Source organism: Colletes latitarsis, chromosome 11, assembly GCF_051014445.1.
Source record: "Colletes latitarsis isolate SP2378_abdomen chromosome 11, iyColLati1, whole genome shotgun sequence".
NCBI classification, from domain to species: domain Eukaryota; kingdom Metazoa; phylum Arthropoda; class Insecta; order Hymenoptera; family Colletidae; genus Colletes; species Colletes latitarsis.
The window spans coordinates 29,431,670-29,503,758 of record NC_135144.1 but is presented as its reverse complement, the minus strand read 5'-3'; the positions used below and the strand labels follow the sequence as shown (position 1 = coordinate 29,503,758).

The following is a 72,089-nucleotide window of genomic DNA, read 5'->3' as shown; positions in this document are numbered from 1 at the left end:
TTTGAAACTGTTTGTTTTCGTCGAAAAATTTGTCTACCTATTTGAATTTTTTTCTCGAAAATGCGTAGGATTTCGAGGGTATATCTATTGACAAAAAATGATTACAATTGACTACCACAGCTGAAAATAATTTTTCTAGAACGATTTGAAACTGTTTGTTTTCGTCGAAAAATTTGTCTACCTATTTGAATTTTTTTCTCAAAAGTGGGTAGGATTTCGAGGGTATGTGTAATGACTAAAAATGATTGTAATTGACCCTCGCAACCGAAAATAATTTTTTTAGAACGATTTGAAAAATTTTTTTTTCGTCGAAAAATTTCACATTCTCGAATTTTTTTTTCGAAATTGGGTAGGATTTCGGAGGTATGTGCTCGGAAATTAAATAACTCTTAAACAGCCATTTAGCGTGTCTTTTTTTGTAAATAAGTTCTTACAGCCACTTGGTCGATACGGTGCTTTTGTAGGTTATGTTACGGTTGGTGAAATGGAACCTGTATTGCGAGAGTTCTACACTATTCCATAGGAGTACACAGTGTTTAGAAAAGTTTCTTTCTCCGTGAAAGTACGACAGATATTTTTTTTAAGGGGAAAATATTAAGATCGAAAATTAGATTGTATCCACTTGCGTAAAAAATAACTCGATAATCGTTCGTACAGATTAAGATACACTCTAGTAAATCTGATAAACAGATGTACTGATAGCTGATATTTAGTTGAATAACAATGACCTATGATATCTAAATATAACTGATAGCTTGTCGAATTTACTTATAATGTAAAAATTTGAAATGAAGAAAAAAATATTCCCTAGTACAATAACTAGGATAATCTTACTCGTTCGAAACAAATAGTTTTCTCAATTTATTCACTTATTTATCTGTTCTCCTTCATATCTTTGTGCGTGTAAAAGATATTTTGAGGTTAATAAGCTATCTTGGTCCACACACATTTATACACATAATTTTAATAGCCAACGAGTTAATTGTATTATTCGAGTTCAACAAACAGCTCTGTTGGAGTCTAATCGAAGTGTTTTTAATTAATATATTATCAATTGATACCTAACAGAGTTAACAAAAACATACGGTTCTCTTAAAAAAAAAAGTTTCTCGATAAGTTTCGCGTGTAAATAAATACAGAGATTGAAACGCGTATCGAAGAAGAAAATAATGAATGAAATTTCATTAAACAAGGAGAGAACGATAAATACGATTCGTGATAAAATTTTATCGTCGCAGGTTTCGTTTGCGTTCGTCGAACATTAAATAAAAACAGTAATTGCTATTATGCAAGGTTTTTTGTCGAACCGTATCTTCCTCGACGTACATTTTATTAAAAAGAAAAATAACTTGTTTACAATGATTCCAACAATCGTACAAAGAATTATTGGCTCGAGCAAACCAGAGTACAATATCTCTGGAACTGTTGGTTTTCTGATTCATGTTACACCGAGCGTCCTTTGTTCCCGTTAATACGTTCCATCAACAGCCAAAGTTTGTACTCGTAGTTTATTCGCTTCCCGGTAGAGGGAACGAAGCAAATTGTCAGACAAGAAAGAGACAGAGAAACACAACGAGTATACCTAACGTTTTCTCTTTTTAAATTTTTGTTACAAATCACTCACGGTGCTAAGTGAAATTTAATGACTGATCAAACAGTTCCCCGTGATTGTGTGCTTCGAGTCGGAACTGTTCGACCATACAACGGTACTGTTCAATTCGTAAAGACAAACTGTACGTAATTGGTTCATCGTGGGAAACAATCACGTTCAGGAACTTTAAATCAACGTTGCACCAACCGTTCGATAATTTGTTCAAAAATCCTCAATTCCAGATTAAATACCGAAAGTCTTACTTATTTTCGGATCCTTTTATCCGATAGTTTCGTCGACTGTTGGGCAACGAGATTGCAGGTTATATTTTTACAAATAAATCGTTGCTCACCCTTCGTTTCAAACAATTCTTTCCAGACAAGAAAAACGCGTCGCGGATACTTGGACGCAACATTGACCTACACTCGCGACGGTAATTATGCCGTTTTATTTAACGATGCACGGCGAAATGGAGATTCCCCTTTAGCATAAATCGCTTCTCAGACCTTTATGATTTTATCGGTGCCCGCTCGCAGCGACGCCGTTTACGCACTAACGTGACCATTTTATGTCTGCGTTTACGCCTCGCGACCAATGACGTGGGGGGACACCAGAGACAATTGTATTTCCATTTTGCAACAAACAATAATTTCTCATTTAAATTTTCTACAAAATCTTTCGCTTCGTCGTTTTAGGTTAGGTTTCGTAACGTGACAGTGTTTTCTATTAATTTGTCGGTGCTCTGCGCGCCTTTGTTAAATTTCTGGCTACGCCACTGCTACGCGGCGATCGTCGCGACATTATTGCACTATTATATTAGTTTTCTGTTACGAATCGCAGAGGCGAATTAAAGGTCTCGCGGATAATGGCAGCCGCCAGGCATTTATTCCGCGATGCAATCATATCCTTTTATACAATTAAAGGCTCGTGTGAAATGTACACGTTCGGGAAAGAACGTACAACAAACGCCATTGGCGAGCCTCGCGATTCCATTGTTAAAGAATCGTTCGATAGGAATTACCTGTTATTATTTTTCTTCCGTGGAAATTTCTTTCGCGTTCAAGTCGTTTTGATTTGACAATTCGATATGTTCGTTGTTTTCGAGCAACTCGAAGACAAAAATGGTCATTCTAACCTAAAAAATGAAATACAGGGTGTTCGGCCAACCCTGGGAAAAACTTTAATGGGAGATTCTAGAGGCCAAAATAAGACGAAAATCAAGAATACTAATTTGTTGATTGAGGCTTCGTTAAAAAGTTATTAACGTTCAAAGTTTCATACGTACTGAATTTTTTTCTTGAAAATGCGCAGGATTTCGGGGGTATGTCTATTCACCAAAAATGATTGTAATTGACCCACGCAACCGAAAATAATTTTTCCAGAACGATTTGAAATTTCTTTTTTCGTCGAATTTAGGCACCTGTTAGATTTTCAGTAAGGAATTTTTTTCTCGAAAGTACATAGGATTTCAGGGGTATGTCTAATGACCAAAAATGATTGTAATTGACCCCCGCAACCGAAAATAATTTTTCCAGAACGATTTGAAATTTCTTTTTTCGTCGAATTCAGGCACCTGTTAGATTTTCAGTAAGGAATTTTTTTCTCGAAAGTGCATAGGATTTCAGGGGTATGTCTAATGACCAAAAATGATTGTAATTGACCCCCGCAACCGAAAATAATTTTTCCAAAACGATTTGAGACTGAAACGATCAAACGACGTTCAAACTTTATGTTTTCAATTTCAATCGAGCGATTGATTAATTGATGGAAAATGTAATTAGCGACCAACGTTGTTGTAAGCTTGAGGTATTGAAAATTAGAAGCTACCTGAGCAATCCCCATGTACCTAGACTCTTTTGGGATTCGTCTTGACCTGAACCCAACTTTCTAACCTAAAACTCAGGTACACGAAAATTGTTGGAAAGTATAAGAACACACTTTCTAGGCTCTAAATCACGATTAATTTAACGGGGAAATAGAAATACTTGCAAGATACGTGTAAAAATGTATAGGAAATTTAATAAAAAATACTTGATTATTCTATTATTTCTTCCAAAGATAAAAAATGGCGATTTTTGAGAAATTACCAAATAGTTTGTAGAATTATTTTACACACAGATGTGTACAATACAAAATTAATGAAAAATCGATGATTTATTTTCTTTTGAAACTTTATTTTGTGTAAGAATACAGCAGGGCAAGAAACGATTTGTTTATTTTCTGGAAAGAAATAGTTGACTCGCGCGTGGAATAAAAATACATGAACTGTGGCGATAAGTCGGTTTAAATATCGTTTCGCCGTTAAACTTTTTGTTACGCGTTATCGGTGTCGCGTACGAGCATAGGAAATCTGAGTGTTCGATGCTTTATGAAACTGATAACAAGCAGAAAGGTGAGGTAACGTAAAATGTTTTCAACGGTTGAAAAAAAAAGTTCAGATAATGTTTTGCTGTGCCCGTCGGGAACGTGACGATTTTTTCCTCAAACAAGCTGTAGATAGGACTCGTCAGAGCGATCTATACGGTGCTCACGAAATACTCAACCAAACATTATCAGTGTACCTTACTTAATTCAGCAATTCTCAAGTCACTGTTCCCGAGATACCAAGCATTCCCTTGTAAAAGGTGCCATTTTTACAATTTTTGCCATTTTTGCCATTTTGCCATTTTCTACAGTTATCGTGTTACAGAAAATTGACCACACGTGCCGTTTTTAAAAATTACTTCAAGAATTAGTATCTTTCGAATGACATTATCGAATACAATTTTAATTAAGAATGTTTCCCCATCGAAAAGTTGTAATTCGAATGGACGTCGACGAGCGTCTAGAGTTATTGGTGTTTCCCGTGACGTCGTTCTCAGCTATTTGCCATTTTTGTCATTTTCTACAGTTATCGTGTTACAGAAAATTGACCACACGTGCCGTTTTTAAAAATTACTTCAAGAACTATTATCTTTCGAATGACATTATCGAATACAATTTTAATTAGGAATGTTTCCCCATCGAAAAGTTGTAATTCGAATGGACGTCGACGAGCGTCTGGAATTATTGGTGTTTCCCGTGACGTCGTTCTCAGCTATTTGCCATTTTTGTCATTTTCTACAGTTATCGTGTTACAGAAAATTGACCACACGTGCCGTTTTTAAAAATTACTTCAAGAACTAGTATCTTTCGAATGACATTATCGAATACAATTTTAATTAGGAATGTTTCCCCATCGAAAAGTTGTAATTCGAATGGACGTCGACGAGCGTCTACAATTATTGGTGTTTCTCGTGACGTCGTTCTCAGCTATTTGCCATTTTTGTCATTTTCTACAGTTATCGTGTTACAGAAAATTGACCACACGTGCCGTTTTTAAAAATTACTTCAAGAACTAGTATCTTTCGAATGACATTATCGAATACAATTTTAATTAGGAATGTTTCCCCATCGAAAAGTTGTAATTCGAATGGACGTCGACGAGCGTCTAGAATTATTGGTGTTTCCCGTGACGTCGTTCTCGGCTATTTGCCATTTTTGCCATTTTTGCCATTTTCTACAGTTATCGTGTTACAGAAAATTGACCACACGTACCGTTTTTAAAAATTACTTCAAGAGCTAGTATCTTTCGAATGACATTATCGAATACAATTTTAATTAGGAATGTTTCCCCATCGAAAAGTTGTAATTCGAATGGACGTCGACGAGCGTCTGGAATTATTGGTGTTTCCCGTGACGTCGTTCTCAGCTATTTGCCATTTTTGTCATTTTCTACAGTTATCGTGTTACAGAAAGTTGACGATGTGTACCATTTTTAAAAATTACTTCAAGAACTAGTATCTTTCGAATGACATTATCGAATACAATTTTAATTAGGAATGTTTCCCCATCGAAAAGTTATAATTCGAATGGGCGTCGACGAGCGTCTAGAATTATTGGTGTTTCCCGTGACGTCGTTCTCAGCTATTTGCCATTTTTGTCATTTTCTACAGTTATCGTGTTACAGAAAGTTGACGATGTGTACCATTTTTAAAAATTACTTCAAGAACTAGTATCTTTCGAATGACATTATCGAATACAATTTTAATTAGGAATGTTTCCCCATCGAAAAGTTATAATTCGAATGGGCGTCGACGAGCGTCTAGAATTATTGGTGTTTCCCGTGACGTCGTTCTCAGCTATTTGCCATTTTTGCCATTTTCTACAGTTATCGTGTTACAGAAAATTGACGATGTGTACCATTTTTAAAAATTACTTCAAGAACTAGTATCTTTCGAATGACATTATCGAATACAATTTTAATTAGGAATGTTTCCCCATCGAAAAGTTGTAATTCGAATGGACGTCGACGAGCGTCTACAATTATTGGTGTTTCTCGTGACGTCGTTCTCAGCTATTTGCCATTTTTGTCATTTTCTACAGTTATCGTGTTACAGAAAATTGACCACACGTGCCGTTTTTAAAAATTACTTCAAGAACTAGTATCTTTCGAATGACATTATCGAATACAATTTTAATTAGGAATGTTTCCCCATCGAAAAGTTGTAATTCGAATGGACGTCGACGAGCGTCTACAATTATTGGTGTTTCTCGTGACGTCGTTCTCAGCTATTTGCCATTTTTGTCATTTTCTACAGTTATCGTGTTACAGAAAATTGACCACACGTGCCGTTTTTAAAAATTACTTCAAGAACTAGTATCTTTCGAATGACATTATCGAATACAATTTTAATTAGGAATGTTTCCCCATCGAAAAGTTGTAATTCGAATGGACGTCGACGAGCGTCTAGAATTATTGGTGTTTCCCGTGACGTCGTTCTCGGCTATTTGCCATTTTTGCCATTTTTGCCATTTTCTACAGTTATCGTGTTACAGAAAATTGACCACACGTACCGTTTTTAAAAATTACTTCAAGAGCTAGTATCTTTCGAATGACATTATCGAATACAATTTTAATTAGGAATGTTTCCCCATCGAAAAGTTGTAATTCGAATGGACGTCGACGAGCGTCTGGAATTATTGGTGTTTCCCGTGACGTCGTTCTCAGCTATTTGCCATTTTTGTCATTTTCTACAGTTATCGTGTTACAGAAAGTTGACGATGTGTACCATTTTTAAAAATTACTTCAAGAACTAGTATCTTTCGAATGACATTATCGAATACAATTTTAATTAGGAATGTTTCCCCATCGAAAAGTTATAATTCGAATGGGCGTCGACGAGCGTCTAGAATTATTGGTGTTTCCCGTGACGTCGTTCTCAGCTATTTGCCATTTTTGTCATTTTCTACAGTTATCGTGTTACAGAAAGTTGACGATGTGTACCATTTTTAAAAATTACTTCAAGAACTAGTATCTTTCGAATGACATTATCGAATACAATTTTAATTAGGAATGTTTCCCCATCGAAAAGTTATAATTCGAATGGGCGTCGACGAGCGTCTAGAATTATTGGTGTTTCCCGTGACGTCGTTCTCAGCTATTTGCCATTTTTGCCATTTTCTACAGTTATCGTGTTACAGAAAATTGACGATGTGTACCATTTTTAAAAATTACTTCAAGAACTAGTATCTTTCGAATGACATTATCGAATACAATTTTAATTAGGAATGTTTCCCCATCGAAAAGTTGTAATTCGAATGGACGTCGACGAGCGTCTACAATTATTGGTGTTTCTCGTGACGTCGTTCTCAGCTATTTGCCATTTTTGTCATTTTCTACAGTTATCGTGTTACAGAAAATTGACGATGTGTACCATTTTTAAAAATTACTTCAAGAACTAGTATCTTTCGAATGACATTATCGAATACAATTTAATTAGGAATGTTTCCCCATCGAAAAGTTGTAATTCAAATGGACGTCGACGAGCGTCTGAAATTATTGGTGTTTCCTGTGACGTCGTTCTCAGCTATTTGCCATTTTTGTCATTTTCTACAGTTATCGTGTTACAGAAAATTGACCACACGTGCTGTTTTTAAAAATTACTTCAAGAACTAGTATCTTTCGAATGACATTATCGAATACAATTTAATTAGGAATGTTTCCCCATCGAAAAGTTGTAATTCGAATGGACGTCGACGAGCGTCTGGAATTATTGGTGTTTCCCGTGACGTCGTTCTCGGTTATTCGTTAGAGCGGCCGCGCAGAGGGCCTGGCGTGCACTTGGTCAAACAACGAGATCTCTATGGAGGCCTTCGTTTATTGGCGCTTCTAATTCAGGACCGGAAGTGGTCGAAAAGCAACGGTGAAAACAGACCTCCCGGATTAAAATAGGCCGCCATAACACTCGGCTTAAATGCTTTGTGTTAATAATTAACGCGTACCCGTCAGCGTGCTGCGGGTCGGGCCGATCCCTCCTGCGTGCCCACTCCCTCCACGCCATCGTAGCCTATTGAATATTCCCTGTTTCGTGCCGAATCGGTTTTTATTTCACGGGAATTCCGACAGCCTCTTGCGAATTGCCGGTGCTAATTATCGCGCCCTTGTATGCTCAACGCCCGGAATTTCACGGTGTTAATCGATCGTACCGTATCATTTGTGTGCTGTTGTTATAATTTCGCGAACGGTACTCGCGACCGATCGGGTTCTTTCTGCTCCGCGCACGTACACGGTGTCCCTTACCGCGCGTATCTATTCACGCTCGCAGACAGGAATCGAATTTTTTACGTTGCAATAATTCTTTCTTCCGTTTGTCTGTTTTTCGTTTCAATACATTTTTGATCAAACAAATTTCTGAGACCGTTTACTGCATGCATGCCATGTCTCTGGTTCATCAAATTTGCTGGATAGCTCAACGAAGCTAGTTGTAAATGTAATTTAATATTAATGAAAAAAAAATTTACGAAATTCTTTTTTCCGAAGATACTTTTAAAGTTGGAAACTTCGTAAAAAAATGTTTACCGATAACGTTTTCCATTTCGAATATCTAATCGTTAGCGGGTCTTTGAAATCTTAATCTGCTTGAAAAAAGATTCGTGCAAACATGTGTCCCCAAACGACCTGCTAACTGTCAATAATTATTATCGATACGGACAAATATTGACGATATTATTGACCATGTTCGATCGATATTGAAACGGAAGATTTACGGTCGTGATTAAAGATGGACGAATTTTCGGATATTTTACAAATCGTATACAGAGAGAATTTTTTATTTTTTATTTCTAAATGGAAACCGCAAAGCGTTACGAAATCTCTTTAAAAATCGAGTGAATCCAACGAATGGCGAAAAGAGTAGTTTCAGATGGTCACGAGCCTCAAGAAAAGGTGAACTCTGTGACATTTTACGAGCTGCTTTTACTTTCAAAGGAATCGCTAGACAAATTGTCGAAACGTTTGAACTTACAAGTTGGAAATCACACGTCACGTTTTCTAACAAAATGTCGTCTTTAACTGATCGTAAAATTATAGTATAACCTCTTCAAAAATACGTAATAATTATCAATTAACAATGTCCATCGCACAGACATTCTACAAAACGATTCGAAGAATTTTCGAAAAATGGGATTCCCCATTTTCAGATGTAAATCGAAATTACGGGATCGTCGAGTTTTATGATGTTCGAAACGTTCGACGAACCTGGACGAGAATCAATTATTTCTTGCACGGTGCTACGTTGCTATGCCACAACTTACTTCCTATACCTTTTCGTAATGTGTACAGTAAACACGTGTTTTCTAAGCATTTACATTTTCCCATTAATGCCACCGTGATTTACAGCGTCGACGGTTTGCACGTGTAGTTCCTACACCCACCATTTTCGTGTTCTCGAGGCGTAGATCGCGTCTAGGTTAGGTCTGGAAAGCGATTTGGTTCGGGTCAGGTTGAGTCTCAAAAGATTCCGACCACATGGATATCCCCAATTTTCAGGTACTCGAATTTGTAAAGCTACTATTTATTTTACATCTTCGAAGTTCCAAGTAAAAAAAATACTATCAATTTATCTTGGATGTATTCCAATTATCAAAAAATGTAAAAACAGAACAGAATTCTTCCGTTTAAATACGTATCTGAGCTTTTATTCAACGAACAAGCTATTATTTGTAACCAATAGCATGTTTGATCTTAAAACGATTTAGTACACAACGCGTGTAGCAATTATTCCACTCGAATCGCGCGCGAAATCGACGCATTCGCGGATCACAATTTACGATAACGGCGCAGCGCTACTGGCGCCACAAATTTGTGAAGCGACCGCGTGTGACAATTAATTCGTTCTCAGTTCCCGAACGAACGCCAGTGTTTAGCGATTCTGTACAGATCTTTACTAACCATTCCAGGTGTATTCGTTCGAAAATAAGTTCCTACACACGCGGTACATGTATCACTGTTGCAAACAGTATTCGACGTCGTATAGATAGAGTTAGAGTGATAAGTGTCGTCGCTGTAAACGATATCTGTGGAAAGTCCCACGAGAGACCGTAGCGATTCGTGACCATAATGGAGAAACGAAGACATTCCGAAAATCGTAAAACGATCGTCGAGGAGGACGTCGGTTCCGCGTAAAAGTTTTTACGTCAAAAAATTCGAGATCCGTCACGAATAACTGATGAGAACCGTGCTTTCCTACGCACATAACCTCCACGAGCGACGAGCAGATTCAGGCATCGACGACTCCTACATTAAAGTAACATTTAATTTAAATTTAAAACAACGTAGAAATATTCTATCGCATAATCGGTTATACACGTTAATTTGACTCGAAGTAATAAATAAATTTCACTAGAAATGATTCTGACGATAAAAATTTGTGTTAATATTTACTTAACATTTACTTAACTTTATCGTTTCCTTTTGCAATGTTACGTTTTATCGTCGTAATTATTTTCTAATTTTCGCTAATGACTCGTTCGATTTTAAACGCGGTAAATGTTTGGTTGCGCCATAATAAGAATCTTAATTGTTCGAATCGCGATGCAATGCTTGGCATTCGTGAGATTATAATTTCATAAACGTTATTTTAAGAGACGTTGCGAAATGATTCACCGGCAGAATTGCAGACGGTTTGTTTTAATGCTAATTCATTTTATGATAGGGACGATTATCAGCACGTTCGAAAAAGGCGGAAGTTTCCAGCCAGAAATAAAGCGGACGCGAACGTTTGCATTTAAAAGCTATTGCTTTCTATTCTCGTACCGCGGCGATTATCAGCAACCCGTAAGCATAAATATTTAGATAATTCCATTTTTTCCAAGGCTTCCTCTTCGCTGTAAGAATTGCAGTATTCGGAACAAAATAAATTTACCTCTTAAAAGTCACTCCTGACTGTTAATAAATAACCAATGATACCAACATAATGACAGGTTAGCGATACTAACTCAAGGGGTTAAATTACTATCTAAATTTCATAAATACCATTTACCTGGCAACTTTTCTCGAACATCCTGAATACGTACAAAATGGCAGGTAAATTGGTTTAAAAGTAATCGTATAAATTCAATATCAACAACACGTTCTCAACGAGCTTTAATAATCAAAACTACCGTTCTATCACCGACATTATCCAATTTACTTAAAATTTCTTAATCTCCGAATGCCTTTACGGTTCGAAGTTTCGTACGAAAATATCTGAAGTTTCTGACGCAAATCTCGGATTAGATAAGTTTCCGCGAAATCTCGCGAAGAATTTTAAACGATCGCGTATTCGTGACAATTGTGATCTCGAGTAATTACGCGTACGTATAGATTCTATCAAAGATGGCGGCTTCTAACCTTACAAACGTGTTTTCTATCGACCCACGAACGCTGGAGATCGCGATTGTTCGCGCGCCAGTTTATCGCGGCGAAGTAAATGAATGAAAGAGCCGCAGATCTGGACCGGAAGTGGACCAGTTCCACGCGGTTCTGATCTCCGTGGCGGCGCGCTGGTACGTCGAATTACAGCCGCGAGTATCGGGTAGAGAAAGGGAAAGTCAATCGGGTGAAAGTCACCCGTCTGGATAGTTTTGCCTCTGTTTATCCCACGTACAGTTTTACACGGCGAGAGTATTATCCCTACTGAAGTCCCTATTACGATGTTCCCCGCTATTTTTTTCGTTTCCGTTCCGTCTTTACGGAGACACGGGGCCGACATAACCTCTCCGCAGGTCGAAGCTCGCGGTCAGAGACCATCGAAGCGATCGACGGAGGAAAATAATAATTTTGAGAATGCTGGCTCGGCGTAGGTGGCGCGTCGTAGGAAATTTACAGGTTAGGAATGCCGATTTCGTGGACGGGGCACTTTTGGACATGATTTTCAAGCTAGGCCGGAACATTAGGCTGCAATATGACACCCGGGATCGTGAAAGGGGCTTTGGGACAGTTAACGTCAGAAAATAGGGCGCCCTGGAGCGTTCGGGCATGTTCAATGCCCCGTGGGGCATGTGGCCCGTCGCGTCAAAGAGATAGTGCAGTCACTGTGCGCCAGACAGTGGCCCACGAAAGTATTTCAACGTCTTCGAACCGGAATTTGATAAAATTTCATGGTAAATAACAACGTGACGCGGTAAAACTTTTCCTTGTACTTTATTTGTCCCAAGAAACAACACCAAACATTATCTATTTTATTTTACATATTTATTTTAGATACTTTTTTAGTATTTTTTTTGTGCTCGATATTTTGAGGCGCTACGTGTTCGGAGGTCGAATAATCTTGATGTTTGAATACTCGTGTTCTACGCGTTCGTCTCGAAGCCTTCTTCTCGCGTACCGCAAGCAGTTTCAAAGCAAACCAACCGCGATAGAACTTGATAAGACGATTTTTTTCTAGGTATCGCGTATCCTGCTATGGTAAATACTTTTCTAGATACCGGACGAAACGGAGTACCGTATTACGACAGACAGGGTCAGTGATCCGTTTTAGAGAAAAATTTATGTACATCGAAATGTCGAATTTACTCGTATTGATACAATTGTTACTACTGAATTAACGGAAACGAATATTTTTTGACACGTCGCTGCGATATCATCATTACATATAGAGGATCTCCGTAAATAAAATTTAATAATTTGTAATTTATATTTATTATAAATTTATACAGGGTGTTCGACCACCCATGGCAAAAATTTTAATGGGGGATTCCAGCAGCCAAAATAAGACGGAAATCAAGAATACCAATTTGTTGATGAAGACTTCGTTAAAAAGTTATTAACAATTAAATTTAACAATTTCAAATCGCTCTGGAAAAATTATTTTCGATTGCGGGGGTCAATTACAATCATTTTTGGTCATTACACATGCCTTCGAAATCCTATCCACTTTCGAGAAAAAAAATCGAGAAAGTACTGAAATTTTTAGACGAAATTAAAAAGTTTTAAATCATTCTGGAAAAATTATTTTCAGTTGCGGGGGTCAATTAGAATTATTTTTGGTGAACAAACATACCCCCGAAATCCTACGCATTTTCGAGAAAAAAATTCCTTACTGAAAATCTAATTAGATGCCTAAATTTTTTGACGAAAACAAAAAAATTTCAAATCGTTCTGGAAAAATTATTTTCGGTTGTGGTGGTCAATTACAATCATTTTTTGTCATTACACATACCCCCGAAATCCTACTCACTTTCGAGAAAAAAAATCGAGGTGTGAAATTTTTTGATGAAAAAAAAAATTTCAAATCGTTCTGGAAAAATTATTTTTAGTTGAAGGGGTCAATTACAATCATTTTTGGTCATTACACATGCCTACGAAATCCTGTCCACTTTCGAGAAAAAAAATCGAGAAAGTACTGAAATTTTTAGACGAAATTAAAAAGTTTTAAATCATTCTGGAAAAATTATTTTCGTTTGTAGAGGTCAATTACAATCATTTTTGGTCATTACACATACCCCCGAAATCTTGCGCATTTTCGAGAAAAAAATTCATTACTGGCGGAACTTTAAACGTCAATAACTTTTCAACGAAGCCTCCATCAAGAAATTGGTATTCTTGATTTTCGTCTTATTTTGGCCTCTAGAATTCCCCATTAAAATTTTCGCAGGGGTGGCCGAACATCCTGTATATCACGAGAGTTAAATTAAAGCGAAGAGTATAGTCGTTTGAAGAACATGTATTTTTATTTAGCTTATGGAAATATGACTAGATAATAAATTTAAACGAAGAGCCGAGTAATATTTCAGAAACTTCAGAATGTCGAATAATCCTCGACCAACCAGTTATACATTAACATATAAATAATTTCACATATTTCACCTATTAACATTTTGTATGTTAATATTAAATAATCCTTTCCCCCCGTCTCCTCCGGCAAGATTTTGCAAAGCGTCAGAAAATATTGTGACGCGCTCGTCTCTGTTAATTATTCTTAATTGCACATCCTTGCTAAATTTCTGGGTGCGCCACCGATGATTGATTGACACTAAGTTGAAGAGCTAACGCGTTGTATAATTTGTAGCTGCTACAGAGTCTCATATTTCTATTTTAGGCATAAATGGGTTAATGCCTGACATCGAGTCGGCGGACTCGCCAAGCACAATTTATAATTTTTACAATGTTTTTAAACTTTTACTTCGAGCCTTAAAAAACACATTTTCTCTTTCAATTGAAATAAAAGGAATCTTCTGCAAATCTATCGTTGAACGAACCAAAATTAATAAGTTTCGTACGCCCCGAAAACATACAAGATGGCCGCCACGCGTTGGGAAAGACTGGATTAATGGACACCGCGTACGATGACCCGTTACATGTTGTACAATTAGTTACAGGCCATCATTCTGCCTGTTTCTTTTTTTTTTTTTTTTTAAACAAAAACTACCGGCTAAAGGCATCGCGGGACCTCGTTCGTTTTTGCGTAACATCGTGCATCGCCATTTGCAGCGGTCATCGATGCACGGGGTTCTCGAAAGTCATTGTGCTTCGAACGCGACTGGCGCAGTCGAAGACTGCTGGGTGTCATTGGGTTCGTTCGCGCATGTGCACTAACCCTTTCGACGAGTCTCCATAGACGACAATGGTTTCTCGTCTGCTCGTCGCGTGGAGACTCGACTTTGAGGAAAGACGTTGGATCGTCGGTCGTGATTAGTATTTAGCGTTCGAACGCGAGGAAACTCGACGGAAAAATCGACGGTAGACACGTCGTTTCGCGAGGCACGGTCGCGCGGAAGGAGCACGTGCCCCTGGGCGCCATGTTATGGCGCGGACAGACGCCATTAAAAGTGACAAGAAGCAAATTAACTACTGCAACGCTACGGTAATTATTTCTGAAATACAACCATTTTCATAAATAGATGCGTGGAATTATTTTTTACCGTATCACGACCTTAATAATCGTCGTTGTAAAATTTCTCTTCGGTCTTCTATTTCTCTGTCCTTTCAGTTTTTCATTCGGGTATTATTTATCTTAGTTGTTGAAATTAGGGGTCGAGAAGGTATTCTTGCTTATCGACGTCCTCGATAAATGTACATTTTAGATTTGCTTCGTTGAACTTTCTGTGGTAAGAAGATAGCGTATGAATATTTGGAGGTTAATTGTTCCTCGCGCGGGAAAATGATAGAATAAAGGACGACCGGTCTAAATAATTTTCCTCGACGTAGCAGACTTCGATAGCCGGAAATGTAACGTTTTAAAAATTTTCAAGTGTAAAATACCGTTCAACCGGGTGTCCATTGATTTACCATCGCGAGAGCAGGTTCTGGCGACTGTAAAACAGGTACTCTCGACGCCTACCTTGCTTAACGACGCAAGAAAATTCCTGTTAGAACAGGGAAGAGCCTATGAAATCGCGCGATGACTGAGTTTAATTAACGGTAATTTCAATTAGTCCTGTACGTGCTTTGCTTAGACGACGGCGGATTGTTTGTTTCTGCAATTATACAAGTTTCACCGGCGCCGAAAATTTCTTGCCAACTTCGATACGGAGTCTAGATTCGTGGTCGTTGTTTTAATAATTTTGTTTCGATTACAATTTTCACAAGTTTGGTCCAAAATTCGACTGACGCGCGCAGGGCCATTTTTTTAAAAATATTTTCTTACCGTACGAGATACCGTGGCGACACTTTCCATGCCCGCCACCAGAGGGCTGCTGCGCTGTTGTCTTTCTCGCAAGCGTTCGAACGAGCCTTTCGTTCGTATATATGTATACGCTCCTCGACCGATCATCCAGTGTCTCAGCGTCTCGCTGATGAATCCACTAACAGGCGTTCTTTTTCTTAACTTAGTGTTCTTGGAATTAATTCGAAAAGACCTTTATTTCAAGAGAAATTCTCTAAGATGTTTTAAGGTGTGGGGAACAACTCGTTCTCGTTGCATATTTAGATCTCGTCGTTCAGAGTACGTTTGAGGATCGGGAGAAAAAGAAGCGTCGAAGAAAGTAGCAAGATGGGTTGCGTAACGCGTGATTTTATCGTATATTCGAAATTAATGCGACACGTGAAAGTGGTGATCGACGTGGCGCCAGGCGTTTAAAAATGCGACAGAATGAGAAAGTGATCTCTTATAATACGTAAGCACACACAACTGTCGACTGGATTTGCTGTTTGCGCCAGCAAATTGTTTAGAAGAGTAATGAGATCAGCGAGAAATTGGCTGAATAAAATTATCATCGTATTGCACGATAGGAAGAATCAACGAAAGTTTTTCAATTTAAAAAATAATATTCTGACTGGTATGTCAGTCACTGTTTTCAGAATGATTAAAAACACTTTCTATCGAATAAGAAGATAAAATGTTGTTTAACGTTTAATGAAAAACAGAGTATTGTAATAGTTGTTAGATAATTCGAAAGTTTCGCTGAAACGCCGTCTACTTTCCAACCAAGTATTACAAATAATGCTGTTTTATTGCATTCAAGAATAATTTTACCGGAGCGTAAGACTCGGAAAATTTGCATACGAGTCGCTTTTTGCTATCGATTATTGAAAATTACACACAAGTATCCCCACGTTCGCGTAATCCATTCGGAATTACAAAGCAAGGCTACGAGTTCTTCGCACCGTTACATAAAAGATTACAAGATACAGGGTGGCCATAGAAATTACTGTCCACGAACCCAAACAGGGAAATCTAAAAATCCATTTTACGACTAATAGTTTCGTTTAATAATAAAATTTACAAAATGTTTCCAAGGACGTACGAATAGAAAATGTTTGATGTAGCAAAGTATAGATGAGATAAGGATCGTGTAATGATCTTTTCTCTTTCTGAAAAAATTCTTCGCTTCTACGATCACTTTTGGCCTTCTTCGCTGCGTCGGTCGCCTCTCGGATCTGTCGATTGGCTCAAGGTCTCCATTATAAATTTCTTCATCCATTGACCTATCGTTATTCCCATAGTTTTTTTTTAATACGATTAAAATCGAAATAAATCCTCGTTTAAATATACGAGTCTATAATTTTATCAGGGTTACAAAAATAAGTAACAGATTTTTAGATTATGTCATTTACGATCTAAAATCAAAATTCTAATCTTGCAGAAAATTGTTTTCGTCAGAGATTTAATTTATTAGTTAAAGTTCGCTGTAATTGGCGTTGGATTTTAGTCGCAAAAATTAGATCCACCTTCGAGAAACGCGGGGGTGTCGAAGAAAGGTAACGCGCCTAACAGTAAATTTATGTACTCTATGGTTACCAAATGCTCCAAGGCACCATAATACGATATTGCTTCTCTGGTTCCTTTACGACAACAATTCCAACTTTATTCCCAAGAAATGGTCCTCCAGCTTGTATACTCGCTCCTGCTATACCACATAGTATATTCGAGAATAATATAAAGTATTTTTATAAAATCCAATGGTTCGTCGAAACGTTGTTTTTAATACTGAAAAATTACGTTTCGATAGTGGTAGGGGGCGGTTATCAATTTTCATGGAAACTCCAGCCGCGCCACACGATTATAGGAGCAACGACCTTATCAGGGCGCGTGTATCCGAAAGGGTCAAAGTATCATTGAAATCTCCGTTCGCGACAGCGATAAAACATTTCTGTTAAAAACACTTTTCACCATTCGACGTTCCGTCGATTAAATAGAAACTATTTAATCACCCACGATTACTGGCGCTTAAATTGCAAAATGGTCAAACGTACAATTTTACGAATACCGTTACGAGATATCACAGAAAATATTAATCGTTAAAACATCGTGTCTAAATAGTTTTTTCGAATTCTCTAGAATCCTAGACATTCGTGATAATTCTATACCGTGCGATCCTCGATGAAGACGTAAACGAGAAAGTGTGAAATTTATGGCAGTGGGGTAATCGTCAAACGCTTAGTTTACCGATAACAACGTCACGTTCGAGACGTCTTGTACCAACGCGAGGATTTCGTATGAGTTGCTGCTAAGATGTTAATTGCATTTTCTACAGTAGTTACACTCCAGGAGTGTACTCGTTCCTCGTTATCCACGCTTTCGGTTTCTCAAAACTTTTCAAACGCGTTCGTGGAAACGGAAAGTGAAGGCATCGATCAGGAAATCTATCTCTGTACGTGAGCACTGTCCTCCTCATAATTTCACGTTGCTCGAAGAAAGTTCCAACCTAGAGTCGTTGAATTCACTTGACTATCGCTGTATACGTCATTTTCGATGTGATACGACGATACAAATGAAACGGAATTGACTACTAAACGTGGTAGAAATATAAACTTGACTTTTGGATAATTTTGGGTCAGTAAGTCCCAATTGGTAATGCAAGTTATTTTCGATGTGATACGACGATACAAATGAAACGGAATTGACTACTAAACGTGGTAGAAATATAGACTTGACTTTCGGATAATTTTGGGTCAGTAAGTCCCAATTGGTAATGCAAGTTATTTTCGATGTGATACGACGATACAAGTGAAACGGAATTGATTACTAAACGTGGTAGAAATATAGATTTGACTTTCGGATAATTTTGGGTCCGTAAGTCGCAATTGACGATACAAGTTATTTTCGATGTGATACGACGATACAAATGAAACGGAATTGACTACTAAACGTGGTAGAAATATAGATTTGACTTTCGGATAATTTTGGGTCAGTAAGTCCCAATTGGTAATGCAAGTTATTTTCGATGTGATACGACGATACAAATGAAACGGAATTGACTACTAAACGTGGTAGAAATATAGATTTGACTTTCGGATAATTTTGGGTCCGTAAGTCCCAATTGACGATACAAGTTGTTTTCGATGTGATACAAATGAAACGGAATTGACTACTAAACGTGGTAGAAATATAGACTTGACTTTCGGATAATTTTGGGTCCGTAAGTCCCAATTGACGATACAAGTTATTTTCGATGTGATACGACGATACAAATGAAACGGAATTGACTACTAAACGTGGTAGAAATATAAACTTGACTTTTGGATAATTTTGGGTCCGTAAGTCCCAATTGACAATACAAGGTTATTTTCGATGTGATACGACGATACGAATGAAACGGAATTGACTACTAAACGTGGTAGAAATATGAACTTGACTTTTGGATAATTTTGGGTCAGCAAGTCCCAATTGGTAATGCAAGTTATTTTCGATGTGATACGACGATACAAATGAAACGCAATTGAGTATTAAACGTGGCACGAGTATAGACTTGACTTTTGGATAACGATTTTTCGTAGTTGGGGACTGCGTGAGGCCCAATGAAGCCGGGGCAGCGGTAAACGGGGAGTTTTTCGCCGTGAGTGGCTACCGCGAGGCAGCGTTACGCGTAAGCTGGCTCCGTCCGGTTTGCCCAGCGTGCATTTACCCGTATCGCTTGTATGCCCGCCTGGCTGCATGTCGTTGCCTTGGCCTTTAACGATTCCTGGAACGATCTCGGCTCCGATCTATCGATTCCACTCCGATCTCCGCGATACGCGCCGACTATCTGCTCGCCGGGGCTCTCGCGAATTGCCGTACGCGCGGCCTCCTAACTCACTCCTGTCGTTTGTAAACAATGCGAGCCCTGGGATGATTGGACCGGCCAATGGAAAATGAAATCTCCCGGGTATCTCTCGGTACGCGTACGATTTATGTTACATTGTGGCGCGGGGAAACGGTCCCGGGGTACTGGAGGCCCCGGCGAACCGAAAATGGGATCAGACCATTGCCGATCCGTTATCAATCCTTCAAGTACTTTAACGATAAGGTATTCTGCATAATTTTTATTTATTTTTAGAAGAATTATCTCTCTGTAACGTTTAATTAACGAGGTAACCGTCAAAATTTAGCGAAATCGAAAGAAATATTCGACGTCCATTTGTACTAAAATTCTAACATCGTTCAGCCATCCCTGGGAAAAATTTTAATGGGAAATTCTAGAGGCCAAAATAAGACGATAATCAAGAATACCAATTTGTTGATGTAGGCTCCGTTAAAACAATTATATTCAAAAATTTCAAATCGTTCTGGAAAAATTATTTTCAGTTGCGAGGGTCGATTACAATCATTTTTGGTCATTACACATACCCCCGAAATCCCACGCACTTTCGGGAAAAAAATTCTTTCCCGAAAATCTAATGTGAGGTTAGAAATGTTGCCCCGAAATTTCATTGCGTACGTTTAAAATATCATAACTTCTGGACGGATCGAAGGATTTTAATGATTCAACATTCAAACAATGAAGAAATATCGAGAGAAAAGGTAGCGAACACAGAGGGCTGTGATTCGAAATCGACAGTGTCCGTTGAGAAATCGTTGGAGCTCGCAGATGTAGCTTCTCGCGGTCCGTGACGCAACGTTTCATTTTCACCCCTCCCGAGGAGCCCGCCGTTCCTCCATAGAGAAACAAAAGCCCAAACGTCGCCAAGTAAGAAAGCATACTTTTTAGCTGGCAGCGGTACTCGAACCGATGTACGCGATTTGTTCTGTACTGTTTACCGTACGGTGAAAAAGAAAGAACGCAAAGCCCCCGGGTCGAAAGAAAAGGCCACCGAAGGACCGCGCGCGGGGTTCTGGTTAGCACGTGTACACCCGTGTCTTTCCTTCTGCGCGACAATAATAATGCTCTCGCATACGTACCCGGCCGTACATCTGCTGGACACTTGGCTAACTTTTCCCTTTTCTTCCTACCTCCCTTTGTTACCGTATCCTGTCTTTAATCGTGGTAACGAGACGCGCCTCTCTTTCCCTCTTACCCAGCGTCTTCGCCCGGGCGCTTTCGAAACTTTCGACGATGGATTTTCGTTCCAGTTGCTCGCTTCTCGCCCGTATCGACTCGCCTCTGCCGCCGCGAAATAATTGCCACGCGCCAGAAATTTGACGACAGCGCGATATAGCTTCGTTCTCGGTCCTCGTCTTTGTCGTCTCGGTCAGGTTAGGTCCTCCAACTCGCCTGCTCGTCAGTTTAAATCGGTTTTAAGTTTTTTCGGACCATAGAACGAACGTTAATTTTTATTTCTGCGAATCACGCAGAAATTTCTGATATTACGAATTATATTCATACTTATTTTACGAATGAAAGGCCTTAGGCGCCTCAGAAATTGATCGTTCGAACGCAGATTCTAAAATCACGTAAAATAAATTGAATCAGATGATATTCCACGATATAAAAATTAAAGGCGTTACTATATCGTGTGAATCATGATTTTTTTTTAGCACGAATTAAATTATTGTGTGTATTATTTTATAATCGGGCGTTAGCGTAATACGAAACAATTTAGGCTTTAGCTCGAGGTATGGCCCCCTGTCGATTGTTTCGCGAGTTACAAGGACACCCTGTATAGCACGAGCACCTTTGTTCCCGTCTGTGTGCGTTCCTTTCAGACGAGAACGACCAAGAAAAGTGGAGGAGGATCCACGAGATGAGAGTGTGCCGGCTAATAAGAAAATGCCATACTGAAAATGTCACACGCTGAGCAACGTGACGTCACGCTGTAACTCGTTTCTGGCCGTTTTTACGCTTCTGCTGTGTTCATCAAAACATTGAGAAGCGAGAGTCTTGGGAGAAAAGTGGATCGAATATTTTCGAATCGTACAAATTCTCCGAACCATTCGGGATATTGTTAAAATTCCAGAATTCATTTATTAACCTACAAATTTTTTTTTTATACAGGGTGTTCGACCACTCGTGGGAAAAATTTTAATGGGGGATTTTAGAGGCCAAAATAAGACGAAAATCAAGAATATCAATTTGTTAATGAAGGCTTCGTTAAAAAGTTATTAACGTTTAAAGTTCCACCCGTTCTGAATTTTTTTCTTGAAAATGCGCAGGATTTCGGGGGTATGTCTATTCACCAAAAATGATTGTAATTGACCCCCACAGCTAACAATATTTTTTTCAGAACGATTTGAAATATTTTAATATTGTCGAAAAATTTCACACCTTCTCGAATTTTTTTCTAGAAAGTGGGTAAGATTTCGAGGGTATGTGTAATGACCAAAATTGATTGTAATTGACCCCCACAGCTAACAATATTTTTTTCAGAACGATTTGAAATATTTTAATATTGTCGAAAAATTTCACACCTTCTCGAATTTTTTTCTAGAAAGTGGGTAAGATTTCGAGGGTATGTGTAATGACCAAAATTGATTGTAATTGACCCCCACAGCTAACAATATTTTTTTCAGAACGATTTGAAATATTTTAATATTGTCGAAAAATTTCACACCTTCTCGAATTTTTTTCTAGAAAGTGGGTAAGATTTCGAGGGTATGTGTAATGACCAAAATTGATTGTAATTGACCCCCACAGCTAACAATATTTTTTTCAGAACGATTTGAAATTACTTTTTTTTCGTCGAAAAATTTAGGCATCTAATTAGATTTTCGGTAAGGAATTTTTATCTCGAAAATGCGTACGATTTCGGGGGTATGTGTAATGATCAAACATGATTGTAATTGACCCCCGCATCCAAATATAATTTTTTTAAAATGATTTGAACAAATTTTTTTTCGTCAAAAAATTTCAGCACCTACCCGAATTTTTTTCTCAAAAATGCGTAGGAATTCGATGGTGCGTCTATTCACCAAAAATAATCGTAATTGCCCCTCGCAACCGAAAATAATTTTTCCAGAATGATTTGAAGTTTTTGAATTTAATTGTTAATAACTTTCTAACAAAGCCTCAGTCAAGAAATTTATATTCTTGATTTTCGTCTTATTTTGGCCTCTAGAATCCCCCATTAAAATTTTTCCCAGAGGTGGCCGAATACCCTGTATACTTTAATAAAACTATTTTATCGAAAATAACTGAAATAAACTAAATTCTGTTTTCATCCAAATTTAGTATGAGAATTGGTACAAATTAGAATTGAACGATTTTAAAAAACGAAAGGAAACTCGAAGCTAACCTTAAAGCTGTCGATCCTTGTCGCTACAAAGTCTTTTGCAGCAAATCGTTGGTTTCTAAGTAGTTTGCATTCAGAACGGAAAGTGTTTAGCCTCGTAAATACCAATTCGAGAGCTCGAAGTGTAATAAATATTTATAACGTCACCGCGTAATGTAACAACGTTCGTCGATTTGTGCTCGACGGTTACTAATAGCGAAAATCACCAACGCGTACCTAAAACAATGATAAATTAAGCAAGGATACGAACGTAATGGACAGTTAATTTTACTGTACTTAACACATATAATTGAAGGTTAGGTTTTTATAATAGCTTCCATTTACGTTCTCATTCTCTGTGTACTATTTCATGCCAAAAACTATAAATAAATAGCAATATAAAACACGCTTCCAAATTTCTTTATTCGATTACACGTACGTAATATTTTTACATTCTTTATTCTAACCTTCGTTAACACAAGTTATTTCTTTTTCTTTAAATTTTTCGATTGCAAACCAAAATACAGAGGTTGAAAATGTTTTAAATATATGGCTATTCTTCGATCAGACCTTTTAAAAATTCAGAATGTTTATTTTGTTTATATGTTGATATTTTTTATTTGTTTTGCGATGGGGATAGTATTTTCTGCCTGAAAGTATAAACGAAACAATTACGACAGTGTTTCCGTGAATGTTCATCAGTTATATTCGTTTAGAGAAAGTACGTTTGGCGGTTGCTTAATAATTACAACTCGCTGTCTCTTTTCGGCCGGTATTAAGGCGAACGGGAACCGATTTTTGCGAAATTTGTGGCAGCTGCGACGACGTATCAATCGAGGAAGGAAGTGACATTCCGTAAAGGGAAAGTCGGAAGTTCGAACGCGAGGTCGTGCGAGTAGGAAGCGAGGCGAACGTTGGTTTCATGGATGCGCAATGTCAAGTGCCACGAAAAGGTCGAACTCGGTATAAACCAGCGGTGCTCAGCCATTTTTTTTGCGCGCGCCAGCTACGTTGTTCGTCCGTTTCATAAACGCTCGAATTTAATTCTTATATTTTATTCAATTTCTATTCGTTTCTCATCGACCGATAAATAATTATGTTAACGATATAAAATTAATATAAAGTTCGAATTCGATTGAAAATGGACTATTTACGGAATGAGGGATGGTGTTTATTGAAATTTATTTGGATTTAAAAAAAACACAAATTGCAAGATTGACAGACTACTATGCGCCTACTTACGTTGAGCTCGCCTACTTGAGGGTTAAATACGCTATTAACCTCTTTAGGGATTCTGGTACAATGGCGTTCATGTACCATTGGATACTTGTTCTACTTGAACTATGCAAATTAATCGCCATAAAATTGATAGATGTCGTGGGTGATCGTCAGCTTGAATCATTGATTATTTAAAATAAAATAATTTGAGCTCGATAGAGGAGCTTGGGACTTTGACAAATTGTTTATCGTTCCCAATATTGTTCGAAAAGCTTTATAATTTTTGCCAAAAAGTTGCCGAAAGTTTGGCAAATTTCTTTACTCGGTAAAAATGCAAAATGTTGCGTTTTACTCTGTACTTCATTCATGAATCGACACAGCGTTACGATTCACAATGGAAATGGAGATTTCGATTCGATTCATGGCGCACGCATGCCCCACAAAGAGCCCGCATGTACCGGGCTGATACTTCCACATACAGTTCGGCCACCATAACGAAAACTGACTCCCATTAGCCGTTATATATAGCTGCATGAGAATCTGGGGTTAAAAACATTAACCCTTCGTCCTATTGGGGGTTCCGCCACACGGACGCCCTCATCGGTCCGCATGTTATGGGAAACATCGGCACCCCCTAATTGAACAGGGTCTGACTCCTAGACTATTCGAAAACGTTCATTACACCGGGACCCTAATCGGACAAAAAACGGTACTTTCGTTAACCCTAAAATTTTCCGTGGCACAGAGAATCATTTTAATATACACCATAGTTTGTAAGAAAAGGATTTACAATTTTTTGTAAATTACAAAAATATAATTGCAAATGATTTGAATATATATCGTATACGAATAAAATTTTATCATCGAAAGTGTTTTACTATTTACAATCGTTATGCGCCACGTGGAAATATTAAATTAATTTGCAGACAAAGCGTCGGAAGAATAGAAACAATTTTTATTTTTCTTTGTCTTTGTGAGTTGCACGAACAATGGGAATATTCCTTCTTGAAAGATTCTAATAACGCAAGATAATGATAATCTAAAACTGAATGAAAAGTTTGCGCGGAACACGTTTAAAATTTCCATCCGTGTTACCTGTACGCGAAACATTCGGTATGCGTCATTAATATGACCGTTGTAGCATTCCTATTATTAATCCTTTATTACCTGACAAGGATTAAATACCCCTTTGCTCCTAATTGTGCCTTACCTGCAATTTACTGTAAGCTATTATAAAATCCTTCGTATAAACCGTAATACAATAACGGTTAAATGGAGTTTCCAGGTAAATGTGAGTAAGAGACTCAGGTATTTAACCATTAATGGACATTTTCCTTAACCATTAATGGATATTCCTTATTTCTGACACAAAGCAACTACAATTTTATTTGGTTTATTATACAGGGTGTTCGGTCACACCTGGGAAATATTTTAACGGGAGATTCTAGAGGCCAAAATAAGACGAAAATCAAGAATACCAATTTGTTGATGGGGGCTTCGTTAAAAAGTTATTAGCAATTAAATTCAAAAATTTCAAATCGTTCTGGAAAAATTATTTTCGGTTACAGGGGTCAATTGTAATCATTTTTGGTGAATACACATACCTTCGAAATCCTATCCACTTTCGAGAAAAAAAATCGAGAAAGTACTGAAATTTTTAGACGAAATTAAAAAATTTCAAATCATACTAAAAAAATTATCATCTGTTGCGGGGGTCAATTACAATCATTTTTGGTCATTACACATACCCTCGAAATCCTATGCACTTTCGAGAAAAAAATTCAAATAGGCAGACAAATTTTTTGGCGAAATTAAAATATTTCAAATCATTCTGGAAAAATTATTTTCGGTTACAAGGGTCAATTGTAATCATTTTTGGTGAATACACATACCTTCGAAATCCTATCCACTTTCGAGAAAAAAAATCGAGAAAGTACTGAAATTTTTAGACGAAATTAAAAAATTTCAAATCATACTAAAAAAATTACTTTCGGTTGCAGGGGTCAATTACAATCATTTTTGGTCATTACACATACCCTCGAAATCCTACGCACTTTCGAGAAAAAAATTCAAATAGACAGACAAATTTTTTGGCGAAATTAAAATATTTCAAATCATTCTGGAAAAATTATTTTCGGTTACAGGGGTCAATTGTAATCATTTTTGGTGAATACACATACCTTCGAAATCCTATCCACTTTCGAGAAAAAAAATCGAGAAAGTACTGAAATTTTTAGACGAAACTAAAAAATTTCAAATCATACTAAAAAAATTATCATCTGTTGCGGGGGTCAATTACAATCATTTTTGGTCATTACACATACCCTCGAATTCCTATGCACTTTCGAGAAAAAAATTCAAATAGACAGACAAATTTTTTGGCGAAATTAAAATATTTGAAATCATTCTGGAAAAATTATTTTCGGTTACAGGGGTCAATTGTAATCATTTTTGGTGAATACACATACCTTCGAAATCCTATCTACTTTTGAGAAAAAAAATCGAGAAAGTACTGAAATTTTTAGACGAAATTAAAAAATTTCAAATCATACTAAAAAAATTATCATCTGTTGCGGGGGTCAATTACAATCATTTTTGGTCATTACACATACCCCCGAAATCCTACGCACTTTCGAGAAAAAAATTCAAATAGGCAGACAAATTTTTTGGCGAAATTAAAATATTTCAAATCATTCTGGAAAAATTATTTTCGGTTACAAGGGTCAATTGTAATCATTTTTGGTGAATACACATACCTTCGAAATCCTACCCACTTTCCAGAAAAAAAATCGAAAAAGTGTGAAATTTTTCGACGGAAAAAAAAATTTCAAATCGTTTTGGAAAAATTATTTTCAGCTGTGGGAGTTAATTGCAATCATTTTCTATCAATAGACATACCTTCGAAATCCTGCGCATTTTCGAGAAAAAAATTCAGTACGGGCGGAACTTTAAACGTTAATAACTTTTTAACAAAGCCTCCATCAACAAATTGGTATTCTTGATTTTCGTCTTATTTTGGCCTCTAGAATCCCCCGTTAATATATTTCCCAGGTGTGACCGAACACCTTGTATTTTGGATGTTTTTCATCTTGTCCCTGTAATTTATCTTACGGGATCCTTGTGATTTTGAAACGTTCTTTCCTAACCTAACCCAGACCTAACGCAGACCATATTACGTATGTAGTTCCGAGCGAACATAATAGTCATATGAATACAATGGCATTTTAAATAGATTAAACTTGCTGAGTATCAGTGACTTCATACCTACGTTTCTTATTATAGACCTCGCGGTCCAGACTGTCTACTTTACATAATCGTGCAAACGAAATTCTGAAGTTCATAGCCAATTTAATAATTGAATCGTTAAATCAATTTTTGTAGAATTGCACGGATCGAATAAAAAATTAATCATCCATGTTGCGTGTGGTGAACTGTCCGTCGACTATTCCGACAAAAGCATTTGCATCGGTCTACGAAAACGATGACTCGCTGTTTCTCTTCTACGAAACTGCGTCGTGTTTTTCTTGCAGCGTTTATTCCTCGAGTTCCATGGAACGTTGTAGATACGCGTCGCCCGGTCGGAGACATTTTTTCCACCCCGCTCACGTTGAAATTCCACTCGATGGATTTTTGTACCATCGTGAGATCGGTGTGTTGTATTTGTTATGGAACATCGAGATTGACGTATAATCGAACGCCAACAATGCGTAGACAGTGGTTATTTACAATCTGCAGCCTTACATCGCGCATGAATAGACGCTCAATTTCATTCATGCGACTCTTCTCGGTATTGCTACGCCACGTTCGAGCTATCGGATCGCAGAGCATCGAATATCGCAACTGAAATAGTCCAGTCGTCTTGAAAACGTCGGCGTAACGTTCACTCATCGTCCCAATAAATATATGAGCCGTTTATTTTGAAAGTGGCGTCCATTTTACAAAAAAATCGAGTTAGCTATACTAATAATTACATTTTTACACACCTGGGAAAGATTTTAATGAGAGATCCTGGAGGCCAAAATAAGACGAAAATCAAGAATACCAATTTCTTGATGGAGGCTTCGTTAAAAAGTTATTAACAAATAAATTCAACGATTTCAAATCGTTCTGGAAAAATTATTTTCCATTGCAGGGGTCGATTACAATCATTTTTGGTCATTACACATACCCTCGAAATTCTATCCACTTTCTAGAAAAAAATTCGAGAAGATGTGACATTTTTCGACGAAAAAAAAAAATTTCAAATCGTTCTGGAAAAATTATTTTCCATTGCAGGGGTCAATTACAATCATTTTTGGTCATTACACATACCCCCAAAATCCTACGCACTTTCGAGAAAAAAATTCAAATAGGCAGACAAATTTTTTGGCGAAATTAAAATATTTCAAATCATTCTGGAAAAATTATTTTCGGTTACAAGGGTCAATTGTAATCATTTTTGGTGAATACACATATCTCCGAAATCCTACCCACTTTCCAGAAAAAAAATCGAAAAAGTGTGAAATCGAGGAGTGAAATTTTTCGACGGAAAAAAAAATTTCAAATCGTTTTGGAAAAATTATTTTTAGTTGAGGGGGTCAATTACTTCATGGGTACCTATAGAACAGTATTAGACAACATTTTCCTGTGGGGCGTCAAACAAAATTACTAAAAATGAAAAAGTAATTTTTAAGAAAAATCGACAGGGTGTAGGTGCCTAAATTTTTCGACGAAAAAAAATTTTTTAATTAATTCTGAAAAAATTATTTTCGATTGCGGGGGTCAATTACAATCATTTTTGGTCAACAGACATTACCTTCGAAATCCTACCCACTTTCTAGAAAAAAATTCGAGACGGTGTGACATTTTTTGATGAAAAAAAAAATTTCAAATTGTTCTGGAAAAATTATTTTTAGTTGAAGGGGTCAATTACAATCATTTTTGGTGAACAGACATACCCTCGAAATCCTACGCATTTTCGAGAAAAAAATTCGTGTAACTAGACAAATTTGATTAATAATTTTGTCAATAACTTTTTAACGAAGCCTCCATTAACAAATTGATATTCTTGACTTTCGTCTTATTTTGTAACACGAAAGTTTGCTGATTAATGAAGCGATGAAAAAGTTTGTTTTGAAAGTGGCGCAAGTCCAATTGTGAGAGTTTCAAATGTAAGTCCAATCATAACCATCAAAAACATATCATTTCTTAAATAATGTGAATTATGCTAATTGGGATAATAAATTTGACACCCTTAGAAACCCTAAAACATTATTCTACTATGTCATCTGTTACCTATATTTTTAAATTTAATCCAAAGCAAACCCTTCAGTATCTCGATTCGAACATAAATGCACTTATGCCACTTTCATAATAAACGGCTCATATCGTATGAAAATCGCAGTCTCGATCCGGAAGAGATGGACACTTTTTCAAAAATTATTTCTCGGTCGTATAGAATTAATCAAAAGTGAAATTTAAATTCTATACGGTACATGGAAATATAAGACATGTATAAAACAAGCAAATTTTACATTGGTTTCTTAATCATGTTCCCGGTCGGGGTACATTATGCACTAAAGGTTAAAATGGTATCGTTGAATATGCTTCATAAATATATTACTATAGTATGTTTAATGTATTCGTGTAAATATTTTGAGAACGGAACTTCTGTTTCTAATAAATAATTTATGTCCCCGATGGAATTGAATTCTAATTAAATTCGTTGCAACCAAACTTACAATTTCTTAACAAGTAAAACAAACTATAATGATATTTAATTAATAAATCTCCGTCGGTGAAAAATGAATTTAGTTAGCCGTCTGAGTATTAATTTGTAACATTTTTGAAACTTAAATTTCGCTTCTCGAAAAAAACTCGACACGAATACAATGAACTTTGTATTTATTTCGAATATTATTTGCATCGCGTCGAAAGTTCAAACTGGAACGTTTCGATTACACGTCGAACCATATTACGCAATCGTACGTTACAGAAGCTGAAAGGTTAAAAAAATACTCATTTTTTTCTTTTTGTTGTGAATTTTAAAATACGTAGAAAATTAAGAGCCGTTATCTTTTATTCGGTCGAATACAAGATAGCACTAGGTGGGCGCGGAGAGATAACAGCATAGATTACACTACATTACAAATAATGCGACACTCTCACACACGCGTATCCTTCCTAAATAACAAGTCTTATATTCGTACGATAAATCAGTCCGAGACGAATCTCGTAAAGAATAGTTTTAAAATTATATTGCATCCACAAATTACTAACGAACCATTCCCTATTATTAATTCTTAAATTTAATAAATACAAACTTTCCAATAACACCCGGAGTCCTTTGTCAACGAAAAAAGAACATCGGAACAAACGATCGTCACGCTGCACGATATTCGTGTGTCGATAAACGACTCAACAAATTTTACATTCCACGAAAACGTCCCGCAAGAAAGTTCAGAACGCGTTAAAGCAACAGCGTTTCGTTAAAAATCGCAATTGCGTGAAAACTGGGTAGCAGAAGCACCGTACGTAATTTCCGGGGCAGTTAAATAGGATAAAGAGAGCCATGTTGGTGGTACGTGGCTGGAAACCACCCCAAAGATGTCTCCGCCAATGAGAGGAATCGGGGTGAAGAGGCAAGAGAGAACGATTCGAAAATTTCGTTTGGTCCAAGGGGTTGCCTGTTGCGGCTGAACGAGGGAGAGATAGACGTTTTGTACGATTGGCCCGACGACCCGGCGCGGTTGCCAAGTCCGACGAGTTCTGGCGTGCACGTGGTGGGGATGAGTCGGCAGCGACGCCGCGGCTTGATTGGCGGAACGCGCGGTGCCGCCTTTCGAGTCTCACGGGCCGTCGCGCGACACACGCATCCTCAGTTCGCATTCGGAGGCCCTGCGAGCTGTATCTCCTTGAGACGGAAAGGAAAGATCCACACGGGAGCTTTCAAGTTTCCCCCCCTCCAAGGGAGCCCGCGCTTAAGATTTCTACGATACGAACGAAACGACAAGTGCCAAGTTTAGTCTCGCACGTACCTCTGTCACCGGTATATAAATCGTCTTTCGTTTTTCCACGGTGATACCTCGACACGTGACAGCCATAGGCAGCGAGGAAGCTCGAAACCGAAGAGAGCCAACGTGCTTGTTCGACGCGAGAGAGAGAGAGGAGACACGCTCGTCGATCGTACGAATCGGTTGATAGCCGCGAATCTGGCTCGCGTTCACGTCGATCTCCTCGCACGACCGAGAGAATCGAACGGGTGTGCTTCCAATGTAAATCCACGAGCGTATTATCGGAGTGGCAGTTTTTGTGTTCACGAAGTTCGTACACTGCGGTTATTCCTATCTCGCCGGCTCTCGTACGTCGCCGCGAACGTCGTCCTTGCTCTGGAACGGGGAAGAAGGCTAGCCCACGGCCGGATCGCGAGAGAATTACTAGCTCCAGTGTTTTTTTTTGTGTAACAATCGAAGGAACATGTCGACAGCCGTCATGAGCACAACAATGTTCGAGTGTAGCGAGCATCTCTTCAAGGTAAGACTTTTTTCACCATCGCGTCGGACGATCGGTTCGTCCTTTTTTTTTTTCTCGACCTGTTCCACAATGTCGTTAGAGCAACGCGGATCGAGAACGATCGAACGTTAAAGAACTTTGAACGGAATTCCTCGTTACGATATCGCGACCAGTGTTTCCTTTCCGTTTCGAAGAATCGAGAATCCCTGAGATAAAACTGGCCGCAAAGATGGCTGGTTCAGCACGTGGGCACCGCGAATATCTACCGAGAAATTCTGTAGCGCAGTCGATCGCGTTGAATTCTCTCGTGACGGTTGTAGTACTGGTACTCGGTGGTACCGTGGCGCAAACATTTGTGCAACGGTGTTGGTTGCTACGTATTCTGTTCCAACCGCTACGGTCTATTGCCCTGTAGGACGACAAATATGGAATAGAATGGGTAGAAATGGTCGGAGGATTTGTACCAACAGGACTCGCGATTACGAAACCGCGAATCCTTTAACGAAATTCAACGTTCTTAGACAGGACAACTCGACTAGAATAAAACTATTTACTTTGGTGCACGAGGGTACAATGGTAGCATAAATATTTTCCATTCTGTCATCGATTTAAGTCCTGTGTTTCGCCACGTTCGCCATGGTGGTCACTGGTGACCGGCACTGTGACTCGTTGCGATATTGTTTACAATGGAAGAATCCTAATACCAGTAAATAACGCTAATTCGATTAAGAATATTTCAATGTTTCTCATTTGCAATTTGTATCGAGTTATTTTTGATATTCGAAATTTTTATAGCTCTTAAGGTTAGCAACAGTGAAAGTTTGCGTAGCTTGGCGTCACGCTGGAAGGAAAACAAAGTTTAATTTCGTTTCTTTGTACGCTTGCGACCTTTCGTATTATTGCCGCGAGTGTCGTTCCTTTGACAAATCCGTATATCCCAGAGTTTGTATTCGATTTCGGTGAAGCGTATTATAATCTTTCCTGACGATCGTACATACGTGTGCGCCGTCGATTGTCAGTTGTTCCGGGCTACATTGTTTTCGTTTCTTGGTCGTGGTTCGCTCGAACTTGCGACGTCCTGTTCGCCATTCGCGGCGACATGTTTTTATGTTTTTCCGTTGTGCGTCGTTCGCCGTTCCCTTACGGAACTGTTCGAAATTTTCAATGGAGAAACGTTACAGAAACGCCAAAAGCGAACGTCGTTATCAGTAACGTGTGGCCTATTTTGAGACCTCGAGCTGTCGAGTACGGGATGAATTGCGAGTCGAAAATGACGTTTACGACTCGTTTTGTTATTTACAGTCATTCAACGCTAGAACCATTAACGTTAAATATACACCCGGTTCTGCTACATTCTAGCGTCGAACTCTGAATTCTTATACTTTGAGCGCAATTTACGTGTTGTTACGATTATTCATAATATTCTGTAATTATTTTATTAACGATCGAAAGAACAAGTAAACACGTGTATTTACGCGAGATAAAAATATCTAGATCGTTCTATAAATTGTTTTCTCGGTGAATCCGAGCCCTCCCATTCATTTATTCGTAGACAGGTCTGGACCTGCTTGTTTCGATCGCGATTGGTCGGCGCGAATTATGGGTTCCGGCAGCGCGGGAAGTCCGTCGCGTTTCGAACTCGCGATCGAGCCTCGCCGGTGCGCGAAAACGAACACTCGTACCGGAGGATCGTACGAAATTGTTCCGTGGCAATGAAAGGAGAGCCCGGCCCGCACGAACTCGGGCGTCATTGTTTACGGACCGCATCCGGCAAATGTACGACGTTCGAGTTTTATTGTGACTTTTTCCCCTCTTTCCTTTTCAGCTACACCAGCTCGTAACTTTCCTCGGCAATTTCTCCTCGGCGATTTCGAAACTCGTTCGATAGAGAAAGGCTTTCGACTTTCGTGGTCGATGACCATCTAAGGTGCCACTCGAAATTTGGACTTTGAGCCGTAGATAATTGTTTCCCTCGTTCCGAACGTTTCGTCGCTGCGTCGATGCTTTCTTCGTTATTTTTTGCCCCGCCGGTACTAAAGTAGATAAATACATATCTACTCACGGAAAGTAACCTCTTACGCGACGACGCTTTGGTCGTAATGGCGTCCGAATATTTCGATGACCCGATAGATATTTTAACGTACCGTTTTTGCTCGCGTCGAGCTATTTTTACGCAGTGTTTTAATTCCCCGTTATTTCTACAGTTTCTGTAAAAGATAAGTGGACGAAAATAAAAGCAGATATTGCGCGCTCTTTTGTGTAACTGAAATATACAAGGTGTTCGGCCACCCATGGGAAAAATTTGAATGAGGGATTCTAGGGGCCAAAATAAGACGAAAATCAAGAATACCAATTTGTTGATGGAGGCTTCGTTAAAAAGTTATTAACAATTAAATTCAAGAATTTCAAATCGTTCTGGAAAAATTATTTTCGGTTGCAGGGGTAAATTACAATCATTTTTGGTCATTACACATACCCCCGAAATCCTACCCACTTTCGAGAAAAAAATTCGAGAAAGTTCTGAAATTTTTAGACAAAATTAAAAATTTTCTAATCAAACTAAAAAAATTATTTTCGGTTGCAGGGGTAAATTACAATCATTTTTGGTGAATACATATACCCCCGAAATCCTACGCACTTTCGAGAAAAAAATTCCTTACTGAAAATCTAATTAGATGCCTAAATTTTTTGATGAAAACAAAAAAATTTCAAATCGTTCTGGAAAAATTATTTTCGGTTGTGGTGGTCAATTACAATCATTTTTTGTCATTACACATACCCTCGAAATCCTACCCACTTTCGAGAAAAAAATTCGAGAAAGTACTGAAATTTTTAGATGAAATTAAAAAATTTCAAATCAAACTAAAAAAATTATTTTCGGTTGCAGGGGTAAATTACAATCATTTTTGTTGAATACATATACCCCCGAAATCCTACGCACTTTCGAGAAAAAAATTCCTTACTGAAAATCTAATTAGATGCCTAAATTTTTTGATGAAAACAAAAAAATTTCAAATCGTTCTGGAAAAATTATTTTCGGTTATGGTGGTCAATTACAATCATTTTTGGTCATTACACATACCCTCGAAATCCTACGCACTTTCGAGAAAAAAATTCAAGAAAGTACTGAAATTTTTAGACGAAATTAAAAAATTTCAAATCAAACTAAAAAAATTATTTTCGGGTGCAGGGGTAAATTACAATTATTTTTGGTCATTACACCTACCCCCGAAATCCTACGCACTTTCAAGAAAAAAATTCCTTATTGAAAATCTAATTAGATGCCTAAATTTTTTGACGAAAACAAAAAAATTTCAAATCGTTCTGGAAAAATTATTTTCGGTTGTGGTGGTCAATTACAATCATTTTTTGTCAATAGACATACCTCCAAAATCCTACTCACTTTCGAGAAAAAAATTCGAGAAAGTACTGAAATTTTTAGACAAAATTAAAAAATTTCAAATCGTTCTGGAAAAATTATTTTCGGTTGCGGGGGTCAATTAGAATTATTTTTGGTGAACAGACATACCCCTGAAATCCTCCGCGTTTTCGAGAAAAAAATTCAGAACGTGTGAAACTTTAAATGTTAATAACTTTTTAACAAAGCCTCCATCAACAAATTGGTATTCTTGATTTTCGTCTTATTTTGGCCTCTAGAATCCCTCATTAAAATTGTTCCCAGGGGTGACTGAACATCCATTTTTATAGGAACGGCAGCTGAAAATACGTATCTAATCATATCGATAAATTTTTTACCAAATGTTTAAATATAAATTCTAATATTCTCGTTGCAAACACTGTGCAAGGTCCAGGTAACCATAAACTGAGATTGCTTCTCGCGAACAGTTGGAAAAGACAGGTTGTTCGAAAACCCCCATTTTAGCAGATCCAACAAAGCATCCATGGGGTTTGTCCCGCCATAGAATCGTTTGGTCTGGATTCTTCTAAAAGTGGAAACCCCTCGCCCCGAGCGAGAACCACGTTCGACACACACACGGGCGCACATAATCGCTAACAAAAAGCGGGACGGTGAACGCACAGACACACACGCGCGCAAGGGGCGTAGGAACCTGTTGCTTCGGATTTGCTTTCGGATGGAAAGAGGAGAACCAAGTGCGGAAAAGATTGAGGGAGCGAGCGTGAGCGACAGGGTGGGAACGGGGAAACCTGACATTAGCTAGAAAAGGACGAAGTTGCGGCATGCGACGCAGGAAACAGGACAGAGATAATTGATCAGACTGATTTCAAAAGAACGACTGGACAAAAATTAAACAAAGAATGGAAAACAACGATAGATGACAATTAAAAGGGAAAAAGATATTGAAAAGTTATAATTAGATAGTTAAAAATATTGTTCCTGGTCGTGTATTTCTGGCATTCGATATTTCTGTTTAAAAATTAAATATTCCACAATGAGTGTAATAAGAAATTGCTAGTCCGTAGAATTTAGCAAGCCTGTGGCTAGAATCAGCCGGTGTCATTTATTGTGTGCTGTCCCCTTTAGGCTGCTTCGAATTTCCCATATTTCTGAGAGAAACTGGCCACACAAAAAAGCTTGGCAGACAGGAAGGGGCTGCTGTCGTTGTTCGTGCACCTTGCTTCTGCTTTTGAACGAACTTCCCGAGCATAGTTCCTTCAGGCTGCTTTGCATATTTTGCTTTTGGCGCTGTATTAATAGTGAACTATTGTGCGGGTAAAAATTGGTAGAATTTCTGTGGATAATTGACAGTTGTATCTGGCGATGGTCGAGTAAGGGAATAGCTGAAGTTTTTGCGTGTTCGCTACTATGTAGGGAGTTGTTTATGGTAGCGCAATAAGTGGTGTCGCTTAATCGTGATTATGCGTATTATCGCGCTATTTCTATGTACCGGTTTATTTTTATGTAACTTGTTTTTATGCAACTTCGTGTTATTTGTTATCCGGTTTAAAGTCCGTGTAATCGTAGATTAAAGTAGATCGAGCAGGAAGTTCAGGCGTTAAAAATAACCGACGGAATTGGTACTACTGTATTTCTAGGGATTATGGGTGTTCGGCCACCCATGGGAAAAATTTTAATGGGGAATTCTAGGGGCCAAAATAAGACGAAAATCAAGAATACCAATTTATTGATGGAGGCTTCTTTGAAAAGTTATTAACAATTAAATTTAACAATTTCAAATCGTTCTGGAAAAATTATTTTTGGTTGCGGGGGTCAATTACAATCATTTTTGGTGAATACACATACCTTCGAAATCCTATCCACTTTCGAGAAAAAAATTCGAGAAATTACTGAAATTTTTAGACGAAATTAAAAAATTTCAAATCATACTAAAAAAATTATTTTCGGTTACGGGAGTCAATTTCAATCATTTTTGGTGAATACACATACCCCCGAAATCCTACGCACTTTCGAGAAAAAAATTCAAATAGGTAGACAAATTTTTCGACGAAAACAAAAAGTTTCAAATCGTTCTAGAAAAATTATTTTCAGCTGTGGGAGTCAATTGCAATCATTTTTGGTCATTACATATACCTTCGAAATCCTACGCAATTTCGAGAAAAAAATTCGTGTAACTAGATAAATTTGATTAATAATTTTGTTAATAACTTTTTAACGAAGCCTCCATCAACAAATTGGTATTCTTGATTTTCGTCTTATTTTGGCTTCTAGAATCCCCCATTAAAATTTTTCCCAGCTGTGGCCGAACACCCAGAATAATATCTGGTTATTAGTTACAATATATTCAGAATCCTTGTGCAGTTTTGTCTCGTTGAAAAAATTGTTGAAACTACGTAGATTGAAAAGAAGAAAAGATACAAAGTTTTGGCAGTAAACGCTTCGTTCCAGAGTTATAAATAAATATCGTACGTATGGAATACGTAACAACGCATTTTTCCATCGCGTCTGACAGAAGGTCAAGCATGTTTATCTGGTCTGCGTAGTTGGATGGTTTTTATCATCCGGTAACAATTCTCGTTAATAACCGATATAATGAAAAATGATTACTAGGTATTTTTAATTCCTCGATCATTATCCATTTTTAATATTTTTTACATTTTCACGGTAGACGACGATTTACTGTAAAAAGCTAATAACAATTTTACTATTAAGCATTAACTCTTTGCACTCCAAATTATATTTCAATTTTGTAACCAGCAACTCCCAACGCTTTTAAGTGTTTTCTTTTAAATTTATGTTAACTAACAAATAGGGCAATTATTTGATTTCTTTACACTACTGTTGTATTTTGTAATTTTCAAGTGTACGATATCTCTTTGGTTTAGATATCTCATAGGAGTGCAAAGGGTTAAGAATTTGTACGGATCTTGAAACGTGAAACTTTTGAATAAATTCTAGGGAATAGTGTCAAGGTTTCTAATTTTGCGAAAATGGTGTGTGACACGTTTAGGGGGCCACGTGTAACGTATTCTAATGGGCCTGAATCGATAATTAGGAAGGAAAGTGAAGTTTGAATCGGTCGTATGGTGAAGTGCACGAATTAACCGAACTGTAACACTAACCGTGAGGACGGACAGAGGGCGCGTCGGTCGAGTGGTTCTTACGGTGGCGGAACGTCGCTGAAAGAATTTCTCATATTCCTGAAAAGAAACTGGCCGAACAAAAGGGTCGGGGAGGTGAATGGGGTAGGGGTTTCGTGGTTGTTTCGTGCACCTTGCTTACTGCAAGGCGAAAGAAACGACCACGGGGCAGCGACGACAAATTTTATGGACATAAATTTAGCACGATGCTTCTTCGAGTAAACGCTAGAAAACCGACGCGGTAAATAAATTCCATTAACACTTTCACTGCCACGTCACCCATATGTGGGTGACAGGATTTACCATTATGATACTAGAAAAATTAATTCCCAAGTTGAGACGCTGAGGGAAATAACTTTGGATAGTATTTGTGAATTTTAACGAGGTTACAAAAATAAATACCGAAACAGATTTTAGGTTATGTAGCTTACAATGGTTTAAAGTAACAATTTTACTTTTGCAGAATATTATACGGTTTTGATATGGCAGCGAACGTGTTAAAAGGGGTTCGTCGACTCGTTCCTTAATGAACATTGCTGAATTACTTATGCAAATGCATTCTAGAACTGTCACGCTTTACGCAGCTCGGAATGCACGATATACATATTCATTTTTGCGTAGATTTCGCTTTTCTTACCGCTTACTTTTATTTAGAATCGTTATAAAATCATTTTTTTTATTTTCGTGACTAATCGCTTGAGAAATTTTTACTATGTCGCAATGTTTTATTTAGAACTAATATTTTTGTATATACAGGGTGTTCGGCCACACCTGGGAAAAATTTTAATGGGGCATTCCAGAGGCCAAAATAAGACGAAAATCAAGAATACCAATTTGTTGATGGAGGGTCCTTAAAAAGTTATTAACAAAATTATTAATAAAATTTGTCTAGTTACACGAATTTTTTTCTCGAAATTGCGTAGGATTTCGAGGGTATGTCTATTCACCAAAAATGATTGCAATTGTCCCCCGCAACCGAAAATAATTTTTTAGTATGACTTGAAATTTTTTAATTTCGTCTAAAAATTTCAGTACCTTTTCGAATTTTTTTCTCGAAAGTGAATAGGATTTCGAAGGTATGTGTATTCACCAAAAATGATTGAAATTGACTCCCGTAACCGAAAATAATTTTTCCAGAACGATTTGAAATTTTTTAATTTCGTCTAAAAATTTCAGTACCTTCTCGAATTTTTTTCTCGAAAGTGAATAGGATTTCGAAGGTATGTGTATTCACCAAAAATGATTGAAATTGACTCCCGTAACCGAAAATAATTTTTTTAGTATGATTTGAAATTTTTTAATTTCGTCTAAAAATTTCAATACCTTCTCGAATTTTTTTCTCGAAAGTGAGTAGGATTTCGGAGATATATGTAATGACCAAAAATGATTGAAATTGACTCCCGTAACCGAAAATAATTTTTCTAGTATGATTTGAAATTTTTTAATTTCGTCTAAAAATTTCAATACCTTTTCGAATTTTTTTCTCGAAAGTGAGTAGGATTTCGGAGATATATGTAATGACCAAAAATGATTGTAATTGATCCCCGCAACCGAAAATAATTTTTCCAGAACGATTTGAAATTTTTGAATTTAATTGTTAATAACTTTTCGAAGAAGCCTCCATCAAGAAATTGGTATTCTTGATTTTCGTCTTATTTTGGCCTCCAGAATCCTCTATTAAAATTTTTCCCAGGGTTGACCGAGCACCCTGTATAAAGAGAATATTTGTTGTTTTATAAGGAAAAGATTTCTCGTGTGGTTTGCGAGCAATCAGAAAATTGCATCGAATTATGGCTGGTTTTACCGAGCAAATTTACAATAGCTGTTTCTTGAACTATGTTGTCGGTAACTGGCTTTTACGAACACTTGAAATTTCACCGCACAAACTCGCGTACGCTACGGCTTGTACTGATTGGCTTCTTAGCTATCTATTTACCCAGGTGTACGCGTCTTTTTTGCTCGTTTATGAGAACGGATTCACCGATTACACTTTGAGGTCTTCAGAAATCTTCTTTCCTTGCTCGAGCGATGTTCCCATATTTTTTAGAAGAAGTTGATCGTGCAAGTGGAAAGTAAAGGGGCTATGGTTTCCCTGTACTCGTCTTGCTCCTCTGTAAAAAAAAAGAGTTAACAAAAACCAAATCCAGTGGAAATCTGTAGCGAAAATTAATTTATTCGATGGACGAGCAACACGTGAAACATTTTGTAATTAAATAGTCTTGTTTAGAGGCATACAATTATATAAGGATTAAAGTAGGCCGCTTGGTGAAGAGAGAATGTCTTGGCAGGATTTAATTAAAATGTAAAACGTGTATTCTCCTCGTCATAGGAAACCCAAATTAGTAGGATTAGAAACCTTGATGGATAAATTTGATAAAGAAACGTTTCATCACGCGACAGACATGGAACGAGGAATACCTTAAAACGTGTACACACGAGTTTGAAGATTTGCTAACGTGAAATCTGCTCATCTGTTTTAACATTTGACCCAATATGACGTCCATCGATACTTTATATTCAGTCTATCGGTTGTTGAGTCGAATTTGAAGAAGTTGGATATCGTTTAAATTCGAAAACGAACCCAAGGAAAATTCATCGTCGTGTTCGTCGAATTTTCGTAGCCAAATAAGAATGAAAAATTAGGAAATAACGATAAAGTTGAAAATGATAGAATCGGTAGTAAAATGCAACGTATCCGTTGGATTTCCGCTGAAAGAATTGTCTGTGCAATGCGCGTGGAGCCGGCTGGAATATTTGGAATGCATTCGGTGTTAAAGTTGGGTCCATACACGTTTCTCGAGCAGATGGGGGAATCCTCTTTTTATTCTTTTATCAGTCGGAGATTCGACCGTTTCCCTTTTGCGGTTCGCCGTGCAAAAAGTGTTCGACGAGCTGTTCGAAAAATGTTCCCATATTCCTGAAAAGAAACTGGATACATAAAAGCGTCGTCGGAAGGCGGCGAAGAGAGGAGAGGGCGGCGGCAGCGTGCACCTTGCTTTCTGCACAAGTCTCTGTTACATAGGTTACACCATACAACGGTTATACACCGTTCGTGGCACTCGTTTCTGTTCCCAAGCGAGCCTTAAAGGCTCCTTCACACGCGAAAAAAGCGAGAGTGTCGCTAGTGATAATTTTCTAGTTTCTTTTCTGCGGGGGCGTACGCGTACGCGCACGCGTAAGTGGCGCCACTCGATTTCACTTTCGCGCTTGATTTACTCGACGAGATCTACCTTTCCAATTAAAAACGCTCGACTTTCCACGCTGCTCGAGCCGCGGGAAGATTCAGGCCAAGTTTCTGCGATGCTCGACGAACCAATCCCGGGGATGGGGAGATTCGAGACACGCTTTTTAGAGGGCAAACGGACGGAGCGGTGTAATAGGAGACCATAACACGACGATTTGCTGTACGGCGTGTCGCAAAGTTACACTGGTCGACTGTTTAACAGTGTTGGCGTTCTATTTAGAGGATATCGAACGAAAAAATTCTTTCAAAGGTATTACGATTCGTACCAATAGTGTAGGATTTGTAGACATTAATAAAATTTACTTTGCGAACGGTTCGTTGTGAAAATGGCCGCCCTCGCGACCACGAAATGATGTACATTGTTTAAAAATATTCGAAGAAGTAGACGGAACCAGCTGCACGACTATTTTAATTACTATTCTTAGTACACAGTTCCTCTTGCCTATTCGGAAGCACAGAAATAACAACCGTTACGCGTAGTGCCCACGTGTTTGTAAAATTAATTCTTTTGATCACTTTCTGTAAACACGTGGCACCGCGTGTAACGGTCTTTATTTTTGTATCGAGATATTCCTCTGTCGAGCAAAGCATTTTCTACGTCTGTTTATGCATGGTCGAGCTTTACATATCGCGTAAGGTGCTCAGCACAATCGGGGTGTCGTTTAATAAAAATTAATTTGATAACAAATTTAGCATGTCTACGCGAATTAACAGCTTTAGCGAAAAACCATTTTTATTGTCGAAGATTTATCAGCACTTTTGTGAAGACGTAAAAGTCAAGATAGTTTTATCTTGCTTTCACAATCGCTCGCAATTATTTGATATAGACAGTTAATAACATAGCGTGATTAATTTGTTGTGTGGGTCCCGTTATCTGCTTCAGGCAACAATAATAATTATATATAAGGAGATGCGATATAAGGAAATGAGCGTGTATTAATGGGCGATTGTATAAATACGATTCCAATTTAAAATTCTTTTCTTGCTAATGAGAAGTGCATATATTGCGACGAATGGCATATACAGGGTGTTCGGCCACCCGTGGGAAAAATTTTAATAGGGGATTCTAGAGGCCAAAATAAGACGAAAATCAAGAATATCAATTTGCTGATGAAGGCTTTGTTAAACAGTTATTAACGTTTAAAGTTCCGACCGTACAGAATTTTTTTCTCGAAAGTGCGTAGGATTTCGAAGGTAATGTCTGTTGACCAAAAATGATTGTAATTGACCCCCGCAATCGAAAATAATTTTTTCAGAATTAATTAAAAAATTTTTTTTTTGTCGATTAATTTAGGCACCTACCCCCTGTCGATTTTTCTTAAAAATTACTTTTTCATTTTTAGTCATTTTGTTTGACGCCCTACAGAAAAGTTGTCTAATACTTTTCTGTAGGTACCCATGAAGTAATTGACCCCTTCAACTAAAAATAATTTTTCCAGAACGATTTGGAATTTTTTTTTTCGTCAAAAAATTTCACACCTCGAATTTTTTTCTACAAAGTGGGTAGGATTTCGAGGGTATGTGTAATAACCAAAAATGGTTGAAATTGACTCCCCTAACCGAAAATAATTTTTCCAAAACGATTTGAAATTTCTTTTTCCGTCGAAAAATTTCATACCTTCTCGAATTTTTTTCTGGAAACTGAGTAGGATTTCGTGGGTATGTCTATTCACCAAAAATGATTGTATTTGACCCCCGAAACCGAAAATAATTTTTCCAAAACGATTTGAAATTTTTTTTTCCGTCGAAAAATTTCATACCTTCTCGAATTTTTTTCTAAAAACTGAGTAGGATTTCGGGGGTATGTCTATTCACCAAAAATGATTGTAATTGACCCCCGCAATCGAAAATAATTTTTTCAGAATTAATTAAAAAATTTTTTTTTCGTCGAAAAATTTAGGCACCTACCCCCTGTCGATTTTTCTTAAAAATTACTTTTTCATTTTTAGTCATTTTGTTTGACGCCCTACAGGAAAATGTTGTCTAATACTTCTCTGTAGGTACCTATGAAGTAATTGACCACTTCAACTAAAAATAATTTTTCCAGAACGATACGAAATTTTTTTTTTTTTCGTCAAAAAATTTCACACCTCGAATTTTTTTCTAGAAAGTGGGTAGGATTTCGAGGGTATGTGTAATGACCAAAAATGGTTGAAATTGACTCCCCTAACCGAAAATAATTTTTCCAAAACGATTTGAAATTTTTTTTTTTTTCGTCAAAAAATTTCACACCTCGAATTTTTTTCTAGAAAGTGGGTAGGATTTCGAGGGTATGTGTAATGACCAAAAATGGTTGAAATTGACTCCCCTAACCGAAAATAATTTTTCCAAAACGATTTGAAATTTTTTTTTTTTTCGTCAAAAAATTTCACACCTCGAATTTTTTTCTAGAAAGTGGGTAGGATTTCGAGGGTATGTGTAATGACCAAAAATGGTTGAAATTGACTCCCCTAACCGAAAATAATTTTTCCAAAACGATTTGAAATTTTTTTTTTCCGTCGAAAAATTTCATACCTTCTCGAATTTTTTTCTAGAAACTGAGTAGGATTTCGGGGGTATGTCTATTCACCAAAAATGATTGTAATTGACCCCCGCAATCGAAAATAATTTTTTCAGAATTAATTAAAAAATTTTTTTTTCGTCGAAAAATTTAGGCACCTACCCCCTGTCGATTTTTCTTAAAAATTACTTTTTCATTTTTAGTAATTTTGTTTGACGACCTACAGGGAAAATGTTGTCTAATACTTTTCTGTAGGTACCTATGAAGTAATTGACCCCTTCAACTAAAAATAATTTTTCCAGAACGATTTGGAATTTTTTTTTTCGTCAAAAAATTTCACACCTCGAATTTTTTTCTAGAAAGTGGGTAAGATTTCGAGGGTATGTGTAATGACCAAAAATGGTTGAAATTGACCCTCGCAACCGAAAATAATTTTTCCAAAACGATTTGAAATTTTTTAATTTTATCGAAAAATTTCAATACTTTCTCGATTTTTTTTCTCGAAAGTGAGTAGGATTTCGAAGGTATGTGTAATGACCAAAAATGGTTGAAATTGACCCCCGCAACCGAAAATAATTTTTCCAAAACGATTTGAAATTTTTTAATTTTATCTAAAAATTTCAATACTTTCTCGATTTTTTTTCTCGAAAGTGAGTAGGATTTCGAAGGTATGTGTAATGATAAAAAATGATTGTAATTGACCCCCGCAACAGAAAATAATTTTTTTAGAACGATGTGGAAAATTTTTTTCCCGTCGAAAGATTTCACACCTTCTCGAATTTTTTTCTCGAAAATGCGTAGAATTTCGAAGGTATGTATAATGACCAAAAATGATTATAATTGACCCCCGCAACAGAAAATAATTTTTCCAGAACGATTTGATGTTTTTGAATTTAATTGTTAATAACTTTTCAACGAAGCCTCCATCAACTAATTGGTATTCGTGATTTTCGTCTTATTTTAGCCTCCAGAATCCCTAATTAAAATTTTTCCTAGGGTCGAACACCCAGTAAATATTATTCTCATATATTAATTAAATTTACCTATAAACAGTGTCAAAAACTATATAGTAAATTGTATGAAAATGTGACGGTAAAAATATTTGAGAAATTTATATTTGTAATACTTTGACATTTTGTATTTGTCTTCACATTATACCTTGCTCGTTGTTTATGAATCGATTTCATCCACGATGGATATTTAGTCCGTGATAATATACTGTTTGCGCGCTAAAAATAGATTTTCAAGGTAATATTCCGTTTTTGCATAATCAGCCATTCTTGTGAAACAGAAACGCTGCTTCGGAAGTTACGAGTGTCTCACAACCTGTCGTGAGGTCAACAATGGAGAAATAATCGACGAATAAAAATGTTATCGCAACGTTTAATCGTACGAACAACCATCGTAAAATTATACTGTTGCGCCGCGATACAACGCAGTCATAATGTTACAAGAGTATTTCGTCGAGTCGTTTGATGGACAGTAATTTCTTTTTCACGTATAAAATACGAAGCACTTAACGATCCACGAAAGGTCAAACATAGCAAAAATCGTTACGCGATACATCCGCCTGTAAAATATTATAAAACGCAATTTTGTTTCTATTCGAACGATTCAATGTAGACAAAAAAAAAAACTTCAAAATTAAATATTTTTTGCTTCATTTTTTAATAAAATCGAAATCATAATTTTGAATAAATATATAAGGTTAAAAATCAGTAAATACTAAAATAGTAGTAAAGTAAATTTTACTAGAATAAATTGCCTTCCCAGTGGCGATTGTCCCCCCTTAATAATTTTAATATCGATGGGGGGGAGGTAGGGGGTTGTCTGTAACAGCGATCAAAGGTGAGACTCGAAGAAAGGAGTGTCGGTCGAGCGTGCAGGCGTTGCATTACTAAAACATTATACTCGGAACACGAAGCTTGTTGGGAAAGGTAGGAATAATGATTAGCAGCGGCAGAGCGCATAAGTATTCTGCGTGTACCGGGTAGCTATTTCGAATGAGATATTCTGTTGTGTTCCGCCCCGTGACCGGAATAACAAATTCGTCGTTAACGACTTGTTATTTTTTTTCTTCTTTTTTCTTTACTTTTTTTCTACGTATCATCTTCACCCGTCGATTAATTAATCGTTAACGATGAAAGGAAAACTCGACGCCGGCAATGTAACCGCGATTTAAAGGACGAAAATAAGGTGTGAAAGTTGACCGACGACGACGTAACGTGGAAGTAAAATGGGTAGTCGAAAGAAAGTCGTAAATTAAGGAATCGACTTCCGTCCGCGCGATTCGTATTTTTATTCTCAAACGCCCTTACGGACTCTCGTACGTGACCACCTTAACAAGAAATTCCCTAGGATCGGTAGACAGGAGGACGAAACATACGTGATCATTTTCCCCCACCTCGTTTTTCTCAAAATTGTCAAATCAATGTTTTTGAAACCACTTACTCGATCACTGGCTTGAAATTTAGAATTTTCCAGGAAAAATTCATAGGGATTTGACTCGCGAGAAATTATTTACAACGATCGTGATAAATATTTAGTATGATCGTGTGTACTGATTTACTCGTACATTTTGAATAACAGCCTCTTCCATCGTGGTCGATGTCCGCCGCCGGGGCCCTCTTAATGGCCCCATATAATTAGTGAATTATGGAGACACGCTCGGAGGAACAGAAAAAAAAAATACACGAAGGACAAGCTTACCGATTTAATCCCATCGACGACGTATCGGGAAAATTATCACTCACTTTTAGCGATACATGGACGTGTCCGCTTTTCGTTTACCTTTATAACGAACGCATAATTATTAGAATTGTTAGTTTCGTTTTCGATAAGTTGCTTTTGAGACTACGGATAATTAAAGAACGTGGAATTAGCTCGTTTTAACATTTGCATAATGTTGCATAGGGAGGCGGTTTCGCTGCATCCGTGAGATCCCTAAATCTGCAATTATTGCGTTTATGATACAATACGGAGATACGCGCGCGTCCCTGTTATGGAATTCATTAAGCACTCGGTAGCCTGGTCGAAAACGGTCTGGCGAGGATATGCAATGTTGTTAACGAGCAATCGATAAGATATTCCGCACGCAAAGCTCGCTGCGTGGCTGTTTTTGGCCATGATTACCCTTTCTCGCTAACCATTATGGAGATACGCTCGAGCATATAAATTGTAGGGAATTCGCATAAAAATATTTCTCGTCGGGATATACTCTGTTGGGAATAGCAACGAAATGCTTTTTTTTCGCGCGATGCAATCGGTGTTGTTATTTGTAAAACCTGTCATTATACAGATTTCAAAAATTATAATAAACGTAGGCGTTACAAAGATCGAAACGCGAGATACACGAGGGCTAGGGATTTTCTTTTTTGTCCAACGTGTTCGAAGTATGGCCACGGCGTGGCAGCACCGTTGTCGCCGGAAGTCGATCGTCGTTAATTTTTTTTTGCGATCAAAATGCGCATGCTTGAATAATACCCATGTTCGTCGCTTCGAAAAGGACCTTGGAGAATAATTTATATCGTCGACTCTTGCTACTGGCGTCACCACAAAGATTCCATCGACGTTTGTTGTACATACGTATATTCAACGCACGGTACTTCGAAAACGACGGCATATAAGCGTGTTTCCATCAAAAAGAAAACGATTTAAAAATTGAAAATAGGTTAGGAACGCGCGCTGTCGAGTCTCTTCTGTTAGACTCCGCGCGAAAAGTTTGCCGGATGGGGTAAGCGAGGAAAAAGCGAGCACGAGGGAACAAAAAGGCAAGGAAGAAGAGAAGAAAGCTAACTCGATGGGCAGGCAGCATGGAAACGAACGGCGTACCCTTTTTGTTCGCCCATGTGTACACAGAATGGCTTTTTACAAACACGAACGAGACGCACATGTGGTTTCTTTGCCCAGATGGGTTTTCTTAGATCTGCGTGGGCAGCCTTTTTAAAACGTACGCGTTGTCCCTGTTCCGCGAACCCCGAGGTCTCGAACGAGCTCGCGTTACAATATTTGAGACAATAGCAACTCGAATCGATTTTAAAACTCCTTACGAACGTATCAAAGATATTTCATACTGACGATTACCTTAAAATACTTTTAATTAGAATACATATTCATGCCATTGCATCAAACAAATTCAACATAAGTTATTAAAAAATAATATTTACGCTTTCTGCAATTTTAAATATGGAATCTGACATCCGTCAAATTTACGGCTTCCTTAAATCTAGTGTTAAAAAGAATAAATACTAATTGTATATTGCCGGAAATAATACAGCCGAATAATGGAATTTATGCCCCCCCCCCCCCCCCCCCCCCCGAACGTGGTGCGTTGTTTTCCCTGGTGGCCAGTAAATTCAAGCGAACGCAACGGCAGAAAGTGGCGGAGAGAGAATGAAAACGACGCACACACCGTCTCTTGTCTACCCACACGAAACCGGTGCGTGCGCCGCACACTTGCTCTTTCGGCGCAAACGTGCGTCCAAGTTTCTTCTTGGTGCGCAGGAAAGTTTTCGTGCCCATGCAGCGACCCTTGAATCGCAGCGGCGTTGCTACTCGCTGCACCGTGTGTTTTATGAGCAGTCGACTCCAGCTTCTGCATAACTCTGCATTTTCGTGTACCACGGATGCACGTAGTTTCTCTTTGTTCCACGTGGAAACGAGTTTCGTTCGCGTGCGAAGTTCAACGTATTCCCTTCGTTTTATGTACGTTATTCTGATTTATTTTGTTGTTACTGACACGCAGGATAGAAAGTCATCTTCCTACGTTCTGTTAGGACAATAAGATTAATGGTATCGTGTAATTACGTTTCGATCTTATTATCTTTTCAACGTTGCAATTTCGTTTTAGAAGTCAGATTGTAATTTTTAGCTTCGATATTTGAGATTTTTATTTAGTATCGTGTTATTTGGACGACGGTAACCTTGCTGTCGTCGTAACCTCTACTAAGAGGGGAAGGTCGCGATACGGATGAACGGTTTTTAAACGGGACGGACGAGTGTAAACAAACCACAGAACATCGACGGGTATATCTGGCCGTACTATTTTTATAAGAAACGCTTCGAACGTTTGCGTTACTATAAATCGTTCTGTACTAAGGCTTGACGCGAAAGTGAGACGTTTTTTCTCACGTTTATACCGTGTTTATAAAGCATGACGAGGATAGACACGGTGCGCTATCAAGCACAGTTTTCATACCAGCGACGGGCATATTTATTCCCATGATTGTACTTGCAGATGAAGACGAATACAACTTTTCGTTTTACGCTTTCAGATAATTTATGTGGAACTGTAATTCTAGTCCAGTACCTCGTTCATTAACTAGAACTCACGTTGCGATATTTTATCGTAAAAATAAAAATCGGCGTGTTTGTGATTTCTTCGCAGCTCCCGCCATTTTCGATCGATTCGGTTGAAATTTTTTCGAGTTATTCCTTACGTTCTGACGGAAAGAACAGGCTATTCGATTCTCAAAAATATAAACTATAGTTATTATAATAAATAAAGTTATGAAATTTGTAAGGCGATTCGAAATGGTATTTTGCTTAATTGCAGATTTATCATACGATGGAGTTTCCGTTGTATCGTTGCTGTTTCGATGTTTCTAGAGTTTCTAAATGAAATGTGGCCACGCATAATATTCCGAGGCGATACGAGCGCGCATCTATTTGTCGCGTTGCATAAGTTCTTTGCACAATGCGAGCGCATTGCATAAAATTACCTTTGGTATTGAGAAAAAAAAAATGCAATACAATGGCGGGCACAATTAGTATCGCGTACGTGATTTCCGATGGAGGGAAAACGCCTCGAACGTTCGCCGTGCAACGTCGGCTACTGTTTATTGAATAAAATCGCCAACGTTTCGCATTAAGGGAGTATCGCTGTCTAGGCTGTCGTTTCTTCGGCCCTTTTTTGTGATTTTTTTCTTTAACCACAGGTAGGTTGTTCTGCAGTGATATTTTGCAGATGTATTTATTTGTCTTATAGGTATGTTCAGGGTGTTCTGCCACAGTTGAGAAAAATTTTAATGGGGGATTCTAGAGGCCAAAATAAGACGAAAATCAAGAATACCAATTTGTTGATGAGGGCCTCGTTAAAAAGTTATTATCGTTTAAAGTTTCGCCCGTATTGAATTTTTTTCTGGAAAATGCGCAGGATTTCGGGGGTATGTGTAATGACCAAAAATAATTGCAATTGACCCCCCTAGCTAAATATAATTTTTTTAGAACGATTTGAAAAATTCTATTTTCGCCGAAAAAATTAGGCACCTTCTCGAATTTTTTTCTAGAAAGTGGATAGGATTTCTAGGGTATGTATAATGACCAAAAATGATTATATTTAACCCCCCTAGCTAAATATAATTTTTTTAGAACGATTTAAAAAATTCTATTTTCGCCGAAAAAATTAGGCACCTTTTCGAATTTTTTTCTAGAAAGTGGGTAGGATTTCGAAGGTATGTGTAATGACCAAAAATGGTTGAAATTGACCCCCGCAACCGAAAATAATTTTTCCAAAACGATTTGAAATTTTTTAATTTTATCTAAAAATTTCAATACTTTCTCGATTTTTTTTCTCGAAAGTGGGTAGGATTTCTAGGGTATGTATAATGACCAAAAATTATTGTAATTGACCCCCCTAGCTAGATACAATTTTTTTAGAACGATTTGAAAAGTTCTATTTTCGCCGAAAAAGTTAGGCACCTTTTCGAATTTTTTTCTAGAAAGTGAGTAGGATTTCGAAGGTATGTGTAATGACCAAAAATGGTTGAAATTGACCCCCGCAACCGAAAATAATTTTTCCAAAACGATTTGAAATTTTTTAATTTTATCTAAAAATTTCAATACTTTCTCGATTTTTTTTCTCGAAAGTGGGTAGGATTTCGAGGGAATGTATAATAACCAAAAATGATTGTATTTAACCCCCGCGACCGAAAATAATTTTTCCAAAACGATTTGAAATTTTTTAATTTTATCTAAAAATTTCAATACTTTCTCGATTTTTTTTCTCGAAAGGGAGTAGGATTTCTAGGGTATGTATAATGACCAAAAATTATTGTAATTGACCCCCCTAGCTAAATATAATTTTTTTAGAACGATTTGAAAAATTCTATTTTCGCCGAAAGAATTAGGCACCTTCTCGAATTTTTTTCTAGAAAGTGGGTAGGATTTCGAGGGAATGTATAATGACCAAAGATGATTGTATTTAACCCCCCTAGCTAAATATAATTTTTTTAGAACGATTTGAAAAATTTTATTTTTGCCAAAAAAATTAGGCACCTTCTCGAATTTTTTTCTAGAAAGTGGGTAGGATTTCTAGGGTATGTATAATGACTAAAAATGATTGTAATTGACCGCCACAACCGAAAATAATTTTTCCAGAATGATTTGAAGTTTTTGAATTTAATTGTTAATAACTTTTTAACGAAGCCTCTATCAAGAAATTGGTATTCTTGATTTTCGTCTTATTTTGGCCTCTAGAATACCCCATTAAAATTTTTCCCAGGGGTGGCCGAACACTCTGTATATCTGACTACCAAGGTCTTTCCAGGCTGTAGAACTCCGTGAAAACAGTGTGCATGTATCTAGAAACATCTATAGACGAGAAAGGGGAAAAAAGATGTCAACCGTTCTCCACGCCTCGTTTGCCGAGTGAAAAAGAAACCCGATACGCCAAGTTCCGCGAAGCGTCCGACACGCTATGACGCATCGCGAGGATCCAATGGCTCTACCCCGTCGCCTTATCGTTTGTTATTCCGCTTGTACGGAAAGAAACGAGGCCTCACGGCCGAGTCGTTAGACCCGCGCACGGATTTCGCTGTTGCAACACTCCGTTCGACGAAAGAAATCTAAATATAAGGAAAAATCTGCGTCCGCGTCCGTTCTCGGATTCGAAAAATCCACACTCTTTCCGGCGATCGCCGGGAGTAAACTGTTGCACGGCGCATTATTCAGTCTATCGAGGGCAAGTCACGGTTCAGTCGTTCCCGCGTTGCGTACAGACCACGATTTACGTTGCCAACATGCGAGTCGAGCTTTAATCCGCTCGGGAAACATGTTAGCCAGCAATCAAGGCACCATTCCGGCTCGTAACGATAATTCATCGGAAAACAAAGCAAAAAGCTGAACGGCGGTGGCGTGTGTGTCCGCGTTTCACGGTGGAAGCGGAACCGGAATACCAAAAATAACAATTTCATTAAAAGGACAATAAGAACGCCACGGTGAACGACTTCGGTCATTTGCCTGTGCAACGCTAAAATAAATACTCGATTTCCTCCAAAATGGAGGACTTGTAGGAGAACTTTTTACGGCGAGAAATAAATTTTAAAAAATGGCCGTTAGCCTATATCGACGAATTTGTCGAACATTTGAAATATTTCCCGGATTAGAAACCCACTGATTTGCAGCGTATAATTTTAGCGAACGTTGGACGTTGATTGCGTTGAATTATCATTGTCGTAACCTTTACACCGCGAAATATTTACCGGATACGCAGGAATTCCGATAGCATCCTGGATAGTAAGCAAAAATGCCGATTTTTCGTATCGAAAAGGAAATTATATACGTCTCCCGACGATCTACGATAGAGCCATTCAACTCGCGTGTTTCGAAGGCGCGCCTCAAAGTTTGCCTTGTAATTAAAACCCAGGAAATCCTTCGCCGGCCATTTTTACCACGATTATCCGACGGTCAACAATCTCGAAGGGTCAAGGGTCAATTAGTTGTGCCTTTTTATTTCAGGCAACCTCGTTGCATTCCGCCGGCCACAAACGCAAGATTTAATTGCTTGTAAAATGGCGACTGTAATTCTAAGTGCAAATTTATACGAGAGAACGTGTGCACCGCGCAATTTAACGCAATACTCCCAATCGAAATTACAGTATATTTACCCGCGGTACGTTTATTACCACGTAACGCATTATTTAAAAAATTAATTAATTATCATACAAAATAAACTTTCAAATTTAAAAAATTTACACTTTAAACGATTTTAGTACCAGCTTTAAACGATTTTAGCACCACCATTTAATTCGAACTTTATAATCTCGAAGGCCAGTAAATACCGTCGAACGACACTCGTTTATTAACAATAAAATAACAGTGATTCTTTAAGGTATTCCCACGCTCTATACGCGAATTTTTCATTTGTATCGTCGATACCGAAATACGTATTATCTTGGAATTTTTTCGAATATAAATTTTTTCTTTTTCTGCCACAATTCTTTCCTCCCCCACCACCACCAATTTACCTTGTAACGCAGTAAATAGTCTGCGATTACAACGCGCGTTATGTTAATTCGTGCCGTATTTACTTGTTATTTATCACCGCTCCTAGATACCACCCTGACGTATGATTGCATACCGTGTCAATTTTAAAACGAACCTTGCTCCGTGCCGCGAGAAAATTCCACTGCGGAACGTGAATAACAAGTATCGGAATCTGTGGCGGGAAAATCAGTCGTCTATTCCCATTAGGCTTAATACGATTGCTAATACCGCGCCGTTCATTTAAGTAGGTATCGCTGTCTCGACTGTCAATTTCACGACCCTCTTTGTGATTTTTTTTTCTAATGATAGATAGGCTGTTTTGTACCGAGACTTTGTAGACATATTTATTCATCTTCTAAGCATGTACAATATTTTTTTCGTGGAAAAATATTAAAAATCGTGGGAATTGTAACTTCTTATTTAATGGCTCGTTTGGAAAAGGTGCTCCAACGGCTTCCGGGATTCCAGATAATTTGAGACAGAGGGGGTTAAAGTATCTTCGTAAGGAAGGTTGTAGTTATAGCAGGAACTAGGGAGAAGTCAAAATCCTGATGAATAAAGGAATGGCGACGCTTCAAATTTCGAATTTCTATTTGTTAATCGTTCTTTCGTCTTTATCAAAAAAAATAGTAAAACTCGATATTTTTTTAAATCTCTAGTTCCAGCTATAAAGGCGTGTCTGCTGAATATTCTCTCCATATTTGAAGTAAATCGGTTTGCTAGATCTTGAAATATCATGTAAACCAGTTTAAATGCGTCTTTTTAAACAAGAAGTTATAACTCTCGCAGTTTTCAATATTTTTTGATGAAAAAAATACTATATGTATCTGCCAAGTGCTTGCCAGCCTGTCGATTCTCGTGAGATGATTCTCTGTTTTATAAACGGACAAGCTTATAATTTTGTCCAACGTTCTCAAGAAGATCGAACAAGTTCTAATTAATATTGGGTATATTCTGCGGTTTAGTGACTTTTCAATTTTTAGTATTCGTTCGTTAAATTTTATTAGAAAAATAAGGAAAGAATATTAACTGGTGTCGCGTGGGGAACGATGACTAAATTTTATTTACATCTCTTTCGATTTGGGGAATTTTATGCTGATTACTATGCTGGTATTTTTGAACGTTTCCGACTTAATTTTGAATTTAAAATAATGTGAAAACCACGCAACCAGTTTCTTCGCGATGATTTTGCGGATCTATTATTCACCGATGACGATAATTATTTTTGGACTTTCACTCCTCTTAAATTCTTCAAAATCAGTGTAAAAGGAATTAAAAAAAGAATAAGTAAGAAAATTATACGAAGTATCGCGAGAGTAACGGCCATTGTGTATCGATGTACAATATGTTCCAGTCAATTCCTGACGCGTGGATCGAGGCTGGGAATAAATCTATTATTTAAAATCCGAAGTCAGTTATGGATAGGCAAATGTCAGTGGTTCGTACTTATTCAATCATCGATGATTGATGATTCTTCACTTCCGAACGATGGAACTCCGGCGTTGGTTCTTTCATTCTCGCCATAACTGCCGGTACAGTCGAGCGGCGTCGGATGACAGGACTCCGATAACCGAATGGCTTCAATAATAGAGGCTCTCTCGGTTGCTTTCACAACTAAAGCTTCGATATTTAATAAACCCATTCCCACAGCGTGTTTCGAAATTTATTAGCAATCCATCACCGGCTCTGAAATCGATACTGCCTCTTCTCATTTAGCTCTTCTCACGGGAAATTAATTAGCACTCTCCAAAGCACCTCTTTCCACCCGATACAGCTTCCATTATTTTCTCTAGATTTTCTTCCTGGTCAATATCGCATTTCCATAAGCAGCTTTCTAAGTTACAAGCAAACCGACACTGGACGCCATCTTGAAATTCTACGAGCGTTATAAAACTTGCGATTTTTCAAATGGGATACATTTCGAATCGATAATAAAAATTAATTGAAGAATTAATTTAATCTTCGATGATAAGGAATACATAAAAAAAAAAAGAATTGGGGGGGGGGATACGACACTGGGGACGCCATCTTGAAATTCTACGAGCGTTGTAAAACTTGCGACTTTTCGAATGGGATACATTTCGAGTCGATAATAAAAATTATAATTTAATTTTCGACGATAAGAAATACATAAAAAAAAAGAATTGGGGGGGGGGGGATACGACACTGGGGACGCCATCTTGAAATTCTACGAGCATTATAAAACTTGCGACTTTTCGAATGGGATACATTTCGAGTCGATAATAAAAATTATAATTTAATTTTCGACGATAAGAAATACATAAAAAAAAAAGAATTGGGGGGGGGATACGACACTGGGGACGCCATTTTGAAATTCTACGAGCGTTATAAAACTTGCGACTTTTCAAATGGGATACATTTCGAGTCGATAATAAAAATTATAATTTAATTTTCGACGATAAGAAATACATAAAAAAAAAAGAATTGGGGGGGGGGATACGACACTGGGGACGCCATCTTGAAATTCTACGAGCGTTGTAAAACTTGCGACTTTTCGAATGGGATACATTTCGAGTCGATAATAAAAATTATAATTTAATTTTCGACGATAAGAAATACATAAAAAAAAAGAATTGGGGGGGGGGGGATACGACACTGGGGACGCCATCTTGAAATTCTACGAGCATTATAAAACTTGCGACTTTTCGAATGGGATACATTTCGAGTCGATAATAAAAATTATAATTTAATTTTCGACGATAAGAAATACATAAAAAAAAAAGAATTGGGGGGGGGATACGACACTGGGGACGCCATTTTGAAATTCTACGAGCGTTATAAAACTTGCGACTTTTCAAATGGGATACATTTCGAGTCGATAATAAAAATTATAATTTAATTTTCGACGATAAGAAATACATAAAAAAAAAAGAATTGGGGGGGGGGATACGACACTGGGGACGCCATCTTGAAATTCTACGAGCGTTGTAAAACTTGCGACTTTTCGAATGGGATACATTTCGAGTCGATAATAAAAATTATAATTTAATTTTCGACGATAAGAAATACATAAAAAAAAAGAATTGGGGGGGGGGGGGGGATACGACACTGGGGACGCCATCTTGAAATTCTACGAGCATTATAAAACTTGCGACTTTTCGAATGAGATACATTTCGAGTCGATAATAAAAATTATAATTTAATTTTCGACGATAAGAAATACATAAAAAAAAAAGAATTGGGGGATAGGACCAATCTAGAAAATTGTTTCTAAATCGCGTAAAAATCTAACTTTGTTACGATTTCCTACTTGTTAATCCGTAGTTGGCCGAGTCCCTCGAAAGTTGCTCGTCGCGACACTCCGGTCGACGCGAATCCTTGAATCGACGATCGAAGAGAGGTTGGGAGACAAGAGCGGGACGCAAAAAGTGCCATTGGGGCACCGGCTTCAGGAAGCAAAGAAAGAGAAACAAGTGCAGCGAATCGATTCTGAAAGTTCGAATCCGGTTTTTACACGGTCCCCCGTCCGCCATCTTTCCTGCCCGCTATCAAGACTGAATCATACGTTGTTCTTAGTCATCGCGTTTTACAATCAGTCGTATCCCGTGCACACACGCACGGCGGTCACGTCGCCGAAGGGAAAAACCAGCGCGCCGAGTCTCGAAAGGGGCGACACGCTCTTCTGCGCCGGAAAGCGAAACGTTCGTTGGGTTCTCCTTATGGCTGCTGGCTTCTTTTGTCAGTCCCGCGTAGTCGTGCCTTGAAAACATTGTTCAACGTACGCCGGGGCTCAGCCACACGCGGTTCCCGCAATCAATCCCGATCCTTCGATCTCACGATCTCTCCACCGCCAGAACCCACGCAACTGGTTGAATATCCCGCATTCTTGATCATCCGTCGGGGGAAAGGGAGGAGAGAAGAATCGTCGCGGAATAGCGGCTCCCAGCTGTTCATTCGCAGAAAACGAGGCCTTTCGTTCGTGCAACGATGTCCAAAGTGGGCAGTCGATTCACTGTCATTTTACTTTCGTTGCAGTTTGCTTTCGTCGCGCTTCCTTCTATAGGCAGCCGTCATATTGGAATACGTCGCTCGGGATTCAAGACGACGCTCGCGCCATCTTGAAGTCTACGAGACGAAGCTGCGCGCGTCGCTCGCGAATCCAACGAAGCCCTTAGCAACCAACGTATTACATCTTTACGGACAATTGAACAGAATCGTTGTGTCCGTGTTCCCCAACACGGATAAATTAGAGAATTGCTATTTTCTTTGCCGATAAGCGACGAATCGTAACAGAGAATTTAAACGGTAAAAATATTAATTTCAGTTTACCGTCCTCGTTGTTCGTTTCTTTGTCCCGACTCTTGTTTTCAACGATCGATCGCGCGTAAAAATCATTCAACGAAACGTCACCGGCGAGGTTTATCGCGATGTATTTCGTGCCGTCGTGCTCGCAATGCTACCTCGCCGTTTTATCGCCATCGTGCGACATTCGCGATGTCACGATATCACGATATCACGGCATGTCTGTAGGAGCAATTGTAAAACATCGGACATTACGTAGTAAGTCCGTTGCACAGGTCAATTCCGAGCAGTTTATCGTTACGAAAAGTGGTGTACTGCAAATTCAAGCAATGAGGTTAACAAGAGATCACGTGCCATTTATTCTCGTCAGCGGGGCTTAACTTGAATCTTACGATTTGTATCTCGCGAGAAGAAAGAATCGATGCCAGCCACTTCCCACCACGATTATTTTTAACTTACCGATTTCATTTAATATTCTTCGCGAGTCTGGAATAATAATTTACATCTGCTCTAAATAAATAACACAGAATATTTCCTCGCAAAAAAAAAAAACTCGCAAAATCTGAAACGAAAACAGAGCTCGTCGAAGAAATAATTAAATAACTTCTACGAACAGCCAATTATTTCTCTACTTTTAATTTGCTGTTCAGCGAAAAGATGCCAAGCGATAATCTTTGAATTTTAATAGACCAGAAATCACCTGCGAGCAGGAATGAAAATACGGAAGTAGGGATCTCGATGCTGGAATAATTTACACAAATTGACATGATTAATTCAAATAACAGTCTCTTGTCGTTGTCCACGTGGACGTATGTACTTCGTTGCCTTTGGAAAATTTTTTGAAACGATATTGCGTTGTAACTCTTCGACAAAGAATTCGAAATCTTCAAAATCTTAGAAAAAAATATCTTCCAAATAATTTTGATACTTGCAATTATATTTGTCGACCCGTTTCTAGCGTTGAAATTTCATAGAAATATAATTACATTTTAAATTACGGAATTAAACTTTACGTAAAGAATAAATATTATTTATATAAAAGCATTTCGGTTCCACTTCGCCTGCTGTGAATTCTATGTTTCCTGTATCGTGTCTAAAGACGTTAGGTAAATGAAATAAAAAGACACGTTTGACGATGAGAGAAATATTATTTTAAGAGCTCGTTGAAAAGGTTGCTTTGTACAGCGAGCGTTGTCGAACGTCGACAAAGGGGATTCGAATTTTTGCTCGTTTGGATTGGCGGAATCGCGTTGAGCAAGAAGACAGCTGACAGTCGACAGAAGCCTGCGACTACCGTTGAATTGCTTCCACCATGGACAACCGGGTAATTAGGATAGTTAGTCCGTGTCCCGGCAATGCCTCGGTTACGTAAGAATCAGTGCGTGAAGCGCCAGTTTCCATTCAACTGGCGTCGAGCCGCTTCTTCGTTCTTGACTTCGTAGTCAACCCTCTCGCAGTTCACTTTCACCTTTGACCTTCGGGATCTACGATCAATCCTGACTGCGTTGAACGCGCTCAATAGAACGTCGAAGCCATGAAACCTCGATGGAAGAACGTTGCAAACAATTGTAATTAAATTAACAAAATTACTTGTTCGTAAATAAATATCGTCACGCGTCACGACCATCTTATTGTCCGTAGGCTTCTGAGGCACTAAAAAAATTAATGGAACAAATTTTTGATAAGTTTCTAAATAATTTATTATACAGGGTGTTCGGCCACTCCTGGGAAAAATTTTAATGGGGGATTCTAGAGGCCAAAATAAGACGAAAATCAAGAATACCAATTTGTTGATCGAGGCTTTGTTAAAAAATTATTAACGTTTAAAGTTCCGCCCATAATGAATTTTTTTCTAGAAAATGCGCAAGATTTCGAGGGTATGCGTAATGACCAAAAATTATTGTAATTGACCCCTGCAACTAAAAATATTTTTTCCAAAACGATTTGGAATTTTTTTTTTCCGTCGAAAAATTTCACACATTCTCGAATTTTTTTCTCGAAAGTGGGTAGAATTCCGGGAGTATGTCTAGTGACCAAAAATTATTGTAATTTACCCCTGCAACTAAAAATATTTTTTCCAGAACGTTTTGAAATTTTTTTTTTTCGTCGAAAAATTTAGGCGCCAAATTAGATTTTCGGTAAGGAATTTTTTTCTCGATAGTGCGTAGGATTTCGAGGGTACGTGTAATGACCAAAAATGATTGTAATTGACCCCCGCAACCGAAAATAATTTTTCCAAAACGATTTGACAAATTTTTTTTTCGTCGAAAAACTTCAACACCTTCTCGAATTTTTTTCTCGAAAGTGGATAAGATTTCGGAGGTATGTGTAATGACCAAAAATGATTGTAATTGACCCCCGCTGCTGAAAATAATTTTTTCAGAACGATTTGAAATTGTTGAATTTAATTGTTAATAACTTTTTAACGAAGCCTCTATCAACAAATTTTTATTCTTGATTTTCGTCTTATTTTGATCTCTAGAATCTCCCATTAAAATTTTTCCCATGGATGACCGACCACCCTGTATATATAATTTGATTTATTTGAAGTTAACAATGACAAATTTAATTATTTTTTATTTTATGAATTTATCATGATTTTTTTTATTAATTGTTTTGAGCTGTGAATTATCATTATTCTTATATAGTTTCTTCATTATTATTATATTTTTTTACAATTACAGAATTGAGGAAATAATAAACTATAAATTACAAAAAATCCAAAATATATTTTTAAATGATGAGTCTTTTTTATTCTTCTATACGTTTATAACACTATCCCGTGAAATGTTAATAATTAAAACTTCAGACAGGATAGTCTATAAAAATCCAATACAAACGGAAAAATTCCAGTTTCCTTATGTCTGGTAGCAATAACTCATTTTTTATGTATTCAGTTTTTAATGTTTTTCGTAAGTTCAGTTGTTCCTTATCAACGATAATACAATCGTATCTTCGTTATACACAGTACATCTTATCGAAACAAATTTTTGTTTAAACAAAGTGCTCGTTGAGGCTAACAAAGTGTGTTTGTTCGAGCTCTGTGATTAGCGTGTTAGAGCGATGTCGAAATCCTTTCACGACTTCGTTACGAGATAATAATCGAGAATATTTAAAATCGAACGATAAATATTTCAGCGCTGTTTCATCAAATTCCAATATGTATTTTATGGATTGGAATACACAGAATGTATCGCGTTCTTTTCTGACGCAATTTTCTGATGCGACGGGGGGAGAGGCGGAATGTTTAAGTAACAGGCTAACTATTCTACGCAACTTATCAATTATAATGTATGTACATATTTATGCGCGATATCGCGAATTACGCAATGTTTTTGACCTATTATTTTAAACGGCGATGTTAAATATTGAATATTTTCATAAACATTTTTGATATCACATTCTGTTTACATATCAGTTTCGTTAACGTGGATAAACAAAAATTGGACCATGTTCTTACTACGAAATTATTATGAAATAATAAAAAAATTCTAATATCCGTGATTAGAAACAATATCAAATAAAATTGTGAGATAAATATTTCCTCCATCTTCTCTAACGAAGCACAAATTAAATGTTCAATATATTTCTACATACATTGTTTTGCTTATATAATTATCTTATTGAAATATTATTAAAAAAATTCTAATATCCGTGATTAGAAATAATATCAAATAAAATTGTGAGATAAATATTTCCTCCATCTTCTCTGACGAAGCACAAATTAAATATTCAATATATTTCTACATACATTGTTTTGCTTATATAATTATCTTATTGAAATATTATTAAAAAAATTCTAATATCCGTGATTAGAAACAATATTAAATAAAATTGTGAGATAAGTATTTCCTCTTCTCTAACGAAGCACAAATTAAATGTTCAATATATTTCTAGATATATTATTTTGCTTATATAATTATCTTATTGAAATATTATTAAAAAAAATTCTAATATCCGTTGTTAGAAACAATATCAAATAAAATTGAGATAAATATTTCCTCTTCTCTAACGAAGTACAAATTAAATGTTCAATATATTTCTACATACATTGTTTTGTTTATATAATTATCTTATTGAAATAGTATTAAAGTGACGCGTCGAGAATGATCCCTGACGTGTTCGTTTCTTTTTACATTCGTCACGTTTTAACTGTACGGAGAACCGTATTCCTGGTAGCAGATTCCGAAGAATCGTATCAAAAGACTAATAATCGCAACGTCATTGTACCCGTTTATCAGTCGTATTACCTTATCTAACTGCGTCTGGTAAAATTTTTCCACGTGCTCGGAATGGAAAACAGAGTTTCGTCGAGATAAAAGCAGAGCGAGCCTCGCGTGTTTTAAGTTATCGCGCGCGAGTATCGGGGTCTCTCGACATCCAATTTTTTGGAAACGGTTAAAAACATTTATATCGCGGGCAATTTTCGAATAGAAAAATTTTTAAACGCTGGCAAATTATCGTAATACTTTTCTCCTGCAATCGCGTAAATACTAGAATGAGAATGCAATTATTTCGAGGATTGCCTTCGAATTACCGAGCTCATTTAACGCGAAGCGTGCAGCTACTGGAAAACGTGTCAACCGGATGAATACATCAAACTACGAGAGAACGCTCGCGGCCAACTATCGTGCATTCTACCGTCTTCGCTGCTGAATCGAACGAAACTCGGAGAAGCCGCTTATTTTCAGACAGTTTCCTGGAAACCTCCACGAGCTAGTCCCTGGAATCGGTTGTTCGTGTAATGATAAATGCAAACTACCGACCATCTCGTGCAACGACGGCGTGTTTCGAGAAAACAGTTTCTTACCCTTGTTCCCCGTGGGCCCCGGTGAGGTTAGGTGAATCATCGATGGTGAGACGAAACACCGTCGCTTCCAGCGGGAGGCGTCGACCTCCAGAGCTTTTCCGTATTCGAACAAACAGTTTAGCGATTCAAATATTCCTCAACTAGAGTCGAGCACCGTTTGAATATTATTAGTAGATTGTTGCAATATTTAACTGTGGTCGAACAATGTTTCTATCCAACGTTGTTCGAATATTAGACTTGTTCAATTTACATGCTAACTCGAGTGAAATATTATACTATTCAAGCTGTATTTAAACATTTCAAAATTGGAACATTTTTTCCAATACTATTTAAATGTTTGAATATTATGTGCACTCATCGAATATTTGAATGCTGCGATATAGACCATTAATTGAATTCAGTAATCATTTTTAAACTTCATTCACGAACTTATAACGTTCAAAGCTCCATAACGGTCAGAAAATTTTTTTCCAACAAATTTTTCGGCGAAATTCAAAAATTTCAAATCGTTCTGGAAAAATTATTTTCGGTTGCAGGGATCAATTACAACCATTTTTGGTGAATAGACATACCCTCGAAATCCTACGCAGTTTCGAGAAAAAAATTCGAGTAGATGGACAAATTTTCAGCGAAATTGAAAAATTTCAAATCGTTTTGGAAAAATTATTTTCGGTTACAGGGGTCAATTACAATCATTTTTGGTGAATAGACATACCCTCGAAATCCTATACACTTTCGAGAAAAAAATTCGAGTAGATGGACAAATTTTCGGCGAAATTGAAAAATTTCAAATCGTTCTGGAAAAATTATTTTCGGTTGCAGGGGGCAATTACAATCATTTTTGGTGAATAGACATACCCTCGAAATCCTACGCAGTTCCGAGAAAAAAATTCAAGTAGATGGACAAATTTTCAGCGAAATTGAAAAATTTCAAATCGTTCTGGAAAAATTATTTTCGGTTACAGGGGGCAATTACAATCATTTTTGGTGAATAGACATACCCTCGAAATCCTACGCAGTTTCCAGAAAAAAATTGGAATAGATGGACAAATTTTCGGCGAAATTGAAAAATTTCAAATCGTTCTGGAAAAATTATTTTCGGTTGCAGGGGTCAATTGCAACCATTTTTGGTGAATAGACATACCCTCGAAATCCTACGCAGTTTTGAGAAAAAAATTCGAGTAGATGGACAAATTTTCAGCGAAATTGAAAAATTTCAAATCGTTCTGGAAAAATTATTTTTGCTTGCAGGGGGCAATTACAATCATTTTTGGTGAATAGACATACCCTCGAAATCCTACGCAGTTCCGAGAAAAAAATTCGAGTAGATGGACAAATTTTCGGCGGAATTGAAAAATTTCAAATCGTTCTGGAAAAATTATTTTCGGTTACAGCGGTCAATTACAATCATTTTTGGTGAATAGACATACCCTCGAAATCCTACTCAGTTTCAAGAAAAAAATTCGAGTAGATGGACAAATTTTCGGCGAAGTTCAAAAATTTCAAATCGTTTTGGAAAAATTATTTTCGGTTGCAGGGATCAATTACAACCATTTTTGGTGAATAGACATACCCTCGAAATCCTACGCAGTTTCGAGAAAAAAATTCAAGAAGGTGGACAAATTTTCGGCGAAATTCAAAAATTTCAAATCGTTTTGGAAAAATTATTTTCGATTGCAGAGGTCAATTACAATCATTTTTGGTGAATAGGCATACCCTCGAAATCCTACGCAGTTTCGAGAAAAAAATTCGAGTAGATGGACAAATTTTATTAATAATTTTTTAGCCTCTAGAATCTCTCATTGAAATGTTTCCCACGGGTGGCCGAACATCCCGTATAAATGTCCGTCGTATTCGAATAGTTCCACGTTTGGTTCCAAGGAGATGTTTCGTTAAAAATTTATTTTCCTCGCTGGTTGTCGCGACTCGTCTTTCGCTGTAACCGATGCGTGGCTCCTTTACGCACACGCTCCGTGTGTTCTCTGCGGTCAGCGTGACGCAAGAGATTGTTTTTTACTCTCTCGATACGCCGAGGAGTTCCTATTCGAGAGTTCGAGAAAGACGAAGTATAATCTCGACGGAGAGAAGGTTCGAGAAATGTCGAGGTTTCTCGGAACGTCGGGAGAGCGCTTGAAATTGTTTCATCTTTTTCTCGTTTTCGTCGTTTCTTCGAACTTCGATTACGTTCGATATCGTAACAGTGCATCCCGCAATAAGTAGCATAACCTACAAATTCCATGTCCAAAAATATAGTCGAAGAGGTAGTATGAAATTTTTTTTTTAAATTTGTCAAAGTAGAGGGTTTATATATTAAAAATTATATAAATAAGTAAACGTTGAAAATTATTGTTTCTAAACCGTGTCCACTGTACGCACAATTATGTTACGTAAAGAGGATTTAATACCGCGAGTACGACTGCAAATAATAATATATAGCAGTAACTATCAAGGTGTATGTATTAGTTTCCGCAAAAATATATTACACTTAACCACAATCGTCGTCAGATACGTACATGGGCTGAAACATGCTTAACTATTATATGTTAACCGTATCTCGCTATTTTCTAATCCATTCTTACTTCACAGTTTTTTACTCTGATCATTTCTCCTGCAATTCCACTTACTCTTTCTTGATACAAATACTGTGCTTTCAGAACGGAATACAAGATGGCGGATACAGGGGGTTTATAAAACATTTTACGGTAGCAAAAGATCGATCGCGAGCGTATTTTTAATTTGCTGTTTCGTTTTATCATGTAAATTCGCTTATCCAATTGTTGCCAGCGCGCCAGAGCTTCTCCCGATCGTGACTTTCGCTGAATTAATTTTCCCGTGTATAAGCACGTTTCCCGCGAGCCGTCATTTCACCGACTCGCCATTACGTTCGCGCCAGAAATTACACGCGCATGCGCAGTGGCGTAACTAATGGTGTGCAGCCTGCGCGAAGCATGCTGGTTTGCAAATTCGGGATCCCCCGACTTTTCTAACGAACAGAAAACAAATAATAATATATTTTTTAAAGTTTCATAACTCCTTGGAAGGAAGGATTAAAACATATTTTCAAGTTTTTGTGTTTAGTTCAACGATTATTGTTTCACAATTTTCCTGTTGATGTTGAAGAGACTGGGATTTCATCTACACGTTAGACAATCAGAAAACAAAATTTATAGGTTTTCCCTTCGAAAGGGTTTCACGATTTTAACACATTACTACAAGTACGTGTTTTTCTAGAAATTCCTCCAATAACACAAGATAAAGAATTCTAATATTATCCACTACTCCTGAAAATTCCAACGAAATATATTAATTACAAAAATACTTTTAGTATAGACACGTTGAAGGAATTCTATACGTATAATTGAAATTACTCGTCGTATAGGAAAGTTTTAATAAAAAATGCCCCCTCGTTGCGTTAACACAGGGGTCTAGAATCGCTGGCTACGGCACTTCATGTGTATCAGCGCCCCCCCGTAACTTTCTCTCCTGCCAAGCTTTTCACCTTGGATTCGCTCGGTTTCTATCGACGGTTGTTGTAACGTACGATGCCCACTCGAGAGTTTTGCTCTTGAGGAGCCTATATCGAGGATAAGAACTCTTCGCGCGAAAGAATCTTGCTAATAATTTTTAGTTGCGATCCCGTAGTCTTTTGCCTTGCAATTGTTAATCATTTTGGGGGCATTTCTGCCCAACGATGAACGTAGATTGCATCGTCCCGCGTCACCTTGGAGGTTAAGAATACGCAATAAAGCGAGTGACGGGAAAAGGAAACGTAGAAAACGTCCCGCTGACCGTTTACACGTGATTCCGTTTGCTGTCAAGCTCGCCTGATAAGGAATATAGTAGCGAGGATGTGTACGTGTGCGCGTTCACGTTCGTACCAGCACGATAAATAGCCATCCAGCGTTGATGACTGCTGGATAACCAACACTTTGCGACGTCGCTCGTGTGTTGTCTCTCCTTGCATTAATACCTAGGCTCTGCAGGCTAATTGCGAGAACGACCGTGTTCGTGTATCGTGTGACGAGACACTCGCGTCCGACGGTAAACATACGAGGCTCGTGGAAAATTCCAGCCGCACGTGAAACTGCGCTCGAGTTTCGACTCGTCGCGACACGCGATTCCCGTCGAACCGAACGCAACCAATCGAGAGTCGATCCGTCCATTTTTAAATATCGAAACTGACGGAACATAACCAGATTCTTCGACCAGGCAGTTGCCATTCCGAGCAGAATAAAATTGGAAGATAGGAAAATATGCGATAGAAATTACTTAAATGGATGTTATTTTAAATAGGAAGTGGAAAATTAGGTTAGAATGAGAGTTACTGTGAATATGGTGAGAATAATCGAACGAAGATTTTTCTAACCTAAAATTCGCATCGTTCGGTAGAATTTTTGAATATCTGTCCAAGGACACGTGTGTATAATGTTATACAATTAACAGCAGTCGAGAGGAATGACAATAGAGTGAAAGTTTCGGTATGAGAAAAGTGGACGGTTGCATTGAATAAATTTACAGTCGATTATTAACGATTATGCAAGGAAGGTCGGGTGAGGTGCGTGGTAAAAGTTTACGTTTTGTTTTATGGAAAGTAAAACGTATTCGTTAAATCGATAAACAAGTATGCTTAACGTATAAGAATTAAGGTAATGGGTCCCGAGCGTTTTGTAGATAGAATAATACGCGATAGTTCTGCAAGTAGGTTCTCGAACGTACGAGCTTTGTTGTAGCGGAGTTTTATTTCCATGTGATTTACGATCGATGGAAGGACTAACAGTAACAGCACTTCCGGCTCGATTCCTCGGCCAATTTCATGAATCATGACTTTGATTGCTCGTAGGATTTTGAATTTACAACTCTTTCGAAACGTGTGCTACCGATGTGCTGATACTTTGATTTATTGGAACAGGAGAGTTAACAGATTGCTACACTTTAACTATGATTCACCGATTGTTCAAGATGAATCATTTTTGTTTCTTTTTTTTCTCGAGATTTTATGCTACGATTAATTTGCCGTTGAAGTGTTCGTAATTTCTCGTCTCTGCATAATTAAATTTTTCAATCTCAGTAAATCAAAGTATATTCAGAGTTTATTTATTTAAACAGTTTTAGTTTTGAAAAATTAGAGGGTGTTCGGCCATCCGTGGGAAAAATTTTAATGGGGGATTCTAGGGGCCAAAATAACACGAAAATCAAGAATAGTAATTTGTTGATTGAGGCTTCGTTAAAAAGTTATTAACGTTTTAAGTTCCGTCCGTACTGAATTTTTTTCTCGAAAATGCGCAAGATTTCGGAGGTATGTGTAATGACCAAAAATGCTTGTAATTGACCCCTGCAATTACATATAATTTTTTTAGAATGATTTGAAAATTTTTTTTTCCGTCGAAAAATTTCACACTTTTTGAATTTTTTTCTGGAAAATGGGTAGGATTTCGAGGGTATGTGTAATGACCAAAAATGATTGTAATTGACACCCGCAACCGAAAATAATTTTTTCAGAATGATTTGACAATTTTTTTTTTTCGAAAAATTTAGGCACCTTCTCGATTTTATTTCTCGGAAGTGGATAGGATTTCGGAGATATGTGTAATGACCAAAAATGATTGTAACTGACCCTCGCAATCGAAAATAATTTTTTTAGAACGATTTGAAATTTTTGAATTTAATTGTTAATAACTTTTTAACGAAGCCTCCATCAAGAAATTGGTATTCTTGATTTTCGTCTTATTTTGGCCTCTAGAATCTCCCATTAAAATATTTCCCGGGGGTGACTGAACACCCTGTATAAATTAAAAATTTCGTTTCCGACGATACCATCGAATCTAATGAAATTCGTGCAAATTCTTCTGAAATGTAATCGAACTACTATTATCAATGATTAAAATCGTATTCTAATAATAGATAACGAATAAATGCGTACAATTATTTACTATATCTTTTTAACGACTGATTTAAACTTCGATCCGTTCGTTACGAAACATTTGTATTTTGATCGTTGTTTAACGAGCAATTTATGCGTCGTTCGAAAATCGTTAAATACTGTTTTAAGCTTGCTGGTTAATTGCAAATTTAAAACCGTGACCAACGTTTCGGAAGTAGAGTTTAGAAGGTTCTGACAAATGCTGGTTAGTAAAAAAAAAATCGAAGATGGCGGAAGATGGGGTTTCGTGATTTGGAAAGGTCGGTCCGTACGATTAGATTGTTTCGAAAGGACGTTTGTTTGGGTCGGTTCCAGGTAGTTTCTTCTTCCACGAATTTTCGCCTTTCCATTCGCCGTCGGAACGTCGAACCTTTTGTCTATTCTCGTATACCTGGACGCACGATACGATAATTCTCCACCGGTCATCCCCGGTTTAGGCCCCTACCACATTATAAAAACGATTAAGCATGACGATTTCTCGACGATCGTTGGGCCAATTATCGGCAAGAAAAGGTCGTTAACGAACGCGTCCATCGATCGATCGGAAGCATTTACGAGCAAGAAACCCGGAGACTTTCTTGAATGAGTCATAACTCATTATAGGCCCCAACGATTCGTAGAAACACTTTTTAGGTGCAACGCGTTGTCAAAACAAATTAGTTTCAAATTTTTCAACGATAAATGTTGGAAGTTCTATAATTTTTATTCGACGAATAATGCGTCAGAGTATAAATTCCATTAATTATTTATGATTTCTTTTTTCTCCATCATTGTTGTTAGAGATTTTCCAATTAGTATAAACCACGCTCAGAATAATTAGTTCATTGGCAAGTTCTGCATTTAATACCAAGTTTAGCGTGTGGACTTGATACTAAATAGTGATCAAACAGGTTATCAGTGTAGAGTTCAGCACGAATATAAACTGCAAGCAGCAATATATTATTCAACATTTTCACTAAAAATGTAATATTAATCTCGTAATTTAAAATTGCCTATCCTAGAATTATTAAGGTCTGATTTCATATAAAAAAATTGGGTCAATTGTCCCCTTACTTTCCTCGTTCGATATGAGCTCTAATTTTATTGCATTTTTCACGATGAATATCTGTAGCAACGTAAATGTGTAACGTCGATGAATATTCACGAAGGCTTCGACTACGTACTCCAACGGAATTACCATATTACGATTAGTATTCAAATACTTTCAGAGCTAGTGGGAGTTCGAATTAACATTTAAGATTCTGCCGTAAACATTGTTTTAATTTTCAGATCATCTCGCGAATCAATTTTTTTTTCATGATTATCTCTGTTTCGTTTTATTTTCTAAATGATTAAAAAAAACAATTCCAATTTTTCGTTCGATTATTCGAGAAAAGAAGTTGCGAGGATAAGATGGTTTCCTGGAATTTTCAGTCGATAAATTTTGCTGGTTTCTGGCCTCGCGTGCAACGGAAGGTTACGTAAAGGATTTTTCACGGTAATGCGAAATGAGGATAACGCGAATGTCTCCTTTACACGTACCACGTGATCGAGACTCCGTGCGGATAAAGCAATTCTACACGCTTCCTGTATTCTTGATCAGAGCCTATTAGATATAAATCATCGCTATTGACCAACGATTTCCATCTGCGTATTACCCGATTACATAAGGCTTCTGATGTCGTAATGTCCGCGAGGAACTCGCGTTTTCGGGCCAAGCGACGCCATTGTTCGAACATCCTTCGAGAGTCGCCACAATCACGCCCGGCAATCAACTGCGCATAGTATATACTACGTAATGTGCATTCGACTCGAGTTTATCTTCGGGCGCGGTGATATCGCCTTCTAAAACCTTCTGTTATTCCAAGTCTCGCTAAACATCCGATAGCGACCGGAGTCTGGTTTCTGGTTTGTTATTTACGCCGCTGGTGTTCGTTTCGCAAGCACACGACTCTTCCAACTATCGCGTTTGTTTCGTGATTCCCTGCTGTTAATGCAAACTTCGTCCCAAGTACTGGTTTTTAATAAATAACAATAGAAACTGATGCAAACGATGCAAAAATTCAGTCAGAAACCTTGTATATGCGGGGACATGCGAGATACTGAAATTCAAATTTGTCATACGGGAAACCAGGAGAGGATTTCGAATGTTATCATATGTATATGAAAATTATTTTGGCCTCTAGAATCTCCCGTTAAAATTTTTCCCAGGGGTGGCAGAACACCCTGTATACACTCCTCGACCGACTTCCAATATCCCAACGTCTAAGGCAGAACCGCCAAAAAATATGTATAATAATAAACTGTGTAGGATGGCGATTATATGGCGAAATACGAGTGCAAAGGATTAATACATAAGACTAATAATAATTTAAAAGTAAAAAATAAAACTAACATAATTTAAGCGCATAAGCTTTTATTATGGAACGATATCTGAATGGGTGTTTCTTGTTGCAGAATGCGGCTTCCGCGAAGGCGAAGGAAGCGGCGTCAACGTCGTCGAACGCGTCCGGTAACGGCTCGTCCGGCAACAATGGCGGCCACGCGCCTCTGCGGCGCAGCTACACGTCCCTGGTAACCACTCTGATCGAGCAGCACCGTAAGCTGGACCGCAGCGCGAGCGAGCCGACGTCCCGGTACAAGACCGAGCTCTGTCGGCCGTTCGAGGAGAGCGGCACGTGCAAATACGGCGACAAGTGTCAGTTCGCGCACGGTTACAGCGAACTGCGCAACCTTGCCCGTCACCCGAAATACAAGACCGAGCTGTGCCGCACCTTCCACACGATCGGTTTCTGCCCGTACGGTCCGCGTTGCCATTTCATTCACAACTTCGAGGAGGCGCGGATTCACAATCAGAAGGTGAGCGCCCAGCTGGGTTCCACGCAGCCGAACATCATGGGTTTGAATCCGTTGTTGAGCGCGGCGGCCGCGGCGGCAGCAGCGGCGGCGGCCGTCGGCGGCAACAGCGCCGGCTGCAACGGCTCCAACGTCAATCAAACCGTGAACAGCGTCGCGCTGCTCGAACAGATCGCCGCGTCGCCGCAAGTCGCGGCCGCCGCCACGCCGAGCCTGATGAGAACCAACTCGTTGAGTCTGTGCAGCGGCACGAACACCTACAACCCGCCGCCGTTGCTCAGAACGAATTCCTTGAGCTTGACCACCAGCCAGCATCACCATCACCACTCCCACCACCACCACCATCATCATCAGACTGGCTCGACGACGGTCAGTTCGGTGATCGGCGCCACCAGGCCGAAGCCGTTGAATCTGAGCCCGACGTTCTCCCTCGGCAGCACCGGGGACTCCATCTCGCCGTCGTCCAGCCTCAGTCAGTCGCCCACAAACTCCATGGCGAGCTTCTTCAGCGACGACTGCACCAGCCAGCAACCGTCCGTCACGAGTCTACCGAACACCGCGTTCAGCTTCGGTCAGGATTTCGGTCTGCTGGCGACGAGACAGAGCCCCAGCCCCCGGACGAACAGCGTCTGCAGCCCGTTGGGCTCCGATGAGCTGGCGCCGAGGACGCCCTCGCCGTTGTCGCCGAACGCCGAGTCCAGGCTGCCTGTCTTCAACAGGATCAGCAGCACCCTCGGCGATTTCGAGAACCTGAAGATCTAAGGGAGCCTCTCCTGGGTCCTTCGACTCTTTGGTATATATTTATATATCGTTTATCTTTTTGTCGCAAATTTCTTTCACGAGGACACGCACAAACCCACACACACACACACAGACGGTACGTGTAGAGAGATGATTGTGCTCACGAGGACGTATTTTTTTTAAACCCGAAGGAGAACCCGGAAATGCGAAGAGCGTTGGACCCGAAGACGCTAATTTATCTAACGAAAAGACAGGAGAACGTGTGGGGGAGAGGGGGCGGGCTCTCCCACCGACTCGAGGAGAAAGTTTCTTTTAATTTTTTTTTCTTTTTTTTTTTTTTTTAAAGAAAACATTTGAGCTGCATTTCTCGCGTGGGACGGATTCTTCCTCTCCGTCGTACTCGGCTTCTTATTTAAGCGTTTCTTTTCTGTTCGTAGAACACGTTAGACATCTTATTCTCGTTCTTTAAAACGATCGTCTCTTCCTTTTTATCATAATCGTCATGATTATTATTATATTATATTATATATTATATATTATTATCGCTATAATTAATATTATTAATA

The 72,089-nt window shown here is 38.0% G+C and overlaps 1 protein-coding gene across 1 annotated transcript; it reads left to right on the top strand.

Moving 5' to 3' along the window:
- Window positions 1–30,763: 30,763 nt before the first annotated feature.
- On the top strand, window positions 30,764–71,861 carry Tis11 (Tis11 zinc finger protein). The gene is made up of 2 exons (XM_076777135.1): window positions 30,764–31,448; window positions 70,384–71,861. Exons 1-2 carry the CDS (start codon window positions 31,392–31,394, stop codon window positions 71,542–71,544), a joined length of 1,218 nt encoding a protein of 405 aa, XP_076633250.1. The 5' UTR covers window positions 30,764–31,391; the 3' UTR covers window positions 71,545–71,861.
- The last annotated feature ends 228 nt before the right edge of the window (window positions 71,862–72,089 follow it).

Coding starts and splice junctions, on each gene's coding strand:
- Tis11 (XM_076777135.1), top strand. CDS start 31,392: ATGTCGACAGCCGTCATGAGCACAACAATGTTCGAGTGTAGCGAGCAT. Junction 31,449..70,383: donor GTAGCGAGCATCTCTTCAAG/GTAAGACTTTTT, acceptor TTCTTGTTGCAG/AATGCGGCTTCCGCGAAGGC.